The 72,089-nt window shown below is 37.7% G+C and overlaps 1 protein-coding gene across 1 annotated transcript; it reads right to left on the reverse strand.

Annotated features, from left to right (window-relative positions):
• Nucleotides 1–19,440: 19,440 nt before the first annotated feature.
• Nucleotides 19,441–51,369, reverse strand: sema3ab (sema domain, immunoglobulin domain (Ig), short basic domain, secreted, (semaphorin) 3Ab). The gene is made up of 17 exons (XM_057348245.1): nt 50,840–51,369; nt 41,362–41,522; nt 38,731–38,793; nt 34,453–34,572; nt 33,868–33,961; nt 32,932–33,051; nt 31,722–31,864; nt 29,462–29,576; nt 29,296–29,365; nt 28,998–29,142; nt 28,692–28,911; nt 28,420–28,511; nt 26,398–26,439; nt 25,563–25,720; nt 24,796–24,863; nt 23,333–23,478; nt 19,441–22,693 (listed from the first exon to the last, which is right to left on the reverse strand). The coding sequence occupies exons 1-17, from the start codon at nt 50,967–50,969 to the stop codon at nt 22,214–22,216; spliced, it is 2,367 nt and encodes a 788-aa protein (XP_057204228.1). The 5' UTR covers nt 50,970–51,369; the 3' UTR covers nt 19,441–22,213.
• Between the last annotated feature and the right edge of the window lie 20,720 nt (nt 51,370–72,089).

A 72,089-nucleotide genomic window follows, 5' to 3' on the forward strand; every position in this document is an offset into this window, starting at 1 on the left:
CACATCTTGCCAATCCAAATCTTAGACGGAAGCCCCTTCAAGGCTCTTGAACGACAAGTCACTCAAACTTGTTTGAGTGAACTTTAAAAAGTCACACACGGAGAACCCTCAAGGAATGGCTCGCTCTTGACCAAACAAGCTATTCTTTTGAGGTTTGAACGTGTGGTCCAGTCCATCACAATGCCACGGTTGAGCGGACAGAGCGATTTAAGACACTCGGGAGAAAGGCCTCTCCGCTACACTTACCACAGAATTAAGTGCAACTTTCCACCTAGTACCAAAACAAAGCCTCGCTCTGTAGGCTTGTGGAAGAGCAGGGGATTACTCCCGAAAACCCAATTCCACTGAAGTGATTTCTCAAATGTCGCCAGCTGTCGGTGCGTTTTCAATAGGAAGCTTGTTAGTTGCTTCCAACTTTTGATGAACGATTCCAACAGTCGATCGTGTATCACTGTTTTTAATACAACACTCACCACCTATTTATTAAGGAGACGTTTGTTGTTGTTTTAATATCTCCGTCGCAGAGATAAGATGACCGTCAGAGGACACGGACCTCACGGAGCAGCACTGAGAGGTTGCCAACAGGGGCTCAGATGAGAGATCTCTGACCCTGTGTGCTGGAATTCAATAAGACAGGATTAATGTTGTTTTAAGGTGACTGCATGGACATGATAACACAATTTAGAAGCTAACAAAGTTAAGTGTGGTCTCACCTTCTTTCGGTCAATCTCTAGCTCCATTACGGTATCTTCACTCTGAGGGCAAACACACTTAGAGGTAAAATGAGTTGGAAACAGTTCTGGCAAAGAAACAATGCATTATTGTGTCTGACTATTGTATCTAATATCTGTTTTGTATTTACCCATCTTCAACATATAATGAAGGGAATATCTGACCTGATGCATTATAATAAAGGACTATTCACTTCTCATGATGTTCAAAAACTGAATGATTTAATTTTATGGTGTTGGATTAATAAAATATCTCATACACTGTGCATGTACTGTACGGATTATTTCATAGGATTTTTTTGTCCTTTTTGGGCCTTCACAGTCATATCCAATAAAAAGACATGTACTGTAAAGAAAAAAAACAGCATCTAAAAGGATACAAGGTTGAGTACATCATGACATTTCTTGGAGAACTTTACTTAAAAGGGACGGCTTACCTAAAAATAAAGGTAAAGGTCTTCATTTACTCACCCTCGAGTTGTTCCAAATCTGTATAACTGTCTTTGTTTTGATGAGAGAAAGATATTTGGAAGAATGCTTATAACCAAACACCTCTCGGCCACCATTGACTACCATAGGAAAAATGACATGGTCAAAAGTTCCCCAGAACGGTTTGCTTTCCTACATTCTTCAAAATATTTTTTCTGTTTTCATCAGAATAAAGAAATTTACATTTTTTTTCCTACTATGGTAGTCAATGGTGGCCAAGAACTGTTTGGTTATAAGCATTCTTCCAAATATCTCTGTGTTCATCAGAACAAAAGAAATGTATACAGATGGAACAACTTGAGGGTGAGTAAATGAAGACAGAATTTTTTAAGATGATTTAAAATGAAGCAAAAATAGCCACTGACAAACAAAAACGGAGACTGTTGTGACACGACACCATTAAAAATACTGAAAGCGGCTCTTAACTTCCTCTTGGATGTCCTGAGTAAAATGTTTTGGCACATTTGCATGCCGCGCTCAAGTTTATAGCCATATTGATGCAATGTTTCAGCTGTAATAGTTCTTAACTGTCTTAACAAATCACTGTTTTGGCAGACGTAATGTCTGTCTGAGTCAGATAAAGCTTTCAGCCTCATAACGTAAGGTGAGGTACGTCTCGTCCTGCTTCAATTCATATTTCAAAACTGTGATAAACATCTAATCTAATCCGATATCAATATTTTGCCACTACCCCCTTAAATTGAATATAATGCTATCTCTAAAGCTGGAGATATGATCATGTCTACAGATAAGTGAAACCACATGCCTTTGTCTAAATGTGTGTGTGCGCATGCACAACAGCATCAATTTTAAGTAAACGTTGAACAGTATGTTTGAATTAAGAGTCATTTCAAAATGGAGTCATTTCTAAATTAGCTGATGAGATATTCTGAAATTTATTGAGTTCTTTTAAGTGGCTAAAACACCCACATGATTTGAGAGCTGGTATATGATGAGCGTGGTTCTCCTGCTTTCATTCGCTGGTAGTGAATCCAGGTGTGTTTTCACTGTCTCACGCATCACTGCATGCACAAACATCGACCTCCAAGACCAAGGGAGTTTCTGTGGACCCTGAGGGCATACGAGAATGTCCAACGCACAAATACATGCACAGAGAGACATGCTTGTATAGGAGAACCACCTGACCCGTCCAGCGTGTGTCAGAGAGCATCTGGAAAGAAGACATGGCAAATCTGTTTAAAAGAAATTCCCTCTTTTTACACAATCTGTACAGAAACGTCTTTCTCTAGCATTAAGGAGCAACAAGTTCTGAGAAATCTCTCTGGAATAAGACACCTGTGGATTGCAAATACAGCCGCAGAAAAAATTGAGAGACCATTCCAAATTAAATTTAAAATTTAATCAACATTTCTAGATGAATTCTGGTCATTGCAGTCCAATGTCTGTTGAATTTCAACAAAATCAAACCTCAGGCGTAACAAAGTCATCCAACAGCAATGTGAAAGACTGACAAAACTGTCAAAAAATCCAGGTTATCACATAAAAAAATATTTTCGAACTTCTCCATGCCTGTACAAATATTACTGCTGTATTGCTTAATGTTGTGAATGTGAACTTGTCTTCTTTGCAGTATTTGAGGTCTGAAAAACAGCATCTTTTTTTACATTTTTTATTTAAAATTTGGGAGGAATATTCTTAGTAGTTCACAGAATGAAACAAAATTATTATTTTACCTTAACAAATACCTTTAAATAGTAAATTCAGACAAATTAAAAAAAATTGAAATGGTCTCCTAATTTTTTCCGCATCTGTATGTTTTTTCTTATTATACCAATATAAACTTCTTTAAATCTTGGGATCAAGACATGAATCAGTCTCATTTGAACCCTTGTGCCACATCATGAACCAAAAATGCTTGTTTAACAAGTCACAACATTAAAATAGAATTACAGATACAATCACTTCTGTCCAAAACCACTGGAAATGAAACTATGTCGACCACTTCCAGGTATGGGACCTGCTTTTCACAAAAACAAGAATGAAACAACTGTTTGCCAAAATGCCAGAGGTAACTATGTGGAAAGTGACTCAAAACATAAATGCAAATGGCCAGTGATGGTAGTTCTTGTGGCTTGTTGATGCGTTTAGACTGGCATTTCAATTAGTTTTTGTTCCTTTTTCGATGCATTTCTTACTAAAAGAAATTTCTTATTGAAAAGAAATTAAAAGAAGTTGTAGCTGCAAGTTTAACACTGCTCATCCATTTTTTAAAAGAACTTATAGCATTTGGTTTACATTACAATCTAGCTAAACCAAACTTGACAGCTTGGACTATAGATTAAAGCATTCAAGACACTTAAAATGAACTCAAGCCAGTTCTTCTGCAACCAATTAAATACTGGAAAAAGAAATAAAGTATGATTGTTAATACAACCGGAGACATGAGAAAAGCATGCTACTTACTATTGAAAGTTGTTATTTTGGAGAGCAAATATTTCATTTGACAAAAATGTGTACACACCCTAGCATATTTGTACACATAAGACATCAACATTTGGTTCGCATTCTTGAAATGCCCATATTTTTTAAGTCAACGTTTAGGAGTAAACTAGCTTACAGATGACGTCAGAGCTAAAAGCCACCAAACCCATTTTGATTTCATGGGATCTTTAACATGTCCATTAATCTGCCAAAAACGTAACACTAAAATGACAAATGTGTGTCAGTTTGTGCATTAGCAATGTATGTTTCTGAAATATGCCAAACGTTGTCCTAACCAGTGCTTATCTTAAGTGAGGGTTGCTTTAGAAACGTGCTGGATTTGATAATAGTTCATCCAGAGAGTAAATGCGTGTTGGCATGGACCCAAGTGGGCGTGTCTGAATGCATTTGTGTGTGCGTGCATGCGTAAAATGTATTCATGGCATGTATGATGGCGAGTCATCAAGACCCTACAGATGGTCCGGCAGTTTGAAGCGACATCCATGTCTCCTGTAATCAGTATCCGACCGTAATACCTCAAGGGTTTACTATTTGAGGTAGTACCCGAGGACTGGGCTAAAAACCCGAGGCGACCGTGCTTTTTCTGCTGCCGGCCCAAGACTCTGGAATAACCTATTTATTTTCTTTGGCTTTCGATGTCCCTTGACAACCTGTCTTTGTTTTCGATTTTTTTGAGAGAACACATATTACAGCTTGTGTATATCTATGCTATTTTTAGGTCCTATTTATTACATGTCTTTTTATCGTCTTATAGCATGTTGTAAAGCACTTTGGTCAACTTCGGTTGTTTTTAAACCGTGCTGTATAAATAAAGGTGTATTGTATTGTATTGTATTTGTAATCCTCATGGAAGTTATGCAGCCCATTAAAAACAGACGTTCCCTAAAGTAGTATACTGTTACCTCCGTAATCTGCCGTAAATTCAAAAATCAAAAGAGGTCTTTGAAGAAAACTGCCTTGTTCGAATCTGTAACTTCTCTAACTCGACTTGAAAGTCAAATCTGAAAGAATCATTAAGAGCCTGATCGTCTTCTAATGACCTCTCAATCTACCTGCCAGTCAAGTTTAACATTTGCCTCCTGTTTTTCTTTCAAGACCAACTTTGATGGATTTCGCACCTCGTCCCTGGAGTATCTCCTCGTCTCCTTTCTTTCCACGGCTCCTTGTCACGGTCCTTTCTAAGCTCTTTTCTCACCTTGTTTAAAACCATTTAACGGTGAACGGATGAGATATGTGCATGTCATGCTTTGTAGTCATGTACTGTATAGTTGTAGTGCAGGAAAAAAATCCTTATAAACCAAACATTTTTGGCGCCACATACACTAAAAAGGCACAGCTGTCAGTGATATCAATGATATCTCGATGCTTAACCAGACATACGCTTGTGTGAGTTGCATGCATGTCAGGAGAAATAGAGCCTGGAGATTTGAAAACTCATTTGCACTATACAGAGCAAAACGTTTTTGCTAAGTTTATGTAAAATGTAGCATTCATTTCCTGCAAGATTTAAATCTTTAGTTTGTAGACACTTCAAAAAACTTAAGCAACACTGATCCAACACCGCACAAACGTTCAAACAAAATCCAACCAAAAGTACCAAAATGTTAATCAAATTTCTTTAAGATTTTAAAATACATAAAATGTAAAAATAAAATAATCCCGAAGTGCTTCTGGATCAGTGTTTACATCTGGCGAAGAGGTTACTATCAGAAAAATGCAAATGGTATACAAAGCATGTTTTGCTCTTTAATAGAGGAAGACATTTTCTGGAAATTTTCTACCACCATAGCAACATATAAGTTATAAAGATCACAGCACACCATAATAAAATAAATGGATATAATACATAACAGCAGAAAGAGAGAGAGTGAGATGGGAAAAGAGTGGAAGGGAGAAATAAAGGGAGATTGGAAAAGTGTAACTTTCTCAGCTGGTTTGGGAAAACTGATGAATTAAAGCAGGACCCTCTTTCCATTTGGAGGGTTTCCTTTGTATTAGTATTATTATTATTATGATTATTATTACTGTACTGATCTGACTGATGGTATTTAAAATGAACTGAGTTTGGTCTTATTCTATAATCCCACGAGACCATCCTGTCACAAAAATGCTTTTAACCCCCGTGTTTCACAAGATAATTCAATAGTTAAACAAACACAGAAAGTATAATGTTCAACTTCTTGATTCCAGTCAAAAACAAACGTTCTAGTACTTTCCTAATATTTCAATGCGTATATTTATAAATAAAAATGTTTTACTGTATATATTTATAATTTCATAATATTGTCAACAACAAATTACAAAATGACTATAAAAACAACACTGAAGCCATCTTTTCCAGAGTACAGCTCAAATCTCATTTAATTCAAACATGCTGCGTCTCGCCTGGTTTAACATCAATAACAAGACGTGCAAAAAACCAACGAGGTCTGACATCGACGTCAAAGCTGGCGCCACCCCTCCTGACGGGCAGCATCTGAATCGAATGTGACCGTAAATAAGATTTGAGAGGTACAGCGGGGGAAAACATTATCAGTAAATGAAGACCTAAATTCTGATATGTTTGATCTGTTCCTCATACAGAGCTATCGCATGACATCAGAAGACTGGGAATTCAGCCCACTGGTTATTGAAGCTCAACACCATCAGTCCAAAAAGATAAACTGAATATGTCTTCTGCAAAATATCACATTTTAATTTTCACAGAATAACAAAGTTCTAAATTTTTTTTTAAATGAATAGTTATCAAACAATGTCTGTTAACAAGATAAGCGAGTTTCATTTATCTGAGCTGTTGACTCCTTTATTCAAGATAAGAATCGTGTCCCTGTCAGATTACCTGCTGAAAGGACTACGTGTTTTCCAGACCCTTCTTGTTCACCGAAGAGGATTTTCTGTTTGACAAGACACCACGATAATCTTTTGTGCCCTTTAGCGCCTGGCACAGAAATGGAAATAAAATGTCAAAACAATACTGAGATGTTTCAGATGAGACAATCATAGATCATTTTTTTATGCATTTGGCATATGCTTTTATCCACAGCAATGTACAGTGCATTTAAAGCGGACGTAACACACGCAGTTTCTGCCAATCTCATATTAATCTTGAGTACCTATGGAGTAGTATTGCATATAGACTTCTGCCCGATTAACCGAAAATATCTATCACGTGATTTATGCACAACTTGTGAGTGAAGTACGGTAAAATGCTGCTGCATCCAAAAGCCAGAGGGCGCTCTTGTGCAGAAACTCCAAATATGCACTGCAGAAGAAGACCATAACACACATAGTTCTAGGAAATGCCTAAGGACATGTTTTTATCACTGATCCTTAATCCTCCTCAGGTATTTTTATGGTAATAAACTATATTTATAATGATCATGTTTGACGGGTGTTGCTTTTTTAAATGCACATTATAAGCGACTCAAACTTGCACTGCTTTTAGATCAATACCTTGCATTATCGCAGCCAGCTCGGTTTCAGCAGGATTTAGTGGTAACCACGGTTAACCGGGCACATTTCGAAGAGTCTTTAGTTTGATTACATTTATAAAAGATAGATACAGCTGTACCATTATTTCCGAAAACAGGCGAGCCCTGAACGTATTCGGGGGGGTGGGGGGTTCTACAGCAAGAGCATACAATTAGGGATGCACCGAAACGAAAATTCTTGGCCGAAGCCGAACATGATGTGAAACACTTGGCCGAAGGCCGAATAATACCGAACACCGCACATGTTTTTTTGCATTTCTTCTATTCATTAAGCTATTTTTTTCACTATTGCACAAACTGAATAGTCAAAATGTGCTTTTTATAATTTGTCTTGCTTTTCAATAAAATACAATACAACTTAATATAAAATTGAGCAAAACAAAGTAAATTCAAACAAAAAATTGAGCCCTCTCCCTTCATGAATAGCCTATATTAATTAGGCCTATAACTGACTGCTAAAAGAATGTCATGTAAGTTACTCTGTACCCCTACAACAAAACAGCTCATTAAAAACTGTCATTCCACATTAGGCCTATAAAATAAAAATACAAATAAACTAAAACTGTTGGATTATTATAGGCTACATTGCAAAATGATTTGAGAAAAAAAACCTCCAATGCAAGCAATTCTGACTGATGCTGACTGACAGCCATTTCAGTTCACGTCTCTCCTCCAAACTCCGCCCACAAAAGCTGACTGTTCTCTCAGAAGGTGCACAGAACATACGTTGACAAGTTGTTTAGTACAGGGAACTGTGTGCACGCGACCACTGTATGATGTCAAAGGATGTCGCGAGTGGCGGGGCTACTGTCAGACAGCCCGCTTCCGTCTGAAGTAAAGTTACCCACCGGTAAAGACGCTTTCATTCAGAAATTTACTTCTGTGCGGCAAGTCCCGTGCTGTGTCTTTCTCTGACACTTTAAAATGCTCCACACACACGCACACGCACGCACACACACACACGCGCACACACACACACACTCACACACGCACTGGCAAAATGTTTGCGGCAGTAATAAAGCGCACGCGTGTCTCTGTCTCTCTCTCTCTCTCTCTCTCTGCGCTGGTTGCTGCTTGATCGTATCACGAGTCATGTTCGGTAAAATGTATTCGGCCATTTCACATATTCATAATTTCATTTCATAATATTGCTATTTTCGGTCGAACATTTTCGGTGGCCGAACATTCGGTGCATCACTACATACAATACACCATTGCATGATGCCTGCATAACTGTTGATTCACGCCGATTGCCAACAAAACACAGACATATGACTTACCGCTTGCGCTTCATGACCGGCATCTTTTAGCGCTGGGGCCGCTCCATCTATCAATTTCAAACGATCTCCAAAACCAGCGTTATATCCACCATTTATATAACGTTCCTCACCGAAATGCATTGAACAAACAAACACACCTGAACTTCGCGAACGCAGCGCTCTCTCTCTCTTGCTCCAGCTGGTTGACGTGTGCGCATGCTCCTTCTCCCACTCTCCCTGGTTGACGCGTGGGCGTGCTCTTTAATCTCGCTCTCGCAGGTCGACGCATGGGCATGCTTTTCCAGGAGAATTGTCCAATAACGGACTTAGAAAAATTGTTATGTAAGGGTATTTCATGGTCGAATAAAACTTTCCGAAACCTATACGAATGCTGGTGGAGTGTATCGAGCACTGAAATACTACGTCATACGTCCAACTCGTTTTTGACAAGTTGACTATGTCAAGCATGAAAAGCCAGCACGTTTAACAGTGTCAAGAAGTCAGAATGCATGAAACACAGTGGCTATCTCTGTGAAGCTATCTTTTTTTTTTTTTTAATCAATATGCGTGTTCCCTGGGATCGAACCCATGACCTTGATGACCCAGATGATGAGAGAACAGATTAGAGAACACTGTGTGAAATATTGTATCCCATAATGCAATTATGCACACATTTAATTAAAATCAATTTATTAACCGTGACTTTAACCTCTTTTTGAAACTCACTATCTGATCAGACTGAAAAAAGGAAAGACGTTTTTTACACAATATTGAATTAAAAACTCTAAAAAGACAGATTTATGGTTACTAGATGCGATTTGCTAAATTAAACACAGCACAGCGCGGTCACGTGAAAGCTCAGCATTCTGCCTACTTTTTTCCAAACATCATGCCCGCTGAAAAAATTAAGAGACCATTTTAAAATCAGTTGTACTGACTATAAAATTGACTATTTATAAAATTTTTAAATTATCATTTTTGTTCTATTCTGTGAACTAATAACAATATTTCTCCCAAATTTCAAAGAAAAATATTGTTTCTATTTGCATTTATTTGCAGAAAATGAAAAATGCAGGTCAAAATAACAGAAAAGATGCTCTGTATTTTTTCATACCTCAAATACTGCAAAGAAAACAAGAAGTTCATTTTCACTTTTAATCAATCCAACAGTAATATTTGTAGATGCATTTAGGAAAAGTTCAAAAAGTTCATTTTTTATGTGATAACCTCGATTTTTGTCACAGTTTTCATGTGTCTTGTCATGCTGTCAGTCTTTCACATTGCTGTTGGATAACTTTCCTGATTTGTTTGATTTTGATGAAATTCAACACACTGGACTGGAATGACCACAATACTAACTCCACAGTAAAAATGCTGATTAAACGAAAATTTGGAATGGTCTCTTAATTTTTTCCGCGGCTGTATATTGCACAGTTTATAATAGACCAGTATTCCAAACATACCTGTTGAAATGAGCAGATGGACTGACTTTGTGTTATCTTACAGAGGGGTGTGCAAAACAGATTAAATCTGCACTCAGCGGGTCACCTCGGCCCCTGACCTGTCACTGGTTTGGCGCTCCATAGAGCGAGAAAAAGGTGCGCTGACATAAGGATTAGTCGGTGTCAAGAGGTCAGATGAAAGTTCTGTCATGTTATGTTTGAACGGCCTTGAGTCCCTCCAGATTCGAGTCATATGTAAAACTAAAGGTTCACCTGCTAACACCCTCTTCCTCTCACGTCACGCTCTTCTATCAGCGCCTAAAGAAAGCTCGACTTCTTCTGACAGAGTAGTCCAAGTTGGACACAGTCTTATGCAAGCGACAGCTAAAAAAAGCCATTCTTGGCAGCAGTTCTTTCCACTAAGAAAAATCTGTGATCTCACTGCTGTATCACTTTAGCTGTCTAATCTAAAACTGAGGTTAACTGAATTACCCTTTAATTCCATTCAGTGCTATATTTTACACATCTCTGAGATCTAATAGGCATGAAGACAGTAAACTTCTCAAGCTTCAATAATTTAGGGATATATTATTGGAGAGGACCATGTGCCGTGAAACATGACCACATCCTCTCGTTCGGTCTTTGTTGGTATAAGCCTTGAAACGTCCGAGTATAAAAACACAGCAGGTTTCTGTCTTCAACCTCTGGAAGCCATTAAAGATGCCTACTCCAATATACAGCTCATGCCAAGCTGCGCACCTAAAGTCTGTACCGTTTCATTCCTACTGCCCTTTCTATGTCTACACTACCTCCACGATGGGCTTCATTTACAAGAGAAACAAGGAAAGATGATGTTGACGGCATGTTCAAGGACGGCACTAACACAGGTTGAAATTATAGACAACATTATTATACTTAATTTTTTCACTGAATGTATAATTCAAAGAATACATTTCCTTCAAAGGTAAACATGCCGGAGATCCAAAAAACCCACACACGATTCTGGAAGTTGGCATAATCTGAAGTGACATGGTGCTGGCAGTTCACTGCTAAACAAACATACCAGTCCTTCTGCTTTCAGCGCTGTAGAGATGAGACTCATTGAACAAACACGTCATAATCCCTAATGCCAAAGCAAACATTAGCCCCCTTTTCTAGCGTATCCCATCATGCTACTATTCACGGGCATGGCACCCTGCGTCAACCACTACACGAGGATCGCACAGTGTAAAGAAGTATTAAAGGTGAAGGCAACACATGCTGTACAAATACACAGGGCCGCTTTGATATGGCCTGGAGGCCGTCCACGAGCTGTCAAATTAAGAAACGGACAAACTGACAGAACAACGCCCAAGCTCACAACTCCAACAGCACCAGGAGGTAAGCCAATACAAATTCACAACAAAATGATGTAGAGACTCACCTGGGTGTGTTTTTCTGTGTCAGTTCAAACACTGTCAACTGGAAAAGTTTGAAATGTATAAATGAGGCATCATACTAAAACAACACTTCAACTGACACTGCTTTTTTCCTGAGGGGGTATATGTTACTTGATCTACTTGTCAACAGAGAGAATTGTGGGATTTGTAATGTTTTGTCACTTGTTGTTATTTTACAAGAACATTTATCAGGTATAATTGCATTTAGAGTATTTTGTTGCTTTTATAATGTTATTTTAAATGGTATCCGTGAAGGAATGCAATGCGTATTTTGCTTTTCGCAGGTGGCCAACTTTCATCACCCGTGGGCCGTGACACATAAGCAATCATTCTTTTCCGTGTTTCTGACAAACAGACGTGTGCTCACACAGCATCAGGTCTTTTACAGTGGCTTGGGTTCTCCTCTGTTGGCTTTGATCAATGACTGTCTCTCTGCCTCATTGAGCATCTCCGCATGTGTGATAAGACGAGAGCAAGAGGCCTTGATCTCTGGCCCGTGATCGAATTCTGACAAAATCACTGTGACATATTTACATTTATGCATTTGACAGACCCTTTCATCCAGAGTTACACATTTTCAGTATGCATGTTCCTGGAAAATCAAACCTATGACAAAATCAAACCCTGCAGTGCACAAGTTGAGCTACAGAAAAAGCATGTTGACTCCTACAACAACAGGGGGTCCTGTTGCTCAGCTGGTAGAGAGCATGACGCTGGGAACATCAAGGTCATGAGTTCAATTCCCAGGGAACATACAAACCAATGAAATGTTTACCGTTACATTCTTTGTATTAACTCTGCCAAATGCGAAAATGTGTATGCTTTATTTATTTAATGATTACAAATTTATCATGACGTAAGTCTGTCACAATATCAGATTTTTACTACACGATTTAGTTGCCAAGCGAATTCATGATAACGATTTTATCGCAGTAAATAGTGCTATCAGTCAAATTCATCTTCAACTATAGTTTATTTTGTGTTTTCTCTTTTTTGGTCAATTGCATCACGCTCAAAATATGACACTAGGCAGGCAAAGAGAGTTAGTAGCCATTTGTGGTTCTTAAGGCAAAATGTTAAATGTGTGCAATACCTGCTGTACTATGCAACCAGATACTGGCACTGAATTATTTGTGACATACTGTAATCATGTGTGCATTACAACATGACAGCATCCATTGTGATTGGTAGAACGTGGTTTATTTAACCAGATTTTAAACAACAGACTAGCTGTAGCGATCATCAGGTTATAAGAATCATGGAGCTAAATTTAATACTTTTTAAGACCCTTTTTAAGACACTTTTCATACATTTTAAAGGTCTTTGCACATACAGTCCGAAATTTTCGTATGCGTTTCGTATTTGCCGCTCGTTTGCACCTCTCAAAATGCTTGCTACGGATGCGAAAAATGCAGAAAATCGAACCCAGTCCGATTTTTTTTATGACGGACGAAAATATCGGCGGGAGTGTGTAAATGTGATTGACACAACGTGAGGTCGTATTTATTTTTTAACGTGCAGAAATTTCGGACGCAAATTTCGGACTCAATGTGCAATGGCCTTAAGATCTCATCGCCACTTCAAGTTTTAATCGGTTACATTGGCGACACTTTAACTTACATTTACTCTATACTGATTGTAAGATAGCACTACACAGTCTTAGATTGTGATAACTCCTTATTAATGCAACATAATTCAGAAGGGTGGGAACGAATCACAAGAGAATGAATTGAGTGACTAACCCAATGCAAGGTTTATTAGAAAGAGAAACCAGCTTTGTGGCTAGCACTTAGAAAGGGACCAGTGTTGATCCCCATCGAGGCTACGCTAATCGCCTTCCGACACACAGCGCAGTACGCCTTCACGGTTAGTTCCAGAGATGGTCCTCAGCCATGGTTCCAACTCCTTATCTTCCAACCATTTGCACAAGAACTTGCATTTTCCCATTAGTCAACGATGTTGTGTAACAACCGGGTGTAAATGGACCTCCCACTATTCGCCTACGCAATGATTAAATTCAGGCAAACTTTAGCATATGACCTCTTTGGACAAATATGAAAAGATGATACAAAATTTAATACCTTGGAAAATGCTAAACACAGAGGAAGATATTTGGAAGAATGCCAGTAACCGAACAGATCTCATCACCTTGACTCCCATAGTATTTATTTTCCCTACTATGGGAGTCAAGTAAGGGATAATGTACTTGCAGCTGGTTGTTTATTGCAGAAATAAGCCCTGACAGTGTGATCTTGAATCACACCGAAGGGGCTTATTTCGCGATAACAGCCAGCCGCTTGTACATTATCCCGCTTATTACACGGCTACTTGCCACATGAGTAAAAAATAGACATGAAATGTGAATTTGAAATATTTTATTAGCTCATTTTTACCGAATGCAGACCTTCCGTGAGGAAAAGCCATTTACTTGGTTTCATTTTAAGTTAAGAAACGACCTTCAAATGTCCTAACAGGCAATTTGGTTTATTCATTTGTAAATATAATGTCATATATGTTATTAAAAGACATTTATATTTAATTTGTCAAAAAAACCTGTCAAAAGGATTTTCTGCATCCGGGTGGCCGTGTGTTATTAGTTTTGAGAGGTTGTTCTGGGAATAACAAACCTGAAAATGTCGCGACTGGCCAATCAGAATCAAGCATTCCAACGAGCCATGTAATAATGGGGGATGAGATCTGTTTGGTTACTGACATTCTTCCAAATAACTTTCTCCTTGTTCATCAGAACAAAGAAATATATATAGATTTGGAACAACCTGGGGGTGAGTAAATGATGACAGAATTTTCATTTTTGGGTGAACTGTCCCTTTAAGACTTTTTACTACTTTTTAAGTGCCTTAATTTACTCTAAATTGATTTATCAACTTTTAATAGGTAGACACCCTGGATCATACTTCTGAGAATCCCTCCAGAGTAGGGATGTTAATGATTAATCGACGATCGATTAATTGCCGATAACAGTTTACTCGAAATAACTTAATGTTGATCGAGTTCAAAGTCATGCACGTGCGTGCGGCTTCTGCGCATAACACATACAGCAGACTCATTGAACAACGCAATGGCTATCCACTTACATTACTTGGCTACCGACACACCTTAGTTTTTATTTTATAGAAATAAAAAGAAAGTTAATTTGAACAATGGACGCAAGAGTTTGCGAGGCGCGCGTCTGTCAGCGGGAGCTGCAGCCATTGCAGTCTTGAGGCGCGATGATTGACCGGTCAAGGCGGAGGAGAGCTTTTATTAATAAAAGTTTTATTTCTTCGTTTAATACAAGTAGCGTTGTCCTTGTTTTATTGTTGCATTTTCATTTAAAATAATAATAAACCACAAACTGTGTTGAAGTAAGGGGAAAATCCGAAGATCTTTGAATTTATTTACGTTACAAAACAGGTACAATGTTATTAGTCTTATTCGTTTTGTTAATAAACATTCTGTTTCATATAAGCAAGTTTGTCAGTGTACTATTTTTGTTGTTTAATTAAAAGTAAACAATGAATGAATAACTGGTATCAAAAGAAAATGATGTTTTTCCTTTGGATACCATCCACCTTTGTTAGTAAAAGTTTACCATAAGTGCGTTTGTAATGATACTAGGCTATATTATGATTGTTGAGTTTTTCGTTAAGAATAATAATGAAGAAACATTTTAAGCATTTGTTTTAGTCAAAGAAAAAAGATCTAAAGCTGCATATCAAAACAAGCGCTATAGGTTGTCACAAGTTTATTAAATCCTCACCAGCATTCCTAAAGTGTACAGTAGGGTTTTTAGGTTTGCATTGATCGCATGTGGACAGCTTATCAGTTATTTTATTCGAAATGGTTTAGCACATCATTTAACTGTTATTTTAGCTTCTGCTCATGTAATACAAATAATGATGTTATTTATGTAAGACCAGTGGCGTAACTTTGTTTTCAAAAGTGGCGGGGACAAAGTCCGCCCCCACCCGCTGGGGTCGGTCAAATCAATGGAAAACAATACTTTAATAACGAAAATATTTATATAATAACTAAATATAACTAAAATAATTAAAAATTACACTTCTTTATTGGTTTACATTGGTTTGCTTGGACAATGGATGCGCAAACGGCACGTTCACAGCGTGTTTGTTCCACAAGCTTAGTTTTATTCAAATAAGTGCTCGGGACACACTGACTTGGCAAAAAGTGGTGGCGACATGTCCCACTCGTCCCACCTGCAAATTATGCCTCAGTGTGAGACACAAGTCTCAACTTCAGGACCGCTAAAGGTTGTAACACGTTATGGACATTTGTGAGTTAAAATGCCCTTTTTCGAATTCTACAGATTCTCTGTAATACTGTCGATAGTGTCCATGCGCTGTGTCCTATGCACATTTACAAAGAAAATAACATGCTTATAATAACAAATCAACCTATTCTCTCACGCAGACGCGCAATGATATGAGTCTGCTTGTATGCAATTACCAGAGTGCACATCTGAGGCGGCGACACGTTGTATATTGGTCCATATGTTAATTATCAAATACATAATTTTATTATATTATCAATCACACAGATTCATTTTAACAATGCTACTAGGCATTTTTTTAAACTTAAAAACCTTTTTATTCAGGTGAGGAAGATGGCGTTTTGCGTGGCTTTTGCGCGTTGTCATGCCTATATGCCACTGCAGAGCATATTTCAGTATTAATGTTAAAGAGTAATCGATTAATTGATCGTTAATGTAACTGAAAATCGATTATGGGAATTTGTCTAAATTGACATCCCTACTCCAGAGGGCAGTGTAAAGCCCTCAGATCTTGAATATTCCATCCAAACACTAAAGGTGCGTCCCAAATCGCGCACTTATGCGCTATTCTATGTCATTTTGTAGTATAAATAGTGTGAGTAGTGCGTTCACATTGAAAATACTCAAAAAATAAGTGCACTTTAAGTACCCAGATGATGCACCTTTTCAACCGAAAATATGAAGTGTGGAACTGTGGACACTTCACGCACCTCAACGGTCGCAGTTTCGCTTACGTAGCGGAATGGAGGCAGAGCTATCGGACGCTGCTCGAGCAAAACTCTCCTGCAAAGTGATAACGCTTCAATCTGATGATAACTAAAGTAATGCTTGGCAAAACAGATGAAAACTACATTAAATGTACAATGTAGAATTAGATTTTTATTCACACGCATTGTGCCGTGCGATTGACGTCATTTGCACTCGTCTGGAAGTCCGATATACTTCACATTAGTATAAAACCGTTTAGTATTCCATTTCGGAGGATTCTACTCTTCTAAAATTCATACTACATGGTTGAGTGCATAGTGCATAGTTTAAGTGCATAGTGCATAGTATGTCATTTGGGACACAGCTTAATACTCTTATATTACTAAAAACAGCTCATGCAAATCGTCAGTTTTGAGATCTTGAGCTTCAAAGGGTTTGCATTCCATTTCACTTCGTAGATAGATTTTTTTCGTTTTCTAGAAAAGTCCAAAAATGTGCACAATCAATGTAAATACATAAAAAACTTCACATAATGTAAATACGTGCCATTTACTGCCATTAAACAGACATTATTTACTATTCCAGAATGTAGTTCTTTATGAAAAAGCATTATAAACATAGCTATAAATAAGAAATGAAATAAAAAGTATATATGTAGATAGTATGTGATGGAGTCCCATAGCCTGCATGTGTGCTAGAAAGGCATTGGAGGAATTTCCATTAGCATGTGCTGCTGTCCCTGAACCATAATAACCATGGTGCTCTTTCACATTGAGACTTTCATGCTCTTTGATAAACAATCCTGACACAGAGACATTCACTTTAGGCCAACCTCTTCTATAAGAAGCTTCACAGAGGGTATCCAGCTGGGAAACATTCTGCCTTTCTGTTAATCTAAGCCTAATAAAGTTAAACACACTACATCAGATTATGTTTGTTTTGCAAGTATTCGATCAGAAAAATCATGTCTGCATCGCAAGTAAGGCAAATATTCATTCATTCACAACAACAAAATCTTCCAACAACCTTCCGTTATAGATTCATTGGTATTTATTTATTGCAGATTTTGTCCGAAGCTGTAAGGCTTTTTGAGTTAAGTGTCACACAAATGCAACACAGTGCATGCAAACACATGGCTCAACACATCATGGAACATGCAGCCTCATTTGGCTTGAAGTACTCCCACAGGCGAAAACTTCAAATAACTGAGCCCTGCTCATATATTCTCAACGTCAATGGAATCCAGCCCAGTTCATTCATCACATAACTGCTAATGCACTCATTCATAGGGACGGACATTTATGGCACACATCTGTGTCCGCAGAGCGATCTGTGGGGTAATCAGGATGACCTCTGACCTGTAGACGCTATACATGACCAAGCTTCACCTTTAAGTCAAGTGTGGGGGGTTTAAAAGTCCATAAGAGTAAACAATGGACTCATTGGACTTTGCCACTTCATGCGTGAACCCCAGTCTCATAACACTTACTCTGAGGCTACCTGAGTTTTGTAACACGACTATAAATGACCTCACCTATACAAGCATTATTCAGTTTCTCATATTTCTTACAGCTGGGTTGGGAATAGATAGATTTATTGAATGTCAAATGTTGGGTTACCGTTATAGAGCAGAAGGAGGAAACGTTCATCTGGCACTTGAGGTCATCTTTAAACGTATAAAAAGGTTTTCGTCCAAAATGACAAAACGAATGTAGTATAAACAAATCTAATAGAGGGCACTCATTGACGCAAAATAAAAACATGTTGAACAGTGTTCAACGAAAGAATGTGCAGCAAAATACTCGTAACCAGTATTGGACCGAAAAGGAAATGATTTATAAGAAAGTATTGAAGTTTGAAAACCTACAACAAACTTTCTTCCTTTGTTCTAATACATATTTGGTGACCATCATGTAAAAATAATCATCTAGCAACCCACTTGGGATGATTTGATTATTGTAAATATGGCAACAGCAATGAAAAGAGAATTGTTCTTAATGTTTTTTCCAAAATATATAATTATAAAAAAAGGTTTTCTTTGTCATGCGCATAGTGTGACAGTACTTGGACTAAAAAAAAACGTATGGCCCTCATGTTTGCCCACCCATGACTTTCAGCAGCGATGCTGTAAACCGCAGATGGCAACACAAGCTCCGTTTACTTTAAATGTAGTAACAAACTCTACCACTAGATGGAAGACATGTCTTAAGTTTTATTTAGTAAAAGAGTTTTTGAACACGACAGGCGGTATATTAGAGGTCTCTACAATATTCTCTGGTCTGAGATATGGCATTTGTCCCTTTTTAAGTGTAAGTAACCAGTACCAATGATTAGTCGCGGCCCGTAATATTACCATTTTAGGGCGTGTGATATTTAAATCAATTCTGAACAAACCAATCAAAGAATATTGCAGGGTTAATCATTTTGTTTGAACCTATGTCCGCATACACAGAAGATCTCCTGAAATGCAGATAAATAGACCCTAGTAAACAAACGGGACACGCGCTGCTGCATCTAAAACATTTATAAAACACAGAGAAACAGTTAAATATATACTCACCTGTGCTTATGAACCAATCTATACTGCATTGTCGCTCACTCTTGTTTGTACTTCAAAAAAAAAAAATATTTAATCGATATTTCGGATACCTTTGAAAATCTTTCAACACCTGTTGGGACTTGGAAACGCAAGAGACGTGATGACGCAGTAAGGATGCTGAAGGCTTATTGGCTTGGTTGGTCTTCTCAGAAAATGTTTGGTTGTTACTGCGGTAAGAGACGCATTTATTTTTTTTTTTTTTATTTCATTTTTCCTTTATTGTGCACCTTTGTGACATGCTGTCGGTGTAGTTCGTGTAGTGATAAAAATATTTTAAAAATAAATGCTGTATAAATATGCACAAGTAATTTACAAGCTCTTACAATAAACTATGGTTTAACTATAGGAACCACAGTTTTTGGTTTTATTTGTAATAAAACCATAGTCACCACTCACCACAAATGTACTTTGGTCTCACTATAATTGATATAATCGATTTAACAGTCAATTTTACACTTTAGTTTAGGTAGTAGCTGAAACAAAAGGTCTTCAATATTTTTTTTTGTTAATATGTAAACAATATTGTTTATTCTTATAGAACCAGAGAAGAGATACTTTAATCACATACAAAAACTATTAATTGTGTCCTAGAATTCTCCATTGCTCAGTGTCATCAAACGTCATTGAATAACATTGTTTTTGCTCTCCATGCATTATTGTAAGAGCTTCACAGATTTCACCTTGAACTTTACGTTTTTGCTTTTCTCAGCAGTATTAGGAGGTGAGAACACACTGAACTCCAGCATGAGAGGAAAGAGAAATAAAACAAGAATGGTTTTCCTTGAGCCCAGGTGCAGCAGGACCCAGAACACGGTGGTACAGCCAAAGCAATCAGTAATATAGCACACCCACCCATCAGCCTTTCTGAACAGGTTTTTTAGAAGACACATTTATTTGAACAGCAGAATGCATGCCAAAAACGAACAATTTACAGCAGCATTATCATGTCTATTACTTCGTCCCTTGTTTTAATCAGTTCAGAAGAGTGAAGAGTCCGTGTGAAAGTCTGAGCAAGGCAGGTGTTCTTTTTTGTCGAAAGATCATAAGATCCATCAAACAGAACGACAACCACATACTGTTGAGTTAAGTACTGAAAGTCCTTTCGTTTACAGTCCAACCAATGGATTCTTGTTGGTATGCTTAGATATTACTACAAAGTGAAAAGAGTCCATTGGGAAAAAGCTGTAGTTCAATAACACCATCTGTCACCGTCTGAGCACCACCTGGTGTCAGACAAAGTCGCCAGACAAAAACAGACAGCAACTAAACAAATATAGAAATGAGTGGTGTTGTAAATTCACATGCAGTTTGTACACAGTGGCATATTTTGGACCATTTTTTCATAAATAGTCTATATGTTCACAGCTACATTCTGATATACTGTATGTGTGCTGTAGGTGCGAGCGTGCTTGTATGGCCTCAACAAGAGGAAAACACGTACTGTTTATATGCTCTCCTACTTGTACGTCGCTTTGGATAAAAGCATCTGCCAAATGAATAAAAGCATCTGCCAAATGAATAAAAGTAATGTGATGTAATGTACTGAGAAAAGTAAAGCAATGGGAGGCCCAAAAGCAGAAGTTCTCCGTTTCTGATCCCAGACCAGTTTTGTGTCACACTGTCCTCTCCTCAACTCAGCCATAACTGTATCGAGAGACAGCCTCAGTCTGTTATGCAATACAATAAAACTGTCCTCACTTTCCCTCTCGCATTTAAAGTCAACATGAAACCACAATGACCTTTTTTTGTCTTTTATGTCTCGGGTCTTCTTGTGCGACTCAGCAGTGCACATCGTTCAAAAATGTTAGAAAAATTCACCAGAGATGTTTGTTTGTGGCTGACATCACCAACGTCACATAGGTTTTAACCAGTAGGCGCCAGTGTTGTTTTATGATGGGACTTTTTGGCTTTGGAGGTTTGAAGGTTTGGCTCTATTCAAGTCTGGCCACCCACCATTCACAATCCAACCAATTCACAAAAGACAAAATAACATCTTGTTGAATATCCAGTTTCAATTGAAAGTACACTACATTGTGGAAGTTAAATGGGTTGCAGACAGTATTTCATGTTAACTTTAAATGTACAGTAAGTATTTCTCAAAAAGAAGAAAAACCTATTTTAACACTTTACTGCCGCCAATACAATTCTAAACTCTTTAATCTGTATCTCTGTAGTTATACAGGTCATGCTAAATGAAGTTGCACAGAATTTTGTTAAGCAGAGACACTTTTCACAGATGTGATGAAGTAGTCAGTCTTGGTCTTTCGTAAATGTCCTGAAAAGCCGTATTTTCCAAATACATGTAACATGTAAACATGACAAAAAGCAACATAGTGACAGCACCCCTTAAATAAAAGCCACTGTATTTCACACACGGTTTTTATAAACATAGATTAAATCATGTCAACAATAATAACTTAACTGAGGAAAAAGAGTTAGTGAAGAGAGCTGATGTACCCTCAACGCAGTGGTTTAAAACGAGGAAAACTAATAATAAAATAAATCTGTTATGTCATATTTTAGATATACTCTGGCACAGTACAAAATTAAATATTGATCTAAAAAAATAGCAGGAAAACGTTTTTGTTGCATTGTTTTTTTTTCTTTTCTTTTCTTTTCTTTTCTTTTCTTTTCTTTTCTGGAAGAGCTTATTTAGAGGAACAACACAGGTCCATTAATGGATTTGCTGAGGTGTTGTTTTTCGGAGCGGATAATAGAAAACATGATGAAGACAGATAAAGGAGAACAGAGGACCAGAAAGAAACAATTCATGTTCTCACTAAATGGATACGTAACAGCAGTGCCTACTTTTCCATTTTGATACAAAGATATACAGTATATGTTAAGGTCAACACACTCTATACACATAATATAACTAACAGGCGCATTACCCAGGATGCACTGGGGTTGTGCTTCAGCTAAACAGAGGTTAAGCAGTGGTGTTTCCGTATTCCCCATGTTTATTTTTGTCCCTCATGATTTGAAACAGACTTTTTTACAGACTGAAACCTGTTTCACAGTATATTTTTATAATGTGTCATATTTACAGGTAGTCCATATTTTAACGGAACCTGAAGGTCCATCATGTCCTCTCAGAGTCAGAATACATACTGTAGGTGCGAATGATTGTGTGCTCGGATTTATAAAGTAAATAACTCTCTCTCATACACACATGCTCTCAACAGGAGTGGGACATCACACTTCCGTTTTGGCATTTCAGTCTGTGGAACAGTAGCAGTCTATCCCCTCGGTTTGTCTTTCCCGTCCTTATGTTTTATATTTTCATTTGCCGTACGGGTGGTCACACGCTGCGGGGTGCCCGCTGCATCTCGTGGGTCCTGCGGTTGCGCCCTTTCTTGTTTTCCTGCAGTAGCTTCCACTTACTGGCGTGTGATTGGCTAGACTGGAGAAGCTGGCTGGCGTGCGATTGGCTGGCGTGCAGGAGATTGGCTTTCTGCCTACGCTGTTTCCGTTCTCTCTTCCAAACCTGCTCGCAGAGCTGGTCGACGCTGTTCGGGCTGGGGTGGTTGATGAGAGACAGGAAGTCACGATACCACAGCTTGCCGTTGGCCGGATCGTCTGGACCGGACCGGTCTGGAGGGTCTCGGTGCAGTAGGTCATCCAGTTGGTCGGTGGGAATCACGTGGAGGGTGAGGCGGAGGAGGGTCTGGATAAAGCCGTGCTCGACGGCGTGGCAGTAATAGACACCTGAATCCTTTTGGTGTAGAGTTCGGATCAACAGACCTTGTTCTGTACCCAACACTCGCTCGTCTGACTTTATCTGAAAATACAAACACGTAGATTACATCATATAGTTAGAGTATAGCAATTGACAACTGTATTTTTGGCAAACAACCCACATTCAGGATTCTGTAGGTGTTTTGGGCAATGATTTAAACTATTTTTTATGGAGGGAGTTTTCATATGATCTTTAAATGTGGACCACATGAAACAACGATCTAAAAAGCTCATCATAACATCATTAACACATTACATTACATTACAATAAACAATACTTCAACAGAATTTATGAATCTAAATTCATGTTAATTTCAGCATTTTCTGAAAGATTTTTAAAATCAAAAGTTTTATATGTTAACATTACCCAGTGCATACTGTAAAAAGCAAACAACCTAGGACTTTTATTTTATAAATTCTGTATTAAAGTTGTGAATCATGTCAAATGGATATTTTTTACTCTATACTGTAAAAAGCAAACAACCTAGGACTTTTAATTTATAAATTCTGTATTAAAGTTGTGAATCATGTCAAATGGATATTTTTTACTCTATACTGTAAAACGCAAACAACCTAGGACTTTTATTTGACACATTCTACATTAAAGTTGTGAATAATGTAAAATGGAGATTAAGGTTTTACGATTATTTGTGTCAAATGTGTGTCACTGACATTAACATACCTCTTGTTTTCTGTCTTCCCCGTGTCTCTGAAACAGCCAGTAGATAAGAGCGCGCTGAGACTTAGGACTGCACTCCAGAAAAGAGCTGCTATTCTCTACCCCATATACCGTCCTATCCAGCAGACCTCTATCACCATCTGCCTCATCTACAAGAGATAAAAGATACACAAGTAAGAGATTTAATTCTTCTTTAGTGCGTTTAACACAAACATCCACACACAGTATGTCTATCATATCACAGATGCAGTATCTCTCTGTGTTCGGGTCTACATGGGAACCAAGGCCAAAAAATAAAATAAAAGCCCCTCTTTACATTTCACCAGACTGTCCTAATTTAAACGCCTCTCTCGCCCTGTCTTTCATTTTCATCTGCCATGCTTTGAAGTCATGCTTATGAAATGTCAGAGGGCATTGTGGGTTAGCGGTGCCAATGTAATGAGGTGTGTGAGGCCACAGCTATGACACAGGAAGTCAGTGTGTGGTCCCGGTGAATGTGATTCCATCAGCCTTGCATCGCATATCTACATGGACGTGTGCGCGTGAGAGTGTACGTTTGTGTAAGTGCATGTTCCGCAGCCTATATTCCTGCAACAGCTGTGAAACTCTCTCAGCAGTGAAACGCGTGTTATTACCATAGTAAAGTGACCCTTTTAAGACTGTGTTTCATTTTCAAAGCGTTATTTAAACACTACCTTGGCATGTACAGAATGTATGAACGGCTAAAACAGTTACAATTATCTCTTTAGCTTCAAGTTGCAGTTTCTTTTACATCCAGAAATTTATTTTATAAAGAAACACCCTGTCTACACCCTATAGACTCCTTTCAAAAGATAAGGGTCACTTGACTGAAATGTTTTTCATGGTTTTTATTTGAAGGCTTATGTCTGAATGTTTGAAATTAGTTTTGTGAAGAAAACAAAACAAAAATAAAAAACGGATGAAATTTGAAGTGAACAATAAAGTAAAAGCAGCCAATAAAAGGCCAGAATAAATGGAAACTCAATCGATACGGTTTAAAAAACATGTCAGGTTAAGATTTCGAGAAACTGGCCTATAAAACGCCAAGTGTATATTAAAAAAAAAATAAGCAAAGGGTGAATAAACAATGAAGATGCTAGAATAAAACAGTTTTGATTTGGGGTGGGCATTTTTAGTCACAACATTGTGTGGTGTTTGTGTGTTATTTCATGGTTTAGATAAGTTTACCATTATTTTAAAACATATAAATAAAAAATGAGTAATTAGCCCAAACTTTTGAACACTAGTTTACAGTACCAGAACTTGCAGACGGTTCCTATACTTAAAATAAAAACTTGGTATGCCGATTCAGAAAAACTGTAGGTCCTACTGAAGTAAAAATGTCTAAATTGTATAAGTGCAGATTTGTGACTGTTGACCCACTATAACAGTGCTATTATTAGAGACACAGTATTAAACATATGTACGAGATCCATATACATTACCGTGATGCTGTAGATCTGAACATTGAGTCAAAGGGTCTCCGTTCCTGATATCCTGACGCCTCGTTCTCCTGCAATCGCAACACACACGCAATATAGTTTAAGAGAGGGCAGGTGAACCTCGCATATCCACACCCACACGCATCTGTCTCGCAGAGAGTTTTCGCCGCGTTACCATCAAAGTAAATCAAAGACAGCTCCACATGAGCGTACGTGTGCATATGAAACAGAACCTGTTTTAGCTCTGGGCTATTTAGTCTCTATGGAGTAAAGCCAGATCTGATGCTCGCGCTTTATGAAAAAGCAACATATGCAGCTTATGTCCCGAGTCCTTTGAATGTTCCTTCGAGGCAACACGGTAATTTTAAAAAAGGTGTAAAGCCGTTTCAGCACCAGTACCGCAAAACGAACCTCTCTTCCAAAAACACGGACTGTACATGTGAAACCTCATCTTGTTTTTAGGATCAAGCAGATATAAGTTCACCTTCGAGTCTAAAGGAAACGATTCTGAAACGTGAACCTCACAAAGTGCCTTTAATATGAATCTGCGGAATGGATGGTAGTCAGCCTGTCCGATGAAGTTATATATGACAACTCAAACCGGGCCAAGAACTGCTGCTAAAAACATTTCGAGAGACTTCTAATGCTCAGTCTTTGGTTATTTATAAAGCGTGTGATGAAAACCACACACAACAGCACATGTTTTACACCATGCATGAAATTCTAAAGGGATTCGTCTCATGTCAGTGTGTGTTTAAAAGATCAGGTACCTCTTAGCGGTAGGGAAGTATCTGGAACATTGCGAGCCATCCCAGGCGCAGTACGGATCACGTGCGAGGCAGCACTCAGCGCAAGCTTTGCCGTACACATCGCAGCGGTGCAGGGGCATCTGGGATACCCCGATGGAGGATCCGAGATAGAGCTGTTGCTGTGGACGAGAAGCAGGGACAATCATGAAACCGTTATTTTGGTGTGCCGAATGGCTAGTCGTGGTCTAGGCTGAGTGTTAGTTGAGTTAATGACCGCTCTAGTTTCTCTCAGGATACAGGACACATGCTCTGTATGCATCTGTTTAAATATGTATGCCTCCAGCTAACCTCTCAGTGTCTCCTTGATTATTCACACTGTCTAAGTAGGCCTCATAATCGCGGATGAACGCTGGAGCTCGGAGTGTAAAACAGACGGTGTGTATGTATGTGTGGCCTCTAATGGGAGTACTTCATGTTGCCGTGTTGTGAGTGACTATGACAGCAGCCTCTGCTCTGCGTAATGTAGCCAGAGGCCAAGCAGTGTGTGTGTGTGTGTGTGTGTGTGTGTGTGAGCTATGTTGGGTTTTCATACATGATAAATCTGGTTGTTCTATATCACCTCTGTCAGCAAAATAAGTTGCAGCATGGCAAATTTCCCACAACCCTCAGCGCTAAACAAGTTTACTCCAATCCCCAAAACACGTTAGGCCTGTTGAGTTCCCTGCAGCTTACCTGTTAGATTCATTGTGCTCTGTTGAGTATTTGACCTATGTTGCTCTATTAGATTTATTCTGTTCCCTGGAGTTCACGTATTAGAACAATTATGAGGTTCAGACTACTCAGATTTATCGCTTACCTGCTTTGTTGAGAGCTCCATGGCAGTGATGGCCGTCGGTTCCTGTGTATAAAAATAGTACTTTATTTTACTTTATCTGCAAAATAATAAGCTGAAAAAACTGTAAAAACATGTAAAAAGGCATTAAGGCCCAATTCTACCCCTTACCCCTACACTTTCCCCTACCCCTCCGTTTGGCGCGTTCACGTGAAGGGGTAGTGGTGTCTCAATTCTCCTTTGGTTGGAGGGCTAGGGGTAAGGTGAAGGGCCAGATAGCCCTTCAAACGAAGATTTTTCGGGACCTCACTTCAAACGAAGGGCTAAGAGAAATTTCCAACATGGCCGCTCACTCGAGCAAGCAGACCCATAAATGTAAGTAATTTTTGCCATTAAATAAGGATTTTATGACAATTTTTCCTTTTATGTATGTTACATTCAATCTTATGTTAGTATTTACGGTGATGTTCTTTTAACGTTTGCAAAAAAATCGCTAAAGTTTGCTAGCGGACAGCACTGATTGCACGATACTAGAAAATATATTTTTATGTCATATACCCGGGGCATCGGCACATGTCCTCTGACGTGACGAGCTAGCAACGACGTACTGTATGTGATGACGTATAACAGTGTAGTAGTGGTGTCCCATTTCTTAGCGGAACATTTGTAGCCCTTCCCCTTGCCACTTTGTTTCAAGAGGCAAGGGGAAGGGGCGAGGGGTAGGCGAAGGGGTAGAAAATAGAATTGGGATTGGGCCTAAGTGTACTACATAAAGAGTGCAAGGGAGGTGTAGTTGATTCCAATACGCCCTTTTCACATGACGTCACGCATCTTCCGTTCTGCCGCAAAGCAGTGTATCATTACTTCCGCTAGCACTCCAGTTCATAAGGTGGCGGTAATGCACCTATAAGCTGATTTGCCAACCGCCAGTAAAACTCAAGAAGAAGAAGTTACTTCCGCTAGCGCCTCAGAATGGAGTTTACCAAGTGGCTTGCACATCTGCCACAAATACGTCTAGATGATGTACAACGTCTTGCAGACAAATTTTCGCTAACGACAAGATCAAAGCTAGAGAAGGATACAAATTCTTCGTTGAACAGTACCTGTTTGATTATGAAGGTAAGTGTTTTGTTTTCTTTTTGTGTTAGCGAAGGTGCTAGGATAAGTACTTGAATACGTGTTCTGTCAGTTTTTTTCTCACCGTTGTTAAATTCCAGCGCGACGGCAAAATGGAACTTCTTCTTCTTCTTCTTCTTGTTTGTTGCAAGACAGATGTTATGATACACTGCTTTGCAAAAAGGCGGAAGTTAAGTGACGTCATTGTGAAAAGGGCGTATGCCAATTTGATTTTGAATTTATATTTAAGCAAAGTGTCCACACTGTGATTTTCCAAGGTTTCCATATAATCTGTTTGTTCAGACGGTGTCATCAATATGCAACTCATTGACATTTGTTGCCATGACGATGATGCAAGCATGAGTAAGATGTCTGGCGGCTTTCTTTTATAGACCGTTTCATCAGACGCACGTGCCTGGCTCGAAGTTAACTTTTGGTTTGTGTTTGGTTATCGGTCTGGCTAGTGGCTAATAATACAATTTATTTATATTTAATTTATATTAATAATAATTCTTATGGATATTTTATTGTACATTAATTGTATTAAAATAAATAAAAACTTGATTCTTTACGGGGGTCTACCGGAAGTTACGTTTTGGCCATATAACGTTTATGTTGTTGCTGCTGAAACCATCTATAAGAACTGTCAGACTGAAAACATGGCAGAAATTGGAAATTTTGTCTCTGCTCATGTTTGTCATCTGTCTCATCTATCGTGTCTGCTGAATTTGCAAAGTACAGAGAATATGAGCAATAAAAGTCATTGTACGCATTGATGCATACTAATGCTGACTCGTTCATTTTACGGTCACATATAATGTCACATAAATGTTCACTAAATGGCAAGTTCGATTTGACAGCTCAGATTCATTTCAAACCGTATATTGGAAGAATAGCTGAATAAATCATTATAATAGTCTTTAAACTTACTCTGAACACAGTCATCTCCTCCAGCAGGACTTCTTCAAGGTCATGCCAAGTTCCTCTGGGAATGGACACAACCTTAAGAACTGTGCCCATGTCTTAAAAAGAGAAATAACATCTGATTCACTTACGTTAATGTAACATAGAAATGCATTATAATGTGTAAATAAAATAATTCTAAAATCATTTTCTAAAGGTTTTTTAAAAGAAAGCACATCATTTGTCTTATGGAAAAGACTAACAATGATAAAAATATTAATCTGCATCATCACACTCACCAGTGCCAATAAACATGACATCATACTGGCCATCCTCTGCCTCCACCCTGTCCACCACAATCTGAGTAAACTGATAATCCACATCAATTCTGATTATGATAGGATGGTTGTTAATGGGAAAAACGGGATTGTACATGGCTGGGTGGCTCCTGGCAAATGTGATAACGTCATCAGGAAAGTCCTTCGTCGACTCAAAGCCATCAAACGTTTTGCTGGGGCACTGGGAGCAATGGAGAACATGTGTTAAATGAAATAAAACAGGTCAGTGGTAAAAGAAACGTATTAGCACCAATTGGCGGCTCTTACTGTGCCAGGTCTTGGGTACGGTACTCTACCCAAAAATGGTACCCATTGATAGTTGGGTCCATCTCGGTGGGCATATGGACCCAGAAACACCCTCCTGATATCTGCCATACTGTACATGCACACCGCTGAGCCTTTAAAGATGTTACTGTAAAACAAAGAAACAGCAATCATGAGTTTTTGACAGGTTTGCCTATGGGGACTTAAGACACAATTATCAAGGTTTGAATAGAGCAAGACAGAGTATGCAAATAGGTTTTGTGGAAAATGGGATTATTGTGTAAATTGGATGTTGTAATACCTGGATGTTGTAAACACAGCATAGATAATAGGGTTCTTAGGATCCTTAGAGCTCATAAGAAAAACATCCTCTGTAAATGATCAAATTCAGTGTCAGTGAGGAAACCATGATGCTGTCTACAGTATACCAATATCCAGTAATGTAAGTTACTGTATGGGCAACTTACGTAGTTCATCAAAATGTGTGTCAATGCCATTCAGGCCTGGAACAGAGCAGATCAACCGGGCTTTTAGAAATGTGGTCCATTTGTTCACCAAACTCCTGTGGCCTCCAAAGTCATTCTGTCAGAGACGAAACAAAGCTCACTCATCACATTTACCTCAGAAATGTTGGTGTAAAACAATAAAGCATTTCATTAAACTACATGTTTCGATTTTCCAAAGACCATGTTAAAAGAAGCCAAATTCAACATTTATGTTTATTGAAATCAAAAGAAATATAGGCCTATTATTTGGAAAACATAAAATACAATTTTAATAAAATGAAAAACTTTAAATAACCTGAAATACGTTTAAGTAGAGAAACAACAATTATTAACTGGAAATAAATAAAATCTAAACTAAATCTTAAACAAATAAATTAAACTTAAATGGCAATATTAAAAATAAAGAAATAACAAAAGCACATAACAAAACTGCTACAAATTAAAAGCTAAAATTAACATTAAATAATAACCATGAAATAACCAATAACTAAAAATATATAAAAAAAAGTTAATTTAAAATATTAATACAAAATAAAAAACTAAGGATTGCTGTACTCTGGTTGCTATTAGCCCATGTCAAAAAAACGCAAATGACAAGAATATTTTGTTCCATGGAAACAGTATATATACTTTAATCCTTCCAGGAAACCACTGAGATTTTTTAACCCTAATTAGACTGATGATTGAATTCACAAATTCTAACATCTCATTACACCGTGTAACAAATTTTTGTTTTGCCCGACCTTTTTATAGTTCTTGAAACAATTCTGTGGTGCTAATTATTTTGGTAATATTTACTTTCATGTAGCATCAATGTTTTAGTGTATATTTAGCTCAAGTACACTTTGATCTTAAATCATTAATTACGATATATTGGTATATTGCAAATAAACAAAAACTGCACAAATTTCACATATTTAAAAAAATTATATTCCAATTGTCACTGTCAGAAAATTCTGGAAATTTCTGTAGCACAGGGAAGGTGGGATGAAGCGATGATGGGTGACTACGTCTGGAACTTGGTTCGTGAGGACAGTATTAGTCATAAAAGAAAAAAACGATCAAATGTCACTTCTGATGTTTTGGACGACTCATTTTTAGTAACTGTTATTCAACTATTGTTTTGAGCTCAGTGTTACGCCAGTACCTTGTAATTTCTGCGTACGAGTTATAATACCGAAATGTATAAATGTGTGAAAATGTTTTTTAGTTTGGACTGTCGATGGTAAGAAAAACATTATGTGATTTTCGTATTCAGCATGTTGAACTTCATAAAGAAACTAAAAATTACAGCGAAACACAACTTTTGAAAAAAAAATTGTTACAATGTGTTATAAAAAAGTAATAAGTACATTCCTACTAAACTGTATGTACTTCAACACAACAGTGATCTAGAAATCACCTAGAAAATGATCACTGATGAGTGGTTTCGGAAAGGTGCGTACATGTGTGTCAATAAACACACACACACGTCTTTCGTGTTCCTGGCAGCTGTCATATGAAACACAGCTGTAATATAAATAGTCTCACATGCTGTGGGTTTATCAGCTGTAATTAGCAGGGTTGGAAATGATCTAAACATAAACTCTTCATAATGACACAATTGTCTGTGCCAGAGAACGAAGAATTCCAGTCGTGCCGGAATACCGAAGGACCTGTAATTGAGAACACCTTTCTACCACTTCAAGATGTAGACTCGCACTTGAGCCGAATAAGTCTGCCAGAGTCTCACATTTTGCTCCACAGTGGAGTCTTTGTTTTCTTGGCTGATGGCTTCTACGATATTTTAGGCATCTCTTAAGTTTCAGAGCGGGGTGAGAGCAGGACTGCAGGAAAGCACTAGCTGGGCCACCTGTCTGGCCACCGTGAAAGGAATGGGGAAGTAGCAATGGTGTGTATAACCCTATAATCCCATCTATATCTCCTCTAGAGTTACAGGTTTCATATAAACGTTTTCATAAATTGTTCTAAACTAATTTTCCCAAAACCCATAGCCGTATGCCCATGTGTATATTGAAAAATGAATGATCTGACAGAAAGTTGACAGTATGACAGTATGTTTCAACATCATGAAACAACTGAGAACATTTATTTATTCTCCTGATAGGAACAAGCAACCGTCAAACAACAAAGTATTTCTTACTGATTGTGTGTGTGCCAACCAATCAAGTTAACGCATAAGGAGTCCTGTGTGTTTGTGTGTAAAACGGGGTCCAAGTACCTTACACAACTGTCCAATTCTGGCATGTGTGGCTTTACTGATTTGTTCCCCATCAATGGCATTTTCTCTAAAGAACAGAAAGATCTTGTCGTCTTCTGGGTTGTCGCTTTCTGGAATGAGGTGCACGCTCACAAATCTAGGATCTAAATGGACAGAAACAACACAAACTCATGAATACAGGAACAAAAGCAGCATATAACATGAACATCTGACACATTGAAGGTGGTCAATGTGTAAGCTTCCTTATTTAAAGAATTTTACGTCATTAAAGCATCAAGTCTTTCTGTCTGTGAGACACATCATGTGTTTGTAAGCACTAGTGACAGTGTTGCAGGTCACAGCTCTTCATGGTTATTCATGGTTATTTCTTTATTCACACACACTTGTGGTGTGTGATTCTCCAAGAACCACATCACACATATACACACCTCACACTGCCGACACTGTGGCACCACCAAACTGACATACACACGCAGTCACCTCGCCACATCCACGCACACACATTCCCATGAGGCTCAAAGAAACCAAAGCCATTCATATAACCTTTATTTGCTCCTTAAGATAAAAGACAACAGGAAATATGAGGAAACGGTGTGATTCTCAAGTTGAAAGTATTCAGTGTTTTCAAATCCTAAATCACTACCTGTTCTCTCACATTCTTACCACACACCAAGCCGTGTGGTCATTATGTGCTAACATTTTTTCAAGGATTAAACGTCTAGGAAATTCTAGTTCCTCTTGACTAGTTGTGTCCTATCTTGTTCGCTCTTTTTGTGAACAACTTTTCACTTTAGCATTATACATTGTTCTGTATAAAGTATATAGTTCGCGACCCTTTTAAATCTTAAAACAAACATATCAAACATATCGTATGGCCCATTTTGGGTCCAACCCAGAAGTATGTTTATCTGTGTTTGAATAATAAGAAAAGAAAAGAAAAGAGAGAAGAGAAGAGAAGAGAAGAGAAGAGAAGAGAAGAGAAGAGAAGAGAAGAGAAGAGAAGAGAAAAATAAATAATAAAAAAATTTATCAAATCTAATCTAATCAAATAGAAAATAAAATTAATATTTTGAAAATGTTTGTATAAATTAAAATAAATATTTATATGTGTATATATATACTGTATATATATACACATATATATATACTGTATATAAAATAAAATAAATATTTTAATACTCATATTAAATAAATTCAAATAAATACCAACCGTTGAGCCACCTGGAGTCATGCTGCTCTGTTCTGATTGGATGGTGCTTGCCTAATGTTCTAAAAATGGCAAAGTCCCGTCCCATGAAGTCAGCTGACGTCCCAGCATACAATTCCCCATCTGGAGGTCAAAAACACAAATTAAAAATAGTTTTTAGGACGGTCACTGTGAGTTCAACATGGAGGGCGAAATCAGACATGTCAGGAGGGACGAGTTCAGTCCAGGTTTTGTAAACATTAATAACAGCTCAGAGAACTGTGACAGGCGACACTTAGGCAATTTCACGGTCAAAGATGGCGAGAGAACAGGAGGGTTTGTGCGTGTGTGTCGCGAGTGACCTTTAATCTGAGATGAGAGATTTAACAGTCGAATGCTCTGCAGGTGGAGCACAAAACCAGAGGAACAGTGTGCAATGGTCATCCTCTAGAGAGACCATTAATCAAAGGTGTTGAGTTTCCATTCAGAACATAACAACACAAATGCACGGCAAGAGAGTCTTGTTCATTGTCTTTAATTTACCAGACTTGTTTTATATTCTGTTTATAGTTTAAGTTTGCGGAGTGCCAAAAGCATTAATGGAGTTTTATGGAGCGTAATGAAGATGCTACTTCTGTCTCTCTCTCTTGTCTGTCTCTCTGGATGGTTGCTATAGGTGCCAGGTGAAAAATACCCTCAAACCACTTGTCTCAGGCCTCTCTTCCAAAGCCTAATGGGTTTGTTCTTTATCATTTACTGTTCAGTTTGCAATGTCAAGTAACAGCACATCTGAGTGTATGAGACACATTTCATGTTGACATGAAGTATTTGGAGTTACGGGTTTGTTTACATCAGTACGTTTGAGTTGAAGTTGAAAATAACCTTAGCACGCAGTACTAAATATTAACTAGAAAATCAGCAGTTCTTATTCAACTCCACAACACTGTCACATGCACTTACCGATCAGCAGGGAGGCAGTCAGCAGTTTGGGGTCGTAGGGGCTTTTTCCCCGGCCGTTCTCAAAATGTGAGGATGACAGCCGAAAGATGTTGTCCTAGATATAAGATGCGAACACATTTAATCTGTCTGAGGAGTAAAGTTATAATTTGTTGCAATGAATTGTTTTCACCCTTAAGAGTTTTGAATGTGCCAGACATTATAAAAACTGTGTGTGTATGTGTATTTCAAAGTATATGTCAATGCTCACTATGCACACCTATAAGAGGCATATTGATTTTATTGACAATAATTATATTGATTTTGAACAATAATAATGTTATTTTATGGTAATTTTAAGTAGTTCTTATGGTCATTTTGTGTTAGTTGTTAAAACATGAATATCAATAATCTAAGGCAACAAATGTTACATTTTTCAAAAACATTTAAATTATTACTACACATGCATTCATCTCTGTTTAAATAAATATGAGCAATAGAAGTAAGTCTTGCCTTTAATGACGTGAGGGAGTGACACAGCAATAGAGTTTATAGAGTTTATTATGAGCAACACAATGGGATTAAACACTGGAGTGGAGATGGATTTACCTCTGGGCGTTTTCCCACTTCTACATAAGTACAGGTGGGATGAAAAGCTCCTGTTCCACACACGTACAAGTGCGTTTGATTAAACGACTGCAGAACCTTTATGAAGTTCGAACATTCCTTCTGCAGAAGAGAAGACAGAACAAGAACCTCTCAGCATTTATTTATAATCATGTTTTTTTAGCCAATAGTTTAACTACTTTTTACTACTACATACTTCATGGAAAGCATTTCTAAGAGAGAAAAGCAAACTAAATCTGTGGAGTGTCTGTAATTCTGTATTCACAGTCGTCGCAGCGTTCTCAAATAAACAAACACATCTGTGTCAACAAGAGCCTACAGACACAGCTTATCACTTACTGATACACACACGCACACGCACACGCGCACGCACACGCACACACACACACACACACACACACACACACGCACACACACACACACACACACACAAACTCTCGCTCTCTCAAAGTGGACCCCAAAAATTTAAGTCAATTCTTGAACATATATATAAATGCCATTTATATGATTTTAAATAGCACGTGCATAGACTGTACAGTACATCATAAGAAATTATCTAAAAGTAAATGAAATAAAATAACTAAAGTTATCGAAAAAAAATATGATAGCTCTGAAAATGGTTAATAACATAAAGTGTTTGCAGATATACCTGGATGTATATATCCTCATCTAAAATACACAGTAATTAAAAAAATAAAAATTCATAATTTATTCTCCCTTATACGGTTGAAAACATGCATATGACCATTTTCTTATGTGGAACACAAAATATATATTTGAGGAATGTCTCAGTGCTTTTCTGTTCATACAATGGAAGTCAATGGGGGTTAATATTGTTTGTTTACCAACGTTCATCAAAATATCTTTCGTGTTCTGCAGAATAAAGAAAGTCCTACAGGTGATAAAAAAATGATAAAAAGGAAATGATAAATAAACTTTCATTTTTGGGTGAACTATCCCTTTAAGTATCTAAAGACATGTTTTATTATACAGTATACTAAATGATTTTCTATACCCTTACAAAATTCAAAACTCATTAACACAATCATATGAACAAAGTAAGTTTATATGTCATTATGTTACCAGTGCATTCCAGATATAGAAATTATCGCCAAATAGTTTTGGCAGACGCTCACTTTCAGGCAGGTAAACAATGTTAATGTAATTTTTGCATTCAGTCAGCTCTGTATATAATGTAATTCCTCTGTGTCGAGGTGTATAGGATATGTTTGCATTTTTGAACTACACTTCTGCTGTCTGTCACACACATCAACACAACTGACTAACACGCAGCCACGATCAGCGTTATTAAAAGGAAAATATTACAACAGCTGGAGTTGTGTTCCAGCAGGCTGTTTAGAGCATTAACAGGGAAATCCTGTTATGGCCGTCCTGAGATCCCCAGTGGCCCGTACTCTTAGGGATAATGTGTATACGTGGATGTGTGAATGTGTGTTTGTGTTTGTCAGCTCTACTGTGGCGTCTGGGATTTTGCCTATAGCAAATACGTGTATGTGTGTGTGTTCAGGAGCTTCTCAGCTACGTGTCTCAGTCTTTCCTTGAGCAAATTGCAGTGACTCAATCTATGTGGTAAAGGTTTACAGAAGAGTACACAAGGACACAACAAAGTATGACTCAAAGTTTTGGCTTCTTTTTCAACTTTTGTTACTTCATCAGCACCAGGGGCCAGACTATATTTATTCTACACAGCTTTTTCCAGAGCATTTGTCAAAACTGCACTGGTTTGGGTATTTCTGCAACAGCAAGTGTTGCTGATTTATTTAAAACATATTTAAAACTGATCTTAAATTTTAAAACACATGTTTGATAGTAAAGTTGCAACCAAATTAACATATTTAAAAACCAGTTTTAATCATAAAACAGTTTTTACTTGGGATATTTTTTGAGCACATAAGTTACACACACAAGTACTACACTCTTAAAAAAAAGGTGCTTCGAAAGGTTCTTCAGTGCCATAGAAGAAGCTTTTGGTTCCATAAAGAACCTTTAACATCTGAAGAACCTTTCTGTTTCACAAAATGTTCTTTAGATTATAAAAAAGAGATGGTGCGTTAAAGAAAAATGGTTACCAAAAACCATTGTTGTTTGTTTTAACTTAGCCTGTCATCTCTAATAAAACATTTCACGTAGAGTAACACTCAAAATGTAGGATCAATTACCCATTTTTAATTATTTCCCCTCAATTTTAGAATAATTGAAAACCCATCAAACTACAGGCATAAGATCAAACTAGGAATTATATTGACTAAAAAATAAAAAAAGAATCAAAATTCTTATCATAGAAAATGTTTTATCTTAGCATATAGATCTAGAATTTATAAAAAGGATCTCATTTTATCAAGCAGCGTCTTGAGGTTCAACCCTAAGATGCTTTTTAAACCACATTAAAGGTGTTATCTATTTTGGCCTCTTACTGGCTTTTTCTTCATAATCATTTTCTTCATCATTCAGCCAATTCAAAACAAAATTTTTGAATGTAAAGAACTTAATGCCTAAGCACAATTATATTTTTTGTCTACAAAAGTAACTTTGAAGCGTTAAGCATGCACCTTCAAAACAAACGGTTTTAAGATCATAAGAAACATTTCAGTTTACTGACCCTAAACTCTTAAATGGTAGGTCTATGTCACAATTTCAATCTTATCTCTTATATCCATCCAAACCTACAGCTGCGTCTAGGACACTACTAATCTCCAAATATCTAACACTGCGCCCACATGAATGAGGTTTTTGTGAAGACCTGATCTCAATAAGCATTGATCTCACTTTCTCTTTGTTTCTAGCAAATTGCAGCTGAGATCCTTCAACAGGGTCAGCAGTCTTCATCCACCCTCAAAAGGGCCCTAAATTGACATTGTCCCACTTCACTTCAAACACGCTTGAGTAAACCACTCTTTGGTAGAACAAGCTTCAGTCAATCTTTCTCTATTCAGCGATCTCCCTCACTTCACATAAAAGCCATCTTTCACACAGCACCCCAGCATTCAGCGAGACCATGTTTACATCGAAATCTCGCTCAATGCGTTTTATTACCATTCAAATTAGCGCCATTGAGAGCCAACCAACCTTATAGTTTCTTTATGATGCTAACAGGGCAGAGGGCCCGTTGCCATGGCTCTATATTTCGAGGCGACGCCTTGGGCAGTGTCTGCGATGGAATTCATGAGAGCAAACGGCGGTTACGCCTGCAAAGCGCTTGTACGCCGTCGTCCCCACAATTCAGCGATTTTGTTTCTATTCATTCTTTCTTTGACGTGTGCTAAGCTGGTCTTGTGAGAGGAACCCTTGACTTTGCTTGTGAAAGCAAAATGGAGATGACAGACAGGCATAGCTTTACCCACTCTGCTGAAAGGTTTCTAAAACACATCGTGTCTTGTTTTTGGATCCATCTCAAATACCGCATTAATTCCCTTTCATTAAAGGGTACATTTCATGTAAAGCCATGTTTTTATTGCTCATTCATTGGCATAAAAGAAACAGATGCACTGTATAGATTTAATACATTTACAAAGCTCTCTCTCCAAAAGAACCAAAAAATGAAAGGCCGGCCACATTAAACACGTGAGCACATTTAAAACATTAAACTGAATTGTACATGTGTCTGCAGTACTCATGGCCCATTTTGTTGAAAGACAGTGTAAACTTTACTTGTGCAAAGTATTTTAGGTATAGTAAGAAAAACAGTTTTGGTGCTAAAATAAGAAGAGAATGGAAAATGGCCATCAGAAACTGAAAAATAAAGTGCTACAAGTGGCATTTTTAAAATACACGGCATCAGACAATAGTTCTGTTCACACTAATCCAAACCCATCTAATAATCATTTACTCTCATGTTCTCTCCTGTTCTACTAAGCATGTACATGATATCACACAAATGTGACCTAGTCTGTGAAAATGAGGCTACAAAATCTAATCATGATATAATGAGCATCAAAGTTAGATTTCAAGCGTTAGTTTCACTATGATTTCAATTTGTGACACATCCTTACTCAAGTCAGTATTAAAGGTATCAACATTATATTTGCACAAAATGTTCTTTACACCACATAGGATGATATCATGTAAAAAACAGCAAATCACAAAAAAAATGACTTAAGCTGGGCTTTCACAACAGGATCATAAATAATGTATGCTACGAGGGATTTTTTGAATGAAAATGACCAGAGGAGAAGCCTATCTGACACATCTCCCGGACGTCGAAAGGACAGAAAAATGAGAACGGTAAAAAAAGAAACGTACCTGGACGTCCTTACCAGCCCACTTGCATTCATCTCGTCGAGAAGTTGAAGGAGGCCAGGATATCTATCATAAAGAGAGAGAGAGAACGATATAGGCGTTTTCTGATCGCTGCTGGAATAGAAACCTTGCCTTGGCTTAAGCTGTATACTACAGTATTAACATCAATATTAGCTATTAAAATGACTTTCCAACCACATTGTGGCAGTCGTGTAAACCGTGTTCAGGGTGGAAAGGGTAATGGAGTGGGGAAAAACTGAGGTTTCTTTGGGTTTGCTGTCATGGTGAGCGACAATCTCCTGTGGTGCCGGTCTCATGACTGAAAACGTATGAAACGGCATCCTGATCAGATAAACTCCATATACACTTACATTGAATGTGCCCTCTTTGACATAAGAAAGACAGAAACGAAGAGTTTGTGTGGAGGAAGAAAGTTAGCTTTTTTTAGATGCGCATGCGACCTTAATTAGACATCAACAGGACAGTATACTGTTACTCACAATTAAAGACGTTGAGCCATTTTGTTCCTTTACAGCGTGACAAACTGACCACATGGAAACATCTCTGTAAGACATTACCATCCACGAGCATGGAAACTTCATTAAAATGATCTCCAGAACGCACGTGTCTATTTGTAAGAACAAATGCCACAATAAAACTTTACGTCGCCTGTGTCCATGTTACACCCATGTATTTAGCTAGAACAGAAAGTTGGAACAGCAACACCAATATAATTCAGCAATAAAACTGTGCTAATAATAATAATAATAATAACCGAACTAATATTAACATTTACAATCTTATTGTACGGCGTTGTCATTTGGTTGTGTAGTAGATGCTAAACTGGGCTGCAGTTTTACCCTGTCTGCTCCGTTTATTTAGTTCATTATTTATCCAGGTGAATGGAGAGCAGCTTTCAGCCAAACTCAATGTGATCAGCGTGACAGATTTACTCTGAAATATTCATACACTGCGCAGTGGAAACAGATCCCCTTGTGTGCTCAAATGTGTGTGTCTGTAAGACTGACAGAGAGAACAAGACAAAGATGGAAACTTTGTTCATTTAAATACCAAATTCTCTGGTTTGCAGTTTAAACATAATTATACTCTTTAAACTGGACCAGGTAACTGTAATACTGTGCATTTTTTATCAAATAGGGATGACTAGACATCCCACACACCCACAGTGCTAAACAAATGTATTAGTCCATGCACCACAACCCAACGTAAGCTGCCCTAAACTAACAGTATTGGTCATTTTTTTATGTTTCTATAATTGGTTAACCCAGCAGTAAATGTAAACCCGATTTGACCCAGTTGTAGGCCTATTTCTAATGCTAAAATAGAATTATTGCTGTTATCCATACATTTTTTAATTCGCTATTTACAAGAAAGACATAAACTAGTTATGCACTTTATTATTTTTTATTCAGATTCCTAATTACAGCTATTAACCTGCAGTCCTTTATAGAAAAATATGTTTTAAATTCAGGTTCAATGTTCAATGCTTGATTCATTTCTGACTTCTTAGAGAAGTTGAATGTGCTCAAATTTGTGTATAAAAACATGAATAAAGACTATTTAGTTGTTTCTGTTTTTTTAGATTTTTTTTAGATTTAGATTCAATTTATTGTCATTGCACATGTACAAGTACAAGGCAACGAAATGTGACCTCTGCATTTAACCCATCCAGAGAGTAGTGAACACACGTACCCCCGGAGCAGTGGGCAGCTATCACTTCAGCGCCCGGGGAGCAAGTAGGGGTAAGGTGCCTTGCTCAAGGGCACCTCAGTTGTTACCCGCCGGCCCTGGGAATCGAACCGGCAACCTTCTGGTCATGAGTCCGACTCTCTAACAATGACATTTTTAGTTCTAAACAAGTTTTTGACAGATTCCTAAAAATATTTGCGTTTTCTCTTTATTATGACGCAACCCAGCATGCATGACAGGTACAGTAGGTGGTCTAAATTGGTTAAGCACTGTATGTTACATTACAAACATACAAAAATGTGTCTAAGGGCGTCTTCACACTTGGCGTCTTTTTGACAAGAAAAACTTGACAAGGGCACTTTAAAAAAAAAGCTGGCTGCATTTTGGTTACAAATAGCAGCCGAGGGCGTCTTCTAGGGGTGGGAGAAAAAATCGATTGACATATGAATCGCGATTCCGTCTTCTAGCGAATAAAAATAAAAATAAAAAAATTAATTAAAAAAAAGCGTTTTTTAAATGTTAGTAAAAGTAAATATAATAACGTGACGTCATCGGAACAAGTCAACCGCGAGAGAGGTTCAGCAGGTCCAGTTTAGAGTGTGGAGCTATAGCGGAGCATACTTAGAGAAAGAGAAAACCATTCAGCCCCATTATACTACACTTTAATATAACAACATACATTTCAATATGGTCTTTCTCTGCATCTAGAGAAAGAGAAACAAGTTGAACTTTTTTTAACTTGAAAAGATGCTCTGAGCTTCAGAAAAAGATGCTGGCGTTTAAACAAAACGCTTTTTTAAAAACATGGTTTACTCCATAGGATTATAATGTAAAACAGATGCTGGCAGCTTCAAAAAAGACGCCAAGTGTGAACATAAATTGGTTTCCCGTAATTCAATTGTTGTTCCATCCCTATTGTCTTACCAGTTGTTGGTCCATGTTGATGTCAATCAAGTCGAAGGACAAGACATGGTCTTTTGCCCCCACAAAGAGTCGGCCTCTTTCCTCGTCCAATAAAATCGTGTGATAGGCAGAACTGTTGGCCAATCCGTTGAAAGTCAGCAAGTTGTTCGACTCCAACATTTCTGTGGGGACAACGTGAACAACATTTTATGAATGTACAGTACAAATGAATTACGGTCTCCCACAAACTTCAAAAGCAAAATCTGACAGAAAAATTGTGAACGTTTTTTAAATAATAAAGTATTTTGGAGCTCTGGTGTGCCGACTTTTGTTACTACTTGGATTTACTCTCTTGGTCGAGCACCCATTTGAGATTGATGTGCGTGTTTTTGTCCTCACTTTGCCAAACCCTTGTTACCCATAATGCAAATGGATGAGAGAGAGATGGGTTACTCCAGGGCTCTACTCTGGACTGTCCTGCCAAACCTCCACTGAACTCCAGACAGATTACCACAACATGAATCCACACACCCCACACACAGACACAGGGAAGGGTTTACACTGGCCAGCAGTTCAGCCGCATTTAAAATGCTCCAATTAGACCCGAGATGCCACAGGAGAACTTTTTATAACTTAAACACAACACGTTTTATTATGTAGTTCTTTAAAAAGCCATATGTGTGAATTTTAGGACAAAACTCAAAGCTAACATACATGAACTTGAAAGACATTGTGTCATCTAATGTAAAACGGATTGAACTATATGTTTAGTGAAATTTACATCATTATGCACATCATAAAACACACGCAGACACGCACGCACACACACACACACATGTAATAAATGTACTTGTATACTGTATGAAAAACAGCAGTGAATGTGACAGAGGAGCCTTAGAGAAGATGTGGTACAAGAGAGCAAAGAATAAAAGAGTGAAGTGAAATAGATGAGAAAGCAAGAACTGGATAAAGAAAGGGGCAAAAAGATTAAGATTCAAGTTGAGAAGAATTTAAAGAGGTCAAAGAGAGAAAGCGAGAGAGAGTCTTTCACTCATGCTTGGAGTGGCTTTGGTGTTTTCATTCGGCACGGTGAATAAAAACACTCAGAATGCCTTTTAGCTCAACTCAACTTTATTTACACAGCGCTTTTTACAATTTTCATTATTACAAAGCAGCTGTACATGAAACATATTGACTATAAGCAAAATGTTAAATTATACAAGTAAAAAACAAACAAAAAAAGGTGAACACACACAGAAAACAGACATGCGCACGGGTTCATACACACCCACATGCAAAAAAAACACGGACTCACAACTCCACACGCACAGAAAACAAAACACACACGTATTAACACACGCAGACACACACGCACACACACGCACACACACAGTGTGGTTATCACAGATAAGCACACATTTAAGATAAAGGAGAGAGAAACCCAGGTCAAATATTAAACGGACTAAAAATTCCTATATGTAATAATAAATCAATTAAGCAGAATGTTACGTTTTAAAGTGATATTAATAAATACAAGACTTAGACTTGAACATCACCTGAGGAAGATGTGACCTATACCATCTTAACCAGCTATTGTATGTTTTAAAAAGATGTGTTCTGAGATAAGCTAGATGTAGAATTGTGTATTTGATTTGATTTGTTCGTGGTGTGTGTGTGTAACAAACGGACACACGAGAGTATAACATCTGTCTTACTGAATGGTCAAGTGTTTGCTTGCGTAATTCACGTGTGCTGGGAAGAGCGAGGTCTAATAAAACAGCAGGCAAACATTTATAGCTATTATTCACATTACAAACACACGCAAAATACTCTCTAGCAATCACAGACAGACAGATATTGGTGTGGGTGTAGGAGTTTTCTGAGCGTTTTGATGAAATCATTCCTAAAAGTTAAAACAGAATTGGGGACATACTGTATTCTTATTTTGAAAAATCAATTTATGAAGTAAATATGGCAAACAATGCCACTTTGTTCTGTCTGGTTGCATGTGTCATAAAAAACCCTGATAAATCTGTCTGCCTGTCCCAAAACAGGTAAAAACAAAGCACATTGTAACGTTTACATTAGTCTTTAGTAAAACCACCTCTGTTATGATCCCGTCTGTTGCCAGGGTATTAAAACATCAGATACCAAAGGTAGAACATCATGTAATTGGTGCATCTGTCTATTCATTGTGTGTGTACACAAGCTTTTATCATGTTGGGGAGTGAGAGGTGTATCTATTAGATTTAGTAATCAAATACCATTTGACAACACAACGTTTCCAACCAGAAGAATCTCGTGTAGGACAAAAATGGGTGATTTATGATCTAACTGCACAGTAAAAGTGTCCCAAATTGAAATGTTCATAGCAGGTTTGATTTTAGGTTAGCTGTAGTGACTCTTACTTGAATCAATACTACAACACCTGTAATCTTCTCAGAGCCTGGAGTTATTTATCTAGAACAGATTACTTAAGAACACCCAGTGGAACAGGTTCTCAGAATCGAGGGTTCGAGCACTCATTTTGGAGTTTCAATATATGTTACCACCAATCAGGACAATAAAAGTAAGCACCTCAAGTGTGCTTAATAGTGATGACTAGCATCCCCCATCGATACCCCCATGTCAAAACAAGCACCGTAATTCAAAACAGAAAACATTTAGGAAACATTTCTTGGAACAAATACATAAAACAAGCTAACAACTCAAAAACATAACAGACAGATAGCACATGTGTAAGCAACTTTCACAAATGTAGCAAACACAGGCTTTAAATATCCAAACAGGCCCAAATAAAAATTTACTGTAGTATTTACTATATAGTAGTAAACTGCAGTACATGGTAGTATATTGAAAGCATATTGACGTCATTGTGATACTTTGATATCGCGTGTGTTCTAGATTTGTGTGTGTTCTATATTTTATATTTCAATATGTTCTATATATTTTCTTTTCAATCAACATGTTTCAGTATGCATGTAAAACTGCTTTGCAACGATTATGAAAAAGCAAATTATTCAGAAAATAAAATAGAACCGATAAACTGTAGTAAACTGTCTAGTATTTCATTGAACTTAATATCAACTTAAATATTAAAGTATCTATGAACTTTACTACAATTTACTATAATAAATAGTAAATGCACCATTGTAAATAGTACCTTATACTACATCATCTTTTCATCTGGGGACAAGTATCTATGAATTCTACTACATACATTTTCTATGAATCTACAAATGTATCTCTGAATCTATGTATCTGTGAATTTTAATACAATTTACTATAGTAGATTGTAAATTATACTACAGCATCTTTTTATCTTGGGGAACCAATCATATTGCCCTTGAGCAAAGCACTTAACCTTAGATTGCTCTACAAATATGATTCCTACAACAAATGTCCCGTAGTTCAACGTTCCAACCAAGCGCACATCATTCAAATGCATTTCTTAATACATCATGGTTAAAGGGACAGTTCACCCAAAAAGGAAAATTCTGTCATCATTCACTCACCCTCAGGTTGTGCCAAACAATGGTAGTAGAAATCATCTACTACCATAGTAGGAAAAAAATATTGTATCCTTTTTGTTCTGTTGAACACAAAACAAGATATTTTGAAGGATTTAGAAAAACAGACAGTTCTTGGGCACCTTTGACTACCATTTAATTTTTCCTAATATGGTAGTCAACGATGTTCCAGAACTGAAAATTGCTAACGTTCTTCTGAATATATTTCTCTGTGTTCATCAGAACAAAGCAATCTATGCAGGTATGAAATTACATGATTGTGAGTAAACGATGACAGAATTTTCATTTTTGGGTGAACTATCACTTTAAAGGTACAGTGTGTAATTATTTGGGGGATCCATTGAGAGAAATGCCACTAGATTTCACTGACTGGTCCTTTAAGCTGAGCCGCGGTCGGCATAAAAATAACATTTTGTGTGAAATTTCAAAGATGATCATGAAGATCCTGCCTGGCATTGTGGGTAATCTACCAGTCGTCACACAGGAGGAAGAGGCTTTAGACATGCTGACAATCTGAACCCGACGGGTTTACATACAGTAGCTCACAAACAGACCTCCATCAGGAGAAAAGATAGAGAGACTGTATAAAAAACAGAAATCGTTTTGACAACAGCCTCTTCCAAGCACTCTCTTCACTTCATTTCTTGTTGTGGGAAAACATCTGAGAGAGGGAAAGAGAGATCGTGGAGGGGAGGGCAGGTGGAAGCAGAAGAACGGTCCCATCTGAGGCCGATAAAAATAAACTCTCCTACCCTACATACTGCTGTACTCTCGGCACTGCAGGGCACATGTGTTTGTGTGTGTGTGTGGGCAGATGAAACATGAGTGTTATTCAATCTCACCTTTTTCCATTCATTGCAACATGTAAGTCATTCTAATCATCCCTTCTGGATCCGGAAGAGTTCTGAACATTAGTTTGGCCTTTCTGCAGAGTTCAGGGACGATTTTATGGTGATCAAATGTCCAAAATCAAATCTAATCCTATTTTCGCTTTTTTTCCCAGGGAGAAAAAAACTGTATTCAGGCAAAAATATTTTCCATTTCGCAGGAATTTGGCAGACTATTGTTTTAGGAGTGCGTTCTGGCTGCGGCTTTATTCCTGAAGAGGATACACAGAGTTCACATGCCGTAAACGCAAACCAACACAGGATTCTTGGCGTGTTTGTGGATTAAAAGCTTAATTAAAGTGAAATAAAACTTCTCTGGTTTCTTCGTGAGATTATGGCGGTTTTAAAACTTTCTCATTGGAATGGAATCGCCTTACACCAAAAACAATACTCCACCACACACACACGCACACACATGTTGGGTTTCCATGTTTTATGGGGACATTCCATAGACGCAATGGTTTTTATACTGTACAAACTGTATATCATATTCCCTAAACCTAACAATCACACGAAACTTTCTGCTCTTTTAGATTTTCAAAAAAGTTAATTCTGTATGATTTATAAGCTTGTTTCCTCATGGGGACCAAAAATTGTCCCCACAAGGACAAGGATTTTGGATATTGCCATCTTTGTGGGGACATTTTGTATTAGGGTTTACCCTTCCCACACACACACACACACACACACACACACAGGCAGTTGGTCTCGTGTTAAAACTCTTGTGTAGCTGAACTTCTAATTGGAGACAACATTTGTGACCACATCCTTTCTCTTGTTCTTGCTGTCTTTCCACAGGTTGATATTTATTTAAGGGTGTTATTGTTAACCTGCCCTGGGAACTCTGGGCTCAGATGGGATATTGATCTGCCCCTATGTGAGATACACCAGTCCCTTCAGTTAGGACTTCCTCATGGGTGGTTTCCTCTCCGCACACACACACACACACACACACACACACACACACACACACATAAAGGTTCTGCTGATGGAAATACATCTGGGGAACTTAGTCGTGTGCATGCGCGTATGTGTTTTGCCCGTCAACCATCAACATTTGACATCGTCAGTTGACCTAAAATGTACTTTGTGTAAAACAATTATTATTTATTTTATTCATGTTAAATATATTATTTAATATGACTAATTCAACCAGACTGCATTGGGCTACACCATTGAGAGTCGTTTATGTGGGCCAGAACAGAAAGAATATCATCTGTCCGTGCTGTGGCGTAATTTTGTTTTGAAAAGTGGGGGGACAAAGACAACAAAACAATACTTAAATAAATTGTTTCTGTAATAACTCGTTGGGAATATTTATCATATATAGCGGGTTGCTCGACTCCATTGGCCACTCGACTCCAGCTCTCAAAGTATGTGGTTCCCAAACAACTTTGGGCATTTGGGGAAGGTCACTTGGCTGTTGCGGTGCATTACACTTAAAGACTTATTACATTGACTAAAAATTAAAATTGTTGGTACGCGCGTTTTTGTGCTTGGACACTGGATGCACAAGCAAGCGCCGTGAGCGCGGATGATGCACGCATACTGGCGCGTTTCTGGAGTCGCAGCTCTCTGTCTTCTCCAAATGTAACTTATGAGTATGAGCAACGGGAGATGGTGAGAAAGTGGCGCATCGTGCGTTTTACAGAAGTTTTAGATGTTAATGGCACCTGAACAATACACACCTTCAACAAGAATTTCTTAATTTCTTCCAAAAAGTGGTGGGGACATCTCCCACCTGTCCCACCAAGAAGTTACGCCTATATTTGTCCGTGGTGGTTTCAACATTTGAAATGTGGGCCAGGCCTGGCTGTTATGCTGACTCATGGAAGACAGAAATAATATTTAGAAAACCTGTCTAAAACTATATATGACTTGAAATTAAAATGACAACACAAATAAGTGTTGTCATGTAAAGTGCATCAATAAAACAAGTGAAATATACTGCACATACTGTATTCACATACACACTGTTTCCGTATAGGTTTGGAAAAATTATGCCACATATTATCACATGAAAAAATAAATAATTGAAGGATTAAAAAATGTGTTCATGTGTTAAATATAGTTCACATAATATGATATCGATAGCAAACATTTGGTATGGTACTATAAGGTTCAGTTCGCTAACATAAAAATTAAACAAGATTTATAAACAAAAACTTTATAGCATATATTAATCTAGGTTATTGTTAATTTATTAATACTGTTGTGTTTTGTTAAGCCGTGATCATTCCAAAGACTGTAATTTCATACAACTGATCATAATTATTTATTTTATTATTTTTAATAACTATGTTACCAAATATAACAATCGCAAACAAAACAAATAAATTACAAATCTCTGCCAAGATCTTTAGTTTTGTTATCTGGATACATTTGTTTTTGCAACGCTAACTTGTAATGTATCTAGTTGTCTAAGGACAATTATAGACGATTTTACTGGACGCACTTGCCTGGCCAAAACTTAACTTCCGGTCTGTTTGGTTATGATTGTTTATTTATTGTATATCAATTGCATTGAATTACATAAAACTACTCAACAGTTATTGATTCTTCGCGGAGGTCTATTGCAAGTTAAATTTAGGCCAAATAATGTTGTTTCCGCTGAAACCGTCTATATAACGTTTATAAACTTTCAGCCTTCACTGTTCTGCCATGAGTAATCACACACACACACTGACACACGCACACACACACACACACACACTGACACGCGCATGCACACGCACACACGCACACACACACACACACACACACACACACACACACACACACACACACACACACACACACACACACACACATTAATTGATGATGTGAATTCAGCAAAAGATGAATCAGCCAGACTGGGGTGACAAATGTTCAGAGGTGTGCGGCTCTGCTTTGGTGCTGGTGGATATCAGAATCAGTCTTGGCTTTTAACCAAGTCGTGTTTGCTCAAATCAAATCAGCCTGCAGACACACACATAAACTCACACACACAACACCTACAATAAACACCCACTTAAGGGCAAAAACACAAACAGTATACAGTATACATTATGTCTTTCTTTCAGTGTCTCTTTATTTGTTCCAAACTGTGTGAACGCCTGTAGGTGTCAGTATTTGATACTATGAGACTCGCAGTGAACAGCTCCAGGCGTGTGTGTGTGTGTGTTAGTGTTGTGCAGGCAGATGAGAGCTCTGGGTGCTTAAGAAGCCCCCCCAACCCCATGTGTGTCTGTTTGTGCTGGATTCAACGCGCCTGACAGTCATACACATCAGGGTTCATACAGAGCTCCGCTTCCACCAACCAGCTAATGAGAAGCTGTCATTGCAATTAGAAACCTGGCAGACAGAGAAACGCTTCACTATATACAGCCATCTGCCCTGACTGTTAAACCTCTAAACCTCTAAATCTCTCTCTCTCTCTCTCTCTCTCTCTCTCTCTCTCTCTCTCTCTCTCTCTCTCTCTCTCCCTAATTACTGAGGGAGTGCAGGACGAGATCTTTCATTTAAACACTCTCACTGTGAATTCAGTCCTGACAGCTCACTTCATCATGAACGGCAATCACATTAGCAAGAGTTTTATTGTTATAACAAACCGCGCCATTAAAAACTGTTTAACAGCCACCTCGCATTATTCAGTCTACACTTATAACACACTCCCTGCCAATGTTATAAACAATTGACACAAACTGAAGCATCTGATTGTTAAAACAGAGATTAAGAAACACATGTGAAGCACAGTACATTTACAGTAACTTGCAAAGGTGGGAATATGAAAGATGGGGGATTTTTGGTGGTTCTGACAGTGCGCAGTGATGTTATTTACAAATGATAAAAATGCAACTAACTTTATGATCCTGCACAGTTAAGATAAATGGCTTATTCACAGATAAAGGGAAAAAAATAATTTCTTGTTTTGTTTGTTTCATCAAAGTCTTCTGTAGTATTCTACAAATGTATTTGTCACAAAGAAACTAGAAAAATCGGACAGACACCGACATGGAAAGGTTTTGGGAGTAACGCTTTCCCTTGAAAACCATAACCACATAGAAAGTGTTGGGTTACCTATTTATGTCTAATTTAAAAAGTTACTTTTTATGAGGCATGTAGAAATCAGGATTGTAATTTGTGATATCAAAACTGTATACAGTACAACTGAAACCAGCGTTTTGTGTTTAATGTAGCTGAACATCACAAGGGGTGAAATATGCATGTTAATACATTTAAACATGATTTAAACATTCCCACCTGTGTTTCCCAATCTGTGCATACATCGCATACTACTTCACATAATCTTATAGAATTATAGAGTCATTTAAATGTGTTTTTAATAGCACTTCCTTCAATGTTGTAAATCAAATCTCTAAACTGTATTGGACAGTTTTGTCCTCTGAACAAAAACACAGTGAATCCAACCACTACATTTACTAAATAAAATGAAGTCTAAGTCAAATGAATTATTTAATTTGACTGAATCAAGCCATTCACATTAGGTTACGTCAACAAAAGTCATGTAGCAGCACATTTTTACTGTAGTCAATGAAACATATATACTGTATATATATATTTTTTGCAATTTAAAATTAACATTTAAAAATGTCCCAAATATATGTTTATTCTACCAGATAATCTTTGTAAGACTTCAGCAGTCGACCACCCTAAAGTCCCCAAAACAAGCCAAATGCAAAAGACTGTATCACTTCCAATAAAGCCCATTAGTGTTTAACTTTTGAATTGTAAAAGCAAATGAATAAAAATGTAATCTTGACTAATGGAAACTTAATCCAAGTGTCCGTTTTAAAGTCACTCTCACGAATTTAATTCACTGTTTGCTTGCTCATCATTTACAACATGCCATTCGAAATGCTTTATTAAAAAATGTCAATAATAAAAAATCCAACCCCAAACATAAAAACTGTAAAAGGCTGACGATCTAAAACCAAGCCAACTTCACACACACTCTCCATAGGAAGACACCTCCAGCCCAGTCCGATCCCATTAAAGACCTGCTCTGATTCCTCAGTCAAACTGATCAACGTCTCTTCCTCCCAGAATTCCCAGCAACAAAACATGCTTAAAGAAACCCACCTTTATATGAGAGTTTAAGACGGGGCACGTTGTTCTTGCTCCTCTGAGCGTCGACTCCTCTCTCCGGCGTGCTGAGAGCCCACAGCAGCGTTACAATCCCCCACAGGTAGTCCATGTCTGCTGGCTGCATGCAGTCCCCCGGCTTCCACAAAACACGTTTCAGCAATCCAGTCCTCTTGAACACCACCTGAAGATGGAGCAGGTGTGTTTGTGTGTGTCGAGTTAGTCAATATGTGTGTGTGTGTGTGTGTGTCACACAACGATCACATCTCTTCTGGTGAAGCAGTCACTGCCTCAGGAGATGATCATGAGTGTCCACTGCTTCTTCACTCATTCAATGTCTCACTTTCAAAATGTGTTTTCCAGTGCATAAGCCTGTGTATATCCTTTGTTTTTAGCACTCTATGACTGTTTTAATTAAGAACTCAACTAAGAGCAACGTAAGAATAAACTAAACTGAAACTCGCTGAAGCCCTGAGCGCTTTCTCTCTCTATCTCTCTCTCTGTCTCTCTCTGCAAAGCTCAGCAGACGCACACATGGTCACAAGAGCGCAAAGACTGAGAGAGAGAGAGAGAGAGAAGGGGAGGGCTGTATTTCAAGCAGATGATTCTCTAGGTAGATTTTTCCCACTTCCACATCCCACAATCTCTCTCTCTCTCACACACACACGCACACACACACACACACTTGGTGTCTCTCTCTGTCCCACTCATTCGGCAAGGAGTGTTCTGACAACGGGGAGCTTGTGTATTCAATCATTTCAACAAAATCTAACGTGAACAAACTTTATGATCTCAGGATACTTCCTGTCAGTGTCTCACGCTGTTGTGTGGCGCCCGGGAGTTAAAAAAAACACTCATTTGAACTCCACCCTCACACCAGACACTTATTTTTAGCACCACGAGGTGAAGACCTGTGGCGGGAAGGATGATAATCCATGTTTAAAGACATCGTTCAAAGCACTTATTATGGAATTAAACTGTATTCTTTATATACCTTAACGTAATTTTGACATCGAATTGTTTCAGCAAATGAGATTTGAGAGCTATCAAAGAAAAAAAAAAGATCTGTAAACAAAGTTTATTTTGGTCTGCTTATCATTCAAAGATTCATACCTTTGGTAGAACTTTTTAATATGAAGTGACAAGTCAAAGTATACTTTTTTATTGTATTTGTAATGTATGTTTTTTTTTAAACAATTTTTTTACAGACGAAACAACAAAACAAAGGGTTAGTTAGTGTGGCATTGGGTTGATTAAAGACATTTTTAGTTAAATAAGTCTGAGAGAACTTCTCTAAGCGTTAAGTGTGTGTGTGTTTGATTGACACCAGTAGCTGTGACCCCGCCCACTCCACCCCAAAACCATTGACATCATTATCCGTGACCCCTCCCCCACAAAACATGCCGTCACTTCTGGACGACAATGAAGCGGTCCGTCAACAATTCCAATACTCTCAACCTGATCTCTTTGAACACTTCAGTTATTGGGATTTAATAGGCTTTGACAAACAAGGTTGCGATTGACAGGACTGTCCAAATCTCTCAGCAACTGATACCACATGACATGGCAAAGATAAGAGAGAAGAGTACTACAATAAGACTGTATTAAGTTGAAATTAGCAGTAGTGAATGTAAAATCATAGCAGAAAAAATGATCACAACTGTGCGATTTTAACTCATTTTTCATCATCAACATGCCAGAGCTGCAAATGTAAGCCTGACCAAAATCCAGTTTATCCAAATGAATTTGGAGTCATGGTAAAGTAGCAAACGCTGGCCTGCTATATAAAGGTTTGGAGACAGTCTGCTAATGAGTAAATAATGAGTCCAGCATACAGAGTGAGACAGGCAGTCTGCCAAGTTAGTTCAAGTGCTGTTCAATTTCCATTAAAGTAGCCTCGTCCTACAGTGAATACTGATGGTCTCGGACTAATTGATGTTAGTGAGAAACACAGACTCGGAAACTAAACTTCACACCTAAAATAGACACATCAGCCACTAAACCACTGAGTTTATTTACAATCGGCCTAGAGTTAAATATCTCTTCTTCTTCTATCTTTTTGAAATGTTGACAAATTAAAAAAACTTTAAAAGATTGTGCTGGGTGAGCTAGCGCCATATTACTGGCAATGGTGCTGGCTCCTGTATAAAAACATTTACATTTGTAAGATGTTTTAAATATATCTACCACATTATTAAATGTAAATGTATCTTTGTTATAGAGATCAACAGGTTTGAATCCCACAAGGAGTGATGCTGAAGCTATCATCATTGCCTTTCAGCAAAACATTCAACTTCAGTGTGCTCCCTTAAAGGGACAGTTCACCCAAATATAAAAATTCTGTCATCATCTATTCAACCTTGAGTTATTCCAAATCTGTATATATGTCTTTGTTCTGATGAATACAGAGAAATGTGGAAGAATGCTTGAAACCAAACAGTTCTTGGCCACCATTGACTACCATAGTAGGAAAAATGACAATGGTATCAAGGGTGCTCCGGAACTGTTTGCTTTCCTACATTGTTCAAAATATCTTCTTTTGTTTAGACAATTTACAAAGATTTTTTTTCTACTCTGGTAGTCAACGGTAGCCAAGAACTGTTTGGTTACAAGCATTCTTCTAAATACCTTTCTCTGTGTTCATCAGAAATGTATACAGATTTGGAACAACTTGAGTAAATGAGGGCAGAATTTTCATTTTTGGGTGAACTGCTCCTTTAAACTTAAAGTCGTAATTCAACTGAAAATTCATTTATTCATAATTTACACAGCACATGTTGTTCCATATAGTCCCTGACAGCCTCCATTCACTTCCTGAAACATTTCTTATTTTGTGTTGAATGGGGAAAAGAAAGGCACACAGGGTGAGGGATGACAGCATTTTCATGTTTAAGTGAACAAGCCCTTTAACGCGCTGTTCTTTTTGCAAAATTTTACTAGCAAATGACACCAGCCCTGGCTGTATGGAATTACAAAGTCATTTAGCAGATGGTTTATCCAAAGCGACGTACAAATGAGCACATCAGAACATCGCAAACATTTTGCCATTGATACACAAGAGCCATCTGCTGTATCTCAAGTTCTAAAAATAATCGAAATAAGTACAAAAGCAAACTACAGATCTGCTTTTTAAATGTATTATTTACAGTCTATTTTTAACCTATTTCACCATCTTAGCTTTTCCTCAGTTACAAACAAATACCACCTTTAAAATTTTTTTTTAGCAAATTCCTTCGTGGCTTCGGGGTCCAACAATTATACGACTCAATTCAATGCCACTTACCCACATAAGACCAATGTGGCGTCATACACCGTTCTAGTCGTTTCTGCAAGTCTCACATTGGAATCAGATGACCAAGGGCCTGAGGTTCATTCTCAATATCAGATGGAGAGAGTGCAGACACGTGTACTTATAGAACATAAAAATCTACTGTTAAAATTCATGCAGATATGGATGGAAAGGTGCTCTAGCATTATAAGTTTGTGAACAGCCGCAGTCATTTGACAGATAAATAAACCTTTCCTTGTGTATATTGAAAACATCCTGCTTAAAACACAGAGTCCTGTTTAATTTATCATTTCATTTATCAGATGAAATGTCTTTGAGTTTGTGTCTGTGTTGTGTATGTGTGTTGACGTGTATTCGCCAAGAACTGACGTTATCGGGCACATCCTCATTGTAAATAAAGTTGTTTGGAGAGGACAAAACTCTCTCCCAGACACACGCACGGATATGAAAATTGAAGCTCTTGAGAGTTTGTACATCCAGATCGGAGGAAAACTTTCAGCTGGAAGATTGTTTGTTTATTGCTTATTGTAACCCGGCCCTGATTCTCCAAGCCCACCCAATCCACGTGTCGATCTATTTAAAGTACGGATGGGCCACATCAGGGAATTGGAAGCAAGTCGTGAAGTCATTTCTGCTTGTTTGGTACATGCAGTTGTTTGTGGTAGGAAGGTGGTGTAAATTATATTCAACTAAATGCAAAGTAATATGTTTGCATTGTAAAAAAGCAAAACAAGTTGAACTTAGTTTCAAGTGTATTAATGTTAATGTTCTTAGGGGTATGTGTATTAATAAAGAAACAGAAATGATATATTCTTCTTGGACTATTACAGATCTGTTAACAGATGACACTGGGGAATATAATAAATCCCACTCAGCATTTATTAAAACAATACAAACCCTCCCATAGACCCACACAAAATACCCTCAACCATTCAGTCCTTAAAACCGAAAGAGAACTCTGATGCCCACACCTCTTCCATTCCACCATCCCTTTCCCCCACCAACCTCTCTAAAACCTTTCAGACGCCATCCACCCTTCCTGGCCCCCCCCCTCGACCTCCACCCACTATCAACCACATGGGTGGAGCATTAAAGCTCTCATCTGTCCAAACACTCTAGGAAACAATCCCATAAATGAGGCAACCATTTAGCCAAAGCCCACGCGGTTTGTCCCTCCCTCTCAGAACAGAGTCACATGATCCGAGTGACAGGTGTGTTGGACGTTTCAGTGAAAGTGTGCTCAGTTTAAGAGCACTGTACAAACCGTGACGTGGCCATTTTTTGGTCGTGAGCCTGTGATGAGAGAGAAAGTGAAGAATTATGGCTTACCTGCTCTGATAACAGTAACTTAAGATGGCGTGAGGCGTTTCCAAGTTCTCACAGGCACAGATATTGAGTTTCTTGCTGCTATGGGGACACATACACAGTCTTTCCCGTTACACATACACAGTGTATTTCCCAGACGGATGGGACCCAGCTGTAGATGCCAGCACCATTCTGGGAATATAAAACATTCTTGAATGGACGAGAGCACTTTAACCTGCTGACAAAAAAAGTACTGTGTTGGTGCAATGGCACCCAAACAATAATAATACCAAAAGACTTAAAGGAATAGTTCACCTTAAATTGTTTATTCACCCTCACATCGTTCGAAACCTGTATATAACTTGTTCTTATGTGTAAAACAAAAGTGGTTTTGTGTCTACACAATGGAAGTCAATGGGGTCAATATTGTTCAAAATATCTTCATTTGTGTTCTGCAGATGAAAGAAAGTCATTCAGATTTGGAATGACATGAGGTTGAGTAAACTATAAAATTGAAATTTGTTCATTCTTAACTAAAGCTGGGCATTCTGCGACAATGAAGGAGGGGGGTAGAAACTGGGCTAAAGGGGTGTGGCCTAATTTCAGAATGCCCCCTCCTGTTCCAAACGACAAACCATCACCTTCTGAGCGTAGACAGCATGCCCTAACCAGGAACAATTATTTACCCCATCAACATTTCATGGTGGAGTCCTGGCTGAGACCAGCATGCAGTATTAATGCTCGAGAAGACATCGCAGTGTGAGTCAATTTCTCTCTCGCGATAAAAAATGGATGGCAAAATAACCACAAAGCCATGAATAAATTACTCTATACAATATGCCCACCTTCACAACATACAGAGGACGACCCACCCTTCTCCTAAGTGCCACCAGGCACATGGAGAAACTAGAACCTCACACCACTGACCTTTAACATAGCTGCAAATTGCACAGAAGCTGCACATGTGTTTCAAATCAGATGACATTTTTTTAGCCGCTTTCTTTGATTTACACAAACCTGCAGGTCTGAATGTGTATATGTGTTTGTGTGGAATTACATGTTTGTGAAATATCCTTTGAACTCTACCACATTATATTTTTGTCTAATGTAAATTGATATAGCTTATGATATCTTAAGCACAGTTAAGCCCATTGCACATTGCGTCCGAAATTTCCACACGTTAAAAAATAAATACGACCTCACGTTGTGTCAATCACATTTACACACTGCCTCCGATATTTTCGTCCGTCATAAAAAAATTCGGACCGGGTTCGATTTTCTGCGTTTTCGCATCCGTAGCAAGCATTTTGAGAGGCATTTTATAACAATTTAGAGACACCGAAAAAACGCATAAGAAAATTTCGGACTGTATGTGCAAAGGCCTTTACACCCAATAAGTTACACTAATGCCTGTCTGGTTTTCATACTGTTGCATAATTTGTTAATTTGAGCTCCTAAAATAAAGGACTTTTGAAGAAGAGCATGTACCTGCTGCTGAAGTGCATTCTGACGTGCTATGCCTTCATAAATGTATTATCAGTAATGCATTTTTCAAGCTTGTTCTACCTAGAATTAAGCTTTTCAGAGGCTTAATTGTCAAGCTATGAGTTTATCTGATTCACTGAGATGTGGCACATTTATACTTTAAATAACTTGTGTGTTTAGAGAATCAGGCCGGCTCACTTTGCAAAGACAATAAGCAATAAAAACAGTTTTATTTTTGTAACCCTGCAACCCAACTTTTTTAAAGGAATTGTTATTGGATTTATCATTTTGGAGCTTGACACGTCCTGTCTCCATTCACTTTTAAAGTCGGCATGAAACGGAAGTTGCGATTGTTTTTTCTTCCGTATAGTGACGTATATCCAAGTGGAACAACTTCTGAAATGAGAAAAAAATGTAGGGCGGGACTTGATTTCGTTTATCGAGTACTGATTGGATCGTTAAAAGTTGGGTGTTGCCAACAAAATGGAGTCAGATTTGTAATCAAATTTGCAATCTGTCAGTCCTCGCGCCATTCCTCGTGACCAGAAGTGAAGAGAGGTCGTTTCCAGGGGGGGAGAGGAGGTTAACGTTTTTGATTAAAGATAACAAGTGCAAATGAATTATATAATAATAATGTGCACCGATAAGTAATTTATAATGAATACTGCTACACTGTAAATCAATTTGAATTGGCATTTTTAATTGCATGCCTACTTTAATATACTGTTGCTGTTGGCGGAAACTTAAAATCTCCAAAAACAACCTGATCTCACTGGAATTCATTTTATGAGGTGGCTAATGTGTATGAATTTGTACGATGTGAATCTTACAAAAACTTACAATTATTAGATCAAATGAATACTGAAGCCCCTCCCCATAAACCTAACCGTCATTGGCACGAAAGCAAATTGTGCTAAAACGTACAAATAAGATGTAGATGTGTACAAGTTCAAACGAGTTAGCCACCTTTTAAAATAGTTATAGAGATTGTGTTGCCAACCTTTTATTGTAATTCAAGTCAGTAAATGAATGCATAATGTATATTTTTGGATAAATCGTTCTGCTATTTTTCCCGGAATATTAAATTTGTGACAGATTCTATAATAAAACTCACATTACTCTACTTAACCTAATTTGACTTAACCCCATTTACAATTTAAATTTCTCCTTCTGAAGAACTCCAGCTCTAAAGCTTAGGCTGCCGTGGCCATGAAGCAGATTGTATCCAGCAACCTCAGGTCTGCAAAGTGGGATTAAAGCAATCCATTCAGCTCAGACAAAAACGGGTCTTTAAGGCACTACTCTGGACGATAATCACTTTCCTGACACACATAGATGGTGACTCGACTCAACCTCAAGAACACTGATAGAAAGTGTCCGTAGATACAGACACAGAAAGGGGCTTTGAGGAAGGGATTACAGCAGCATCTCTGTTTTAAACTGTGAAAAGCCTGACTGCCTGAGAAACACAGACATGATTCCAAGTTGCCTTTAAAAGCATCTTTGACTTATTGTATATTGAAATTTCATTGCAGAAATACAGGTCTTGAAAAACAGATATCCCACAATTACCAAGTATATTGGCCTATCCCATTTCTCTTGCAGTCAAAAGTTGGTCTGAGTGAGACAACAGCGTTCTAATTTGCAGTATAATCACATGAGCAGTTTCAGTGCCATTATAGCTGTACACAATCAACAACATAGCAAAAAACAACAAACTTTACCAAATAAAAAAGGTTTTGTCCTACTGACTGTAATACATGATAAAACAGGCAATGTTTGTGACTATTTTATAATAGCTTTGAATGTGGAGCTTTTTATAAAGTTTATACACTTTCATTTGAAATTAATTTTACTAACAAGACCCGAATGTTGTATTATGAGACCTCAGGGCAACAAGTTGACATGAAGATTTGTGGACATCATGACATCACTCGATCGGCTGTCTAAAGTCTTTCTGTGGAAAAGACTCCAGAAGGGCTTGTCAGGGCTAGCTGAGATCATTTACCAAAACACATGGAGAAAGTTGGGAAAAAAAAGAGAAACAAGGGTGGATAGAAAGCGAGTGGCTCCCAAACATCGGCCTGCATGTAAGGTTACACCTTCACAAAGCAGACATAACAAAAAACTTCACCAAATCCATAAAGCCTGTGCCTCTGGCTTCCATTTCCCCCATAACTGCATCCACAGGTTTGACATGTTTTACAGAAACCTCCACAAGTCATTCTGAGAGTTTATTTCGTTCACAGCCCAGTTTTCGGACCTGCATATTGACATTTTTACTTTTGATTTTAAATTTTGGTATCTTGGCAAATCTGAACCACTGATCTATATAAATGACTGGATTGCTCATGACGTCATTACACTGAAGCTAACACGCCATGTTGGTATGCCCAAACGTTCTTTTAAATTAATAGGGAGTTATCGTATATTAATGATAAAACAGTAACTTACCAGTCCCCGTTTTCATATCTAAAGTGTCAAAGTACATTCTTACATTGCAAATGTCTTGAGCATGTAAATGGTTATTTATTTAAAGTCGGTAATATTCCCGTCATAATAGATATAGAGGGAGTTACGTTCATTTTCATTACAGTAACGTACAGCATACTCACTTGACACCTCAACATATGACATATGGTTATTTTAGATCGTCATTTTGACTGTAAGTCAATGGCGCTCTCGGTCAGTTGGGCATACCAAGATGGCGGCGTGATCGCTTCCGGTGGCTTCACCTCCTGCCGTTGGTTTAGCGTTCTAGGTGCAATCCAGTCATTTATATAGATCAGTGATCTGAACACAGTTCAAACTATAAGCTACAACTGTCTGTTCCTAAAAAAAAATCTGAAACAGCCCAAATATTTCACTGCTGTCTGGAAGAAGCAACATTTATATTTAAAATATGACATCATATATATAGTCACGTATAGATTTTATCACCAAGAACAAAATGGTAAATGCAAAGTTCCTAAATCTTCACGTTTCAATCAGCGATGGTTTGCTTCAACATCGGATTTCCTCACCATCATAAATCACTACTCCAATGTTTTCTCAGCTTCTCTGGGAGTACCTTATGGTGTGAACAAGTGCTGGTTTAATGCATTTACTAGGTTTCCAGACGTCCAATGTTACATGTAGGAACAATGGATGTAGGAAAGGTGGTAACACACTTAAAATGGAGTTACAAACAAAAGTTTAGAAAGAACGTGTTCATCTAATCCTGCCTGAGAAAGACGAGACTTGGAAAAACCTCAAGAGCTCAAGACATGTCTATAAATCAAGCTTTGTTGACACCAAACCTGTTAACACGCAACAAAACATAATGAAAATGTCTCAAAAATGCTCAGAAATGAAACAACAAATAAAACCATTTATGGGCTATATTATATGTCTACGCGTATATTTTAAAATCATATAAAATTGCCCATTTTCATATACTGTATGTAAGTCACTTTTTCTCTGTGAATGACCAACTCAGATTTCTGTTGGTGCATCGCTTGTGTACATCACAACAATCTAAAACACAAAAAACAAAGAAAAGCTTTTGTTGGGATCCCAGTAAATACTGTAAGAGTGCTTCTCTAAGTAGCATCGGAAGGTGGGACATACTCCTCATTAAAACCTCATCGAGGCTGAGCGGGAGAAAATCTTCTGGAAAATCTTTGATCAGAAGCGAGAAGCTCAATGCTTCAGGCATGTGCCACACAGCGTTAGGTGTGAATGCCCCTTTCATAAACCCTGAGGTTTAAAACCCTGTAGACAGTAATAAAGAACAAGTGTAAGTGAGAGGGGTCGTGCGGGTTCAACCCAGCGAGATCTCTTCCGCTGGACTCTCTCTCTCTCGCTACAGTAGATTGATTTCACCTGTGCACAGTTTCTCGCCGCGTCATAAATCACTTCACGCTGTCAATGGGACCGGTATTGTTCCAAAGCAATTATTTCCTAATGAGTCATTTGAGTAAAAGCAACAGCGGACAGAGATTGATATTGTTGTAAAACGTCTGAATGTGCCCTTTTTGTGGCTCATGGCTAAAACGAAGTTACTTTCTGAACTACTCAATTTATTCTGCGAAATTCCTGTCAGGACCCTCCGGCGTCATAAATCGGCGCTCTTTACAGCAACATTGACAAATTTAGAGTTGAGGCGAATAAACGAATAAAGGCTGATACGCGGGTATTGTTTAGAGGGCGGATCAATGGAAGAAAACATTTCCACTGGTGTAACATTGAAAAGATGAATAGCAGGTGGAATGGTAGACAATCAGCAGTCTTATCAGGGACCCAACAGGAGGACGACAGTAATGATCCTGAGACAATGTCACCAACCACTAAAATAACAGTTTGACCTACAGAAGGGTATTGCCATTTTGCAGTTTTTCTGTCACAAAACAGAAAACAAAAAAGGACCAATTCTTGACATTAATGTCTAGTCTTGACTGTTTTAAGATGATCAATGCTGTTTCTAGCACAATCTGGTTAGGTTGATTATTGTTGCAGACAATACCAAATATGTGAATGCCCAGACGTGTTCTCTCCCTTTAACAACTTTATTTTTTAAACCTGGTTACTGTTCTGGCCATAACTCAAGCCATACAGCAGTCACCACCACAACCCCCCACCGAAACTAGCAGCCCTCCTTTCATTCACCAGTCCCACCCCCTTAAGGTCAGGAATGCTTGAACGTTACATTTTCACCTTAGAAAAACATCATAACACCAAATAACACCCTTAACAATTATATGTCTTTACAATACCATATAGAATCACATTAAAAATCATCTTTCATAACCACGCTGCAAAAAAATACATTTCCAGCACAAATATCTAAAATCTACATACAATTATTTTAGAAGCAAAATGACCTTTTGACCTTAAAGGTCTTTGCACATACAGTCCGAAATTTTCGTATGTGTTTTTCGTATTTGGCTCTTGTTTGTACGGTGTCTCTGAATTGTTAAAAAATTGTTAAAAGAGGCCACTCAAAATGCTTGGCGGATGCGAAAAACGCAGAAAATCGAACCCGGTCCGAATTGTTTTATGACGGGCGAAAATATCGGAGGCAGTGTGTAAATGTGATTGACACAACGTGAGGTCGTATTTGTTTTTTAACATGCAGAAATTTCGGACGCAAATTTCGGACTCAATGTGCAATGGGCTTAAGTCAAAATTAAATAGACAGTTCACACCAAAATTTAAATTTTCTCACCCTCAGATTGTTCCGAACCTGCATAATTTTCTTTGTTCTGCTGAACACAAAGAAGATATTTGGATGAATGTCAGTAACCAAACAGATCTCATCCCCCATTGACTCCCATAGTATTTATTTTCCCTACTATAGCAGTGAGCTAAGTAAATTTTACTAAGTAAAAATATCTGCCAATGGGGTCAAGAAAATAAACCGAAAAACAAAAAATAAACTCAAGTGTCAACTTAATTTAGTAAAAAAAACTTTACTTTTCTTGCTCCACTGGCATATACAGCATATGTCATAATATTTTTCTTGGCATAAACTTTATTGTAATATTTAAGTCAGATTTAGGCCCGGTTTCACAGACAAGGCTTAGCTTAAACCAGGACTAAACCTTAGTTAGATTAGCATATTTAAATCAAAAAAAAAAAAACAATGGCACTGATATTTTAAGATATGTTAGTTTTTAGTTATGACACCTCAAACAGTCTGGGACTAGCCTTCAACCTTGTCAAAACTGGGCATTAATATCTGATAGGTTATTTTGCTTCACAAGAAACAAAATTTGCTGGAAGAATATTTAGATATTGGAAAACAAGACAAAAATACTAAGAAATTTAGTTTTTGTGGTGCTTTTCAAATCTGTTTCCTACAAAACTTCTTTCCTCTATGAAACCATACTGCCCAACAAAGAACCTTTTAGGAACCAATTTTTAAGAGTGTGTTTGTTTGTTTCCAAATTGAAATCAGTTTACGCTGAAATGTTTGAAACACAAATAAATGTTCAATCATTTTAAAAATGTTAAGATGAGCACAAAACGTTGGCTTTGCTGTCAAGCTTGAGTTCACACTTCTGTCTGGATTATGGCTCGATTATGTCTTTACATGGTCTCATTGACATTGATAAGGAGGCTCTATTGATCAGAGCTGTGTTCAGGACGGACACGAGTGTGAGGTCACAGCGATTGAAACAATGATTTCATGTTACCTTTCTCAGGAGACACTGGACAACAATACAGTCCAGTAATCACCTCTGAGTCGTCTGCCACCATTTCCCTGCTTGATCTCACATCTTTTTTTGAGATGACTGATGTGAATTGTACAAATACTAGAATCAAAATAATAATGACGAAATGACTAAATATCAAATGTTTAATTTCTGTAATCAAAATAAATAAGCACTGATGTAAACAGCAGCATAAACACGAGAAAACATAAAATGTTCTAATAAATTGTCATGTCATTCCGTCAGCTATTCCTGCGCTCGTGTAATGACATGTCAATCTCTCTCTCTCTCTGCCCTTGGGCAGACTGGCTAAACAGACACTGCCCAATTTACTGCTAATTAGACTGGAGGAAATTGCACTTCGTTTTAATTTACTGCTCGACAGCAGCCAATATTTGACATAACACACCCACACGCCCGACTGTCCAGGTGTTGAAGCAGCGAGAGAGAAAGAGCAGGACAGAAGCACACAGATCGACAGAGAGAGAGAGAGTTTGACTTCAAAACTACTAAGAACAAGTCCAGACATAAATGACCGGCCCACTTCCTATCCACTGAATACAGGTGCACAACACCACACATACAGTCATAAATAAAACTATTCTTGTGTCTGCACTGGTAAGAAATCTTTTGATGTTTGATTTACAACCTTAAAATCAGTTTTTTCCCCCTAAATCATTTTCTAAACCTGACTAATTCTGCCTAGAGGAGTAAATATCTTCCCTCTACTGTAATTCAAATCTCATTTGTTCACGTACTAAAATTAGATCTCTTTAATATCTCAATTGTTTCTCCTTGGCATCAGTGATATTTAATAGGGAGATATGGAAACTTTTCCTTAAAGATGGGGTAACATGCTATTTCATGCATTCTGACTTCTTTACACTGTTAAACGTAACAGGGATCTTATTCCTTTTATTGGGCAACTCTCCTGGAAAAGCACGCCCACGGCAAGGCGAAAGAAATAGCCCGCCCACGCACCAACCAATAGGAAGACCTGCTTATCAAGATTGGCTGCTCTGCGTCAAGATTGGCTGCGCTGTGGGCCTGCAGCTGCAGCTCGTTACTCTTGCGATAGTGAGAGAAGTTGAGGTGTGTTTGTTTGTTCACGGCATTTCAGTGATGGATGTTATATAAACGTTGATTGTTTGAAACTGAAATTGATAGATGGAGTGGTCCCAGTGCTAAAAGATGCCAGACATGAACTGCACGCGGTAAGTCAAACTAAGTCATATGTCTGTGTTTTGTTGGCAATCAGCGCATACGTGCATAATGTAAACAACACGAAGGGATTAATGCGATGATGTGTTGTGTGCTCATGCTGTAGTTCCGTCCCCCCTGCACGCCTCCAGCTCGTCTTTTTCCAGAAATAATGGTACAGCTGTATCTGTCTTTTATAAATTTGATCAAACTAAATACTCTTCGAAGATACTGTACGACGTATGCAATTCTACTGTATAGGTACTCAAGATTACTATGAGATTGGCAGAAACTGCGTGTGTTATCCCATCTTTAACTCTCTTGCATATCAGACATTTCTCCTGAGAAAAAGACTCACAAATGTCTCTGTTAGAGTTTCAGAAGAGATCTCAACGATGTCACAAACTGAGCTCAGATTTGTCAAGTCTACACTCAAAAGCCAATATTATTGAAGATCTCTGTTATTGTACCCATATTCATTTTAGACCTCTGTTAATGTATTTACCAAAATCTTTTTTTATTTTTCTTCTAATTTGTTGAAGGAGAAACATTTGATACTAAGTTGATACTTCAAATATACCCATCTCTGGGTCTATGTGGAAAAAAAATGAATTTTGAGGAAAAATTATTCTTCAAATCACAAACTGGTCGGGAATACAATGAAGGTGAATAAATAACACCAGAACTTTCCTTTTGTGTGAACTATTCCATTAAATGTTACTAGAATTGGTTTCAGAAAGCATCTACCTAATACAATCCGGAATTTGAGCATTTCCAGGTAGTCTTAAGCCCCCATTCATGGAAACCGTATCAGCCAAGCCACTTAACCCTGGTAAACCTCGAACCCTGAACACACTCGCGCAGTGTTATTTCTACCTGAAAATCCTTAACTGCTGCAACACAGAGGTTTAAGCTCTGGAATTTGCCCTGTAAAGAAAACAATAACAGAGAAAGCAAGATGAATAACTATGCAACACATTCTGACCCACACCTGACTGCAAAATACCCTGTTAACCTGAGGAGAAACAGTATAAACACACACACACACACACACATGTACAGCTCCGCTATCTGATTACACACCTGATAAGTAGAAACACTTTCTCCTGACAGATCAACTGATGTGTGTAATATGGTAAGAGTATTAATCCCCAACCCACCCCTCCGTCATCAGGGCCCTGCACAAACGGACCCTATGTGAAGCCTCACCTTAAAATGTTATTGACCAACCAGTAATTGTTATAAATTGGCATATAATATTATTAATAATTATTGAGAAAAAAATAGGGTAAAGTTTGTGAAAGCATTTAATTTCATGTCATTTTCAAAAATAATGGTACAATTTGCTCAATTATTATTATTATTATTAAAAAATAAAATCCAATTGTCATATTTTTTTATTATAAATAATGATTATTCAAAAATAAATAGGGAAAATTTGAAAAAGCATTTTTTTAATTAAAAAATAAAACCCAATTTTCATATTATTATTATTCGAAAATAAACAATATGGCTAAGGTTAACAATTCATTCATTTCTTTTCTTTTTAAATGCAAAAATAAAATCCAATTGCCATATTATTATTGTTATTATCAGTATAATTATCCAAAAATATGGTACTGTTTGCTAAATTCTTTTTATTTTATTTACCCCAAAATAGTGTAAATTCTATCCTTTTTTACTCCACTGTTAACTCATTTCCCTTAAAATCACGCTGTTTACGGAAATGTCCTATTGGTTCCAATGGGATGTTCTGTAAAGCTTGTCTGAGCAAGCAACAGTAGCCAAAAGTTGATGGAGCTTATCGAAGGGTCAGCTGAGCCATCCCTTTAATGCCCCACCGAAAAACTCATGCCACATTAGCGGGAAACTGCAAGCCAAGTGTCCCAGTGTGAGAAAGGACCCATTCACAACAAGTGAGAGAGAGCGAGAGAGATAAGAATAAAGCAAAAAGAGAGAGAGTGGAAGCTTCAATCTGCTCATCTCTCCATACTGTTGTATCTGCGTGACAGCCAAGCTGATTTACCATTCAAAGAAGAGGCCCCTTGGTTTAGGAACCTGTTTACCGCAATGACAAACAACATGCTCACAAACATGCATGCATACATTGCATTCTGTGTGTCTCCTGCATTCCCACACCCTCTTCACATTCTGCTCGGCACAAGAGGAGCTGTTCTCTGACCCAGTGGTTCTCAACAAATAACAAAATTCACCTATTTATGCATAGTTAGGATAATAAAATACTTCACATATCTTTTGTTGTTGACATTAAAGGTTGTTCACCAATCAAACATGACAGATTTTAGCAGAAATTCACATGTCAGTTGGTAACATGGCTCAAACAAAACAGGGTTTTGTGCTATTCAGAACTGAATTTGAAATGAGGTGGCAACAGAATTCAGAATTTCAGTTTGAAAATAACTTTAAAATGTTACATTTTATAATGCACAATGTATAAAAGCGTTACTCGTTTTATAAATAAAAATGTTTTATTGATAATACATCATCAAGACAAACCTTAAAGCCTTAAAAGTTTAAATAGCTTAAATTTGTAGCTTTGTTAGAAAACATTTAGGCCTCAACACAAAAGTTTCTAGTGATTGGTTACATCTTAATTTTTCAATTACACAAATGCAAATGATCATTTATGGAATCACTCTGTTGCTTAAATTAACAAAACTTAAACTGAGCCAATTACAAAAATATCTATTTTTCTAAATTTGCTCAATTTACTTATCCAATAACTACAATAATTTGAGTTGATGCGTAATTTTTTTTATAGTAATACAGTAGGCATTGAAAATAGAAACATGCACATTTTAAATAAATGTTATATATCATTAAACAGCATAAATTAAGCTTTTATGTCATGCTTCATTTTATTTTATATTTATTATTTTTATGGAGTGTGGCCAGTTTAATACAAATTGAGACTTTAACACAATCTCACGGCAAAAACGTAACTATTTACGATGTGGCTAATTTTGGCAAATTTGTATGAATTCAAAGGATCTCATTCGTACATTTGAGTACATTTTGCTTTCGCAGCAGTCATGTTGGGTTTAGGGGTGGGGCTTCAGTATTGCTTTTTCGAGTAATTATACGTTTTTGTATGATTCACAACATACAAATTCATATGAATTAGCCACCTCGTAAAATAGTTACGAATGCTCATGAGATCCGGTTGACTTAAATTGAAAGAGGTCATTCTTATTTCATTTTATTTGTACAACCCTGATACTTAAAAGTGTCACTATTCTGGTAAATTCTGGCGGTTGAAACCACATGATTGAGCACCACCGCCCTACACCAGCATGTGTGAGAATGTTTTTGCGCTAAAGTAGCTCTCAGTAAGAGTGGGGGTAGCAGAAAACAGAAGCACCCTTGACCCCTCCAAATTCGGAATGAGTCCAGCTCATTGAGAACAATGAATGAAGGCAGATGCGGGAACAAATTGTTCCTGTGTTCGTTTGATGTACCCATCACCACTGAGAAAGTCCTGGCAAAAAATAAATAAGTACAAAGACAACCGAAACTGAGAAGTGATGGACCATGAAAAGCTGTTCATTAGGTTGCATAACGACAGAGTCAGTTTCCCAAAATAGCTTTTTATCCCTTCATCTGAAGAAGATTGATTTGCATGACACTGAGATTGCAAGCTTTCATCTTTTGAAGTACCACGTTTGACCCCGTTGCCAATTTTTGCAATTAAACAAACAAGATCCAAAGCTTTAGAAATGTTGTCCTGCTCACCGGCATCTCGATTAAGTCTACCATACTGCTGCATAATGCATCAGAGAGATTGTGTATCTGCTGTCCCCAGACTGCTCTCCATCTCATGAACTTTGCCAAGAACAGTGTGTCTTAGCTCACACTAAGTGGGTCACGGTGCCTGTCTATTGTCTCAAGGTCTCCAATTGAAGTTTGGTTACGTGAGGAGGTTGTTAGGAGCTCACGCGATGGACCTGGTCCGACCCTTTACATGCTTACATTACATGCACTTGCCCCTACAGCGGTCTCTCTCGTGTCTATCAAAATGTCTTAATAAAAGGTTTTTGGAAATATTAAGTGGTGCTTGCTTAGGGGTTTAGCATCAAACGGTCCAGACTGCAAACCTTAGCAACCGCATAGCAACCATCAACCTGGCAACCTCCATCATCCCTCTAGCACCACAGCAATGACTCTGCAGGGGCAAATCTAGTTTACATTATAATGCAAAGAGCTGGAATGAAAGAAAATCTTTAGTATGAAATCATTGGAGTTAGAGAGAGAGAACGAGAGCGATTAAGTTGTCTTGACTATAAGTATGCATGAATGGAAAGGTACAATTGTTCTTGATGACAGTAGCACTCTAATGACGGTATGTGATGATTCAATTGTCCTTATCTAAATTTAATTTTACATTCATTACTGTTATCTTAATTAGCCATTCCTCTCTGTTATCTTCATTTGTCTGCTGCTCTGCGTTTAGGTAAAGAAGTGTTTTTAATGAGCTCATGCTTTGTTCAATTAAGACATCTTTCCTGTCGTTTTGAAAAACCTTGAGCTAACTTTAAGAGTGCTGTAAGCGCTTCCTGCTAAAACGACAACTTTTGAAAGAGCTGTATGCTTTTCTGATAACCTGGTTGTTTTATCTAAAATGACAACTATGCAAAATCTTGTCAATCATGCTTTACATTTTTTACAAAGCGATGCATGTATAGACACTCCAGCCACGCTTAAAATGTATGACACGTTAAAATAAAGTTTTCTTAAAACTAACATCGCTTTTTTAGCCACTTTTCTAAATTTACTGATTTAATGTGCACCTTCATGAGTGTGCAAGTGCTTTTTTCTTTCAAATAAATGTCACATGATTTTTTTATACTAAGAAATGCAATGCCATTTATTCAAATAAATTTTAAGTACACTGTAAAAAAATTGGTTATTTTTAACCCACCGTTGGGTCAAAAAGGGACAAACCCAGCTGTTGGGTTACTGGAAATTAACCCAGAAAATGGTCATATTTGTCCAAACAATGGGTTAAAACAGCCCAGCATTGGTTTCATTTATAACCCAACAGTTGGGTTTGGCCTTTTGGACCCAATGCTGGGTTAAAACAAAACATTTTTCAGAATGTATGGTTTAAATGTGTAAATACTTTTAAAGACACAATTACTGCATTTCAGTGTGGCCATGGCAAATGAACAGAACCTGATATATGTCCCTCTCGCAGTGGCTTCTAAACCACCAAAGCTGAGCAGATGCAAAAGTGATCGATGCCACAATAGACGGAGGAAGACACATTGACAAGCTATTTTCTGCTAGCTCCGCTAACATCTCCGGATCATGTGGAGAGACCAAAAGAGGGACACTGGAGGTCATTCTGGGTGAAGTCAGGCACACCGAGCCAGAACCTGGCTTTGACTCATGCTTTGGAGAGCAGTCACCCCAGACTGACCCTCCTCTGTCCAGATATGAGGGCCCACGGAGGTGGGCTGCACATCCCCGGAAACCAGCCACCCTCTCCACGCTCACTGCATCCCGTCAAGAGGAATCTGATACTCGCACACAGTTTGCAAACAAAAGCAGGGGCGGAAAGAGGGCTACCTGCAGGGTTATATAGCAGCAAGAAAACCCAGCAATGCATGTGCTATATCATTCTGACACAGAGATTGAGAGAGAAAGAAAGGGGAGGGGGTCTTAGAGACACATGCATAAGGAATGTGGGGAGGAGGTGATCTAAAGCAATAAGCAATTTAAGGCCACGATGGCAATGGGAATATGATAAATGATACCAATGTATGTATATAAAATATATATATGTTACAACATTTACTGAGGTTTAAATGCCGCACAGTATCACTCATGTCACAGCGCAAACAAGATCAATGCCAAATTTAAATATTTAACATAATTATTAGGAAAGTTTTTACAGAATAAACTTACCCCAATGCAACTGAATGTTCAATTAAATGACAACCTCAGTAAAAATACAGTCAAAAATATAAAAACACACCAGACAGTAAGGTTATATTTGTTAACATTAAATGCATTAGCTAACATAAACTAACAATGAGCTATATACTTTTTTTAAACATTTTTTAATCATGTTACTGTTCATGTATCACTGTGCATTAACTATTTTGCTGGGTTACATTTAGATACAATCACATTGCAAGTCATTTAAATTTTCACAAAGTTATGTCAATAATTTTAAGTTAAATTATACTATTTTATTATTCTTTTTCTTTTTAATGTTATCGTTTTTAATTATATTGTTTTGATGACTCGTCAAAAAAAGTTAAGGAATTTCAACTCATCACTAGTTGTTTTTTATAAAACCTAAAGTCATTCATTTGATTGTACGTACAAATTCAGGGCGGCAAAAAATACAGTGCGATGTCGTTACAACTTAATTAAAAAATATATTAATGCAGAAATTAACATGACGATTAATTGATTCTTTAGAAATATTGAGCGCTTTTCCACCATTGCGCCGAAGCGTTCCAATTCCAGTTATGTTTCCAAGTGATCCTCGTTCGACACCGTATGATTACAAACTGTTCTCGACTCAGAATTTTCTGCATTGTTGTCTAACTTTGCTGAATCGTGCTATTAGAATGCGTGAGACCTCTTAAATTTGAACTTTCTGTAATTTTACTTAATTACCATTAGCAAGTCTTTCTACGTCATGTTATACGGATGAAAAAATCACAAGACTGGTACTTTAAACGTACCTTAAACGTCCTCATTAATATAATAAGATTAGCCTATTTCCAACACGAGACCTAAAATCAGGTGCAAGATATGCTTCATGGATTAAGTCATTAAGATTCCACATGGAGGATTTTTATGCCCAGCATGTGCAGAAGCATTCCAGCAGTACGGCTGTGTTTGGTAGAGCCATTAGGAGCTGTGGCTCGAGCAGGTATGAGATGTTTTAAAGGAAGTCATTTGTTCAGGCAGACTGGAAATGTGGATGACTGGAAATCTGAGCGTTCTTTCAGATGACCCTGGAGATAGAGACTCAAAAACTCTACAATGGCAAAGCTTGTGCTTTTAGTGGCACACGTGTGGAGATGAAATACTTTTCGTCTTCTATTAAGCTTAGGGAAAAACTCCCACAGATAAAACAATGAAGTATAGTGAAAGAAATATTCCCAGTGGAAGCATTTTAAAATGTGGATTTAAGAACTGTCAGATTCATTTCATAAAGCTGACATTGTTTATGTATTAAATATTCTGGTCTTAACTCTTAAACTGCTGTGTAAATACTGTTGAATTTATTTGTAAACCAATTGCTAAATAAATCAACTGCCCACAAAACTAAACATCCACACCAAGAGCATCATTTGGACAGAGCCATGTAGTTGTTCAAGGAAAACATCACAAAGTTGGCAATGTTTGTAGTATTATATTTCTTAAAGATTTCTTAAAGAAGTTGTGTCTAGATGTTCCCTACAAAAAATGCATTATATTCTGCATTGTTCTCAAAGTTATAAAAAGTTTTGCGTTTAGATCTACACATATTGCATGCAGAAAGAATTTCCTGCTGTGCTAGTGTATATTTTATAAATCAACTTGTCTTTTTTTTGGTAGAATCTGCTAAACAAACATGATTTGCATCTTCTGATTGAAATATAATAAATACTCTTGAAGTTTTAATAATCTTTTGCTTATAATGACTTTACATGTTCATCCTAACTACAAAATAACAAAACATGTCAACCTGTCTGTGAAAAGCCAACTAAAGTTATTTTTATTTATTTTCGGTTTTCTACATAAAATCACT

This window comes from Triplophysa rosa, linkage group LG12 (genome assembly GCF_024868665.1).
Source record: "Triplophysa rosa linkage group LG12, Trosa_1v2, whole genome shotgun sequence".
NCBI lineage: Eukaryota > Metazoa > Chordata > Actinopteri > Cypriniformes > Nemacheilidae > Triplophysa > Triplophysa rosa.

Excerpts from the sequence above, each read along its gene's own strand:
- sema3ab (XM_057348245.1), bottom strand. The coding sequence starts at position 50,969 with ATGCAGCCAGCAGACATGGACTACCTGTGGGGGATTGTAACGCTGCTG. Across the intron at positions 34,573-38,730 it reads GGGCTGGTAAGGACGTCCAG|AAGGAATGTTCGAACTTCAT; the intron begins GTACGTTTCTTT and ends TCTCTTCTGCAG. Across the intron at positions 24,864-25,562 it reads TACTTCCCTACCGCTAAGAG|GAGAACGAGGCGTCAGGATA; the intron begins GTACCTGATCTT and ends TTGCGATTGCAG.